The sequence below is a fragment of the Macaca mulatta genome, chromosome 1 (assembly GCF_049350105.2).
Source record: "Macaca mulatta isolate MMU2019108-1 chromosome 1, T2T-MMU8v2.0, whole genome shotgun sequence".
Lineage (NCBI taxonomy): Eukaryota > Metazoa > Chordata > Mammalia > Primates > Cercopithecidae > Macaca > Macaca mulatta.
In genome coordinates, this window is record NC_133406.1 from 70,267,505 (window position 1) to 70,327,191 (window position 59,687).

The following is a 59,687-nucleotide window of genomic DNA, read 5'->3' on the forward strand; positions in this document are numbered from 1 at the left end:
CTATCCCAAATAAGTCTGCCCTCCTTACCTATGGGTTCTGCATCTGTGGATTCCAGCAACCGCAGATCAAAAATATTCAGAAAAAAGAGCACGCCTGTCCTGAATATGTACAGACCTTCTTCTTGCCATTGTTTCCTAACCAATACAGTATGAAAACTATTTACTTAGAACTTACGCTGTATTAGGTACATGTAATTACATTACATTAGGTACATGTAATACATGTCTGTATTACAAATAATCCAGACATGACTTAAAGTGTACAGAAGGATGTGCATTTTATATCAGGGACTTGATATCTGCGGATTCTGGTATCTGATATCTAAAGAGGTTCTGGAACCAATCCCCCACAAATACCAAAACATGACTGTATTTTGCTGTACAAAGGAGAAAAAAAATAAAGTAAAGGAATCAGGAAATGCCATGTCGTAAATGAAAGTGAGAATTCTTCCTGGTTTCAGTCTCTGCTAAGGAAATCCAAATCCAAACTCTACCTGGGAACCGTGGCTAGTTTTAACAAAGTGTATCACTCGTCTCATTCACAGCAACCTGCATACCTGAGCCATGAGGCTACAGTTACCAAAAACAACTATGCCAAAAGAAACTGTTCTTTGCATCTATCTCCAGAGTGCTTATCACCATAGCACAAATACACCATTTGTTCTTGAGCCATTGATATAAATTGCTTGGTAAGTTTGAAGAATAAAAACAAATACACACCCACCTAGTCCCTTCTACAGAGGCCACTTGAGATAAATACACTAAGAAGACTGTATTGTGTCTGCCCCTAGATATTAGGTGTTTTCCTATAGCTGCTCCCTGATTTTATAGACTAAAACTCCCAAGTGAACAAGAACTTGTCTATTTCTAGACAGAGAGCTTCTAGAAGCTAGTTTCCAAGCCAGAGTGGATGGAAGTGTCACGTTGTGGATATTTCAAAACTCACGAGCCTGACCCCTCTGTTGGAGTGGTCATGATTTTCCAGACAGCAGCTGTTAGCCCATCCATTTCATGGTTATTACAGACTCCTTGGATGACAGGATCCTTTGCCATTCCTCTGCGAATATCTCATACTGATTACACAGTTTCTAAGCCCTCAGGACTTTTCTGCAAATTTGCACGTATTAGTAAATTTCTAATCGGGAAGATGTGCAAAATACTGCATTAAACTCAAGGATAATCATTCTGGAATATCATAGTTGAAAGGAATTCCCATTGGTCCTCTAAATTGTCGTCTGCACCTACAGTCCTCAACCTCAGTGGACCTCCTTTTTCTGCTTCCCTTTGTTTTGCCCTCAGGAAGTAACAGCCCTTTGTAGAATTATAAAGTCACTCTTTATAACTATGCTCTCCATAAGTTTTGGAAGGCCTATTTTCCTTGTATCTTTAGGCTTTTCGTCATGGAGTAAACTGGACAAAGTTCAACCAGTTTCTTTAAAACTATAACTGTGATGATGAGGGCTACGTGGCAGGAGAAGGTCTGAAGTCACATGCATCTTTGAGGGACACCGTCCCTGGTCTCATGACAAAGATGACACAAGATGACAGGGCATCTGGGAAGGCTGTTTGTATCTGCCTTGCAGTCAGTGGGTGAGAGAGTGGGTTGATTCTGATGACTATGGTGAGCTTTTCCTTCCTCCTATTCTAAAAAGGTGAGTGGCCGGATGTTGCATGGTCTAGAAAGTGTCCTTCGCATGAATATCAGACATTGTGAAGATCTATGAAGACTGGATCTTATGAGATTGTATTTTTTTTTTATTTTGGTGGAAAATGTTTTCTTAACTAGTAGTGTGATCATGACACAGAAGTCTATTTCCACCTCCAGCTCAGAGAAATAGTGTGGGAGCAACATGGAAGGAGCAGAAAATAAACTTTTTCTTCAGGCTTTAAGGAAGGGTAGCTCCCTCCGCAGGTCAGCGAATGACTTTCAAGATCACTTTTGTAACCTCCTTTGCCCTTAGGCCCCTGCAGCCAGGCAATTTCACTGCCCACAAAAGGCAGTCCTCATGCTTGTGCTGTCTTCAAGTCTGTCCCCAGGCTGAAGGTTGCCTTCTCTTACTCATTCTGACTCCTTCAAACCAACCTTCAAATTCAGCTTAGGGATGGATACCTCCCCTTTTATTCCAGCCCCTCTTTATTCCAATTGAGAACCTGTCAGTATGAGGCAGGAGAATAGGGTTTGGAGACAGGAACATAAGGACTTCCTAGAACTAAATCAAATGGGAATACTTCAGCTATGACAGGAAATATCCTCTCTATTTACATAGGGCATAGGCCGAGTAAATAACTTTGTAACTTTACTTCATCCTCTTCGTTTATATAGGATGTACACCAAGTAACCACTAGAAACCTCTAGAGGGTATTTAAACCCCCAAAAATTCTCTAAGGGGACTCTTGAGCCCCTATGCTTGGGCCCATTCCCAGCCAGTGGAGGATACTTTCATTTTCAATAAATCTCTGCCTTTGTTGCATCATTCTTTCCTTGCTTTGTGCATTTTGTCCAATTCTTTGTTCAAAACGCCAAGAATCTGGACACCCTCCACCGATAACAAGTAGACTGATCCCACCATTAGGCAGAGACCTGATTCATCCCTCCCCCAAATCTTCCTTTACCCAGATACCAAAGCTGGCACAGAACAATGGTCAATGATGTTGGTGAACCCAGTTGATGAATTCTGGCTCCACCCTTGCCACAGTTCTTTTCCTTCCTCCTGTTCTAGAAAGGTGAGTGTTACATAGGTGGTCTTTTCCCACCTGCTGTCTCTTGTCACCCCTTTATGTCTGCACCTCTGCATCTCATTCCATAGCTCCCAGTCTCCGCTGCTGCTTTAGGAGGTCGTTAGCAAGTGTTTGTTGACTGGCCCTTGAGAACAGAACGCATCATGGGAAGTTACGTGACAGACAGATCCTAACCTGGACTGGTGTGTAGTTTCAATACTTTCGGCAAATTATTTACCTAATAATGGGTGTCTACAAAAACAACAAGTCAGACAACTCTATCTTTTCTCTCTCCTCCCACTCCTTCCCACCAAATTTCTTGAGAGAGTAATCTGTATCTACTGCCTTTATCTCACACCTTGTCCATTTAAATCCGATTTCACTTCCCATGCTCCCTCCACACTTATGCAAACTCTGACATTGCTCACATCTATGTAATAGCTTTTCCTGAATTTTATCCTTGCTAATCTTCCTAATGAGTTTGATGCAGCTGTTCACGATTTCCTTGAAAATTTTCTTCCCTTATCTTTCGAGTGACTGGAAAACAGTTTGCCTCTCACCTCTCACTAACTTACTTCTCTCTCCCTGTTGGCTCATCTGTGCCTTACTTAAAACACAGGTGTGTCCCAAGATTTCTCCTCAATTCTGTTTTTCTTCCTTTTCTATATTTCCTTTCTGATGATCTCAAGTACCCATACTATCTCAATTAACACCTCCATGCAGATGTTATCCTAGTCCAGATCTTTATCCCTAGGCCAAATATCTACAGAGTTCTAGTTTCAAATTTTCTTTTCTTTTTTTGAGACAGGGTCCCACTCTGTCACTCAGGCTGGAGTGCAATGGCACGATCTCAGCTCACTAAAACCTCCACCTCCTAGGTTCAAACCATTCTCCTGCCTCAGCCTCCGGAGTAGCTGGGATTATAGGCATGCACCACCATACCCAGCTAATTGTTGTATTTTTAGTAGAGACAGGGTTTTACCATGTTGGCCAGTCTGGTCTCGAACTCCTGACCTCAGGTGATCTGCCCTGTTCTGCCTCCCAAAATGCTGGGATTATAGGCGAGAGCCACTGTGCCCAGCCTGTATTTTTTTTTCTTTTAGAGACAGGGTCTTGCTGTATTGCCCAGGCTGGAGTGCAGTGGCACAATATGGCTCATTGCAGCTCTACTTCCCAGGCTCAGTGATCCTCCTATCTCACCTCTCAAGTAGCTGGGACTATAGGTATATACCACCATGCCCAGCTAATTTTTGTTTTTGTTTTTTTGTAGAGAGTCCTGTCATGTTGCTCAGGCTCATATTTTCAATTGTCTGCTGGATGGCTTCATCTCGATGATTCTCCTAGTCTTTCAAATGCAGGGGTTAAAATGAGAACAAATAATCTTGTCCCTCCAAGATAACTTCGTTATCTCCTCCTCCTAACTTCGTTATTAATATTTGTAAAAGAACATAAGCCGCTAACATTGAAATAAGGTTTAAAACAGAACATCTTTCACTCCTCCATCTCTCTTAAGCCCATATCTAATAAGTTGACTAATTACAGAGTCAACATGCATTCACTGAATGCCTACTATATGCCTGACTCAGGGGATGTAGTGTGGAAAAAATAAAGGAGAGAGAGAGAGAGAGATAAGGTGAGCTTATGGTCTAACAGGAGAAAGACATTCAGCAAACAATTTCACAAATAAGTTTATGACCACATATAAATAGTGCTTGAAAAGAAAGCTAGATGCTGCTCTGAGAACTTATTTTAAAGGCAGGACAGAAAAATTATTCTTTCACTTGATGAATATTTATTGACTGTCTCCTAAAGGCCAAGCACTGTCTGGGTGCCAAAGTGTCAAGCCCACCTCTGCAGTGCCTCTCAAGGCTTCTCCAGCACAGTACAGGTCCCTATTCCCTGTTCTACAAGCTTCCTAACGGCCCCTCCTAAACGGTCTCTCCACATTTCAACTCAGCCCAAATGCCGCTATCAGATGAATATTCCTGTAAGGCTGCTTTCTTATATTAGTTGCAGTAAAGAATTCAAGGCTGAGCACTGTGGCTCACGCCTGTAATCCCAGCACTTTGGGAGGCCAAGGTGGGCGGATCACGAGGTCAAGGGATCAAGACCATCCTGGCCAAAACGATGAAACCCTGTCTCTACTAAAAATACAAAAATTAACTGGGTATGGTGGTGTGCCTGTAGTCCCAGCTACAGTCCCAGCTACTCGGGAGGCTGAGGCAGGAGAATCGTTTGAATCTGGGAGGCAGAGGTTGCAGTGAGTCAAGATCACGCCACTGCATTCTAGCCTGGCAACAGAGGGAGACTCCGTCTCAAAAAAAAAAAAAAAAAAAAAAGAGAATTCAAGACCCCATCTGAGGCCTGACCTCCCATCTTTCTTTCTGGTCTTATCTCCTAATCCCCTTTCATGTTTACCTGTCTTCCAGTGAAACAGGATTACTCCGTGTTCACAAACACATCCCATGCTTTTTTACCCAAAGTTATGCTTTCCACTTGGAATCCCATGTGGTCTGTTCATTGAAAGCCTTCTTTCCTCTTTCAAAGTTCAGTTTAATGGCCTTATAACTTAAAAATTTGTGCCTTATTCTCCCTAATATCTTGCACCAATGGCAAGGACTTGGTTCTATTTATATTTATAGTAAGTCTACCCACCACTCTGCACACAACTTGCAAAGGAACCTTCTCATTACAGATGCTTAATAAGTATTTTCTTATTTTTGTCAGTAATAAGTAAATGCTTATTGCTGACAAATAATTGTTGTCAGAAATGTTTTCCTAGTCATTTTGCATGCATACATTACAATATCTCTTTCCAACAGCATTGTAAAATCTTTTTTTTTTTGAGGTTGAGTCTCGCTCTGTTAACCAGGCTGGAGTGTGGTGGTGTGATCTCGGCTCACTGCAACCTCCACCTCCCAGGCTCAAGCAATTCTCCTGCCTCAGCCTCCCAAGTATCTGGGATTACAGGTGCCCGCCACCAGGCCTGGCTAATTTTTATATTTTTAGTAGAGATGGGATTTCGCCATGTTGCCCAAGCTGGTCTCAAACTCATGAGCTCAAGCGATCTGCCTGCCTCGGCCTCCCAAAGTGTTGGGATTATAGGCGTGAGACAACACATCCGGCCTGGATTTCAAAATCTTTAAAAACAGAGGCAATGTTTTCTTCCTTTCCCTTTGTTTTCTCCGTAGTTCTTAGTATAGAACTATAAATAGAGCAGGAATATAAATATTAGCCAAATGAACAACTGATAAGATACGCTTTTTCGTAGGAAAATAAATATTACATTAAAATCCATGGCTGTATTCCTCAGTTTAAGATAATGCCATTTTGGATCTTAGGAAAAGAAAAACCTATAGCTGGTATATTAACATCCACAAATTTCTTTTTTTTTTTTTTTTTTGAGATGGAGTCATGCTGTGTTGCCTAAGCTGGAGTGCAGTGGTACAATCTCAGCTCACTGCAACCTCTGCCTCCCAGGTTCAGGAGATTCTCTTGCCTCAGCCTCCTGAGTAGCTGGGATTACAGACGCACACCACCACGCCTGGCTAATTTTTGTATTTTTAGTAGAGACAGGGCTTCACCATGTTGACCAGACCGGTCTCGAACTCCTGACCTCAAGTGATCTGCCTGCCTTGGCCTCCCAAAGTGTTGGGATTACAGGCATGAGCCACTGTGCCCAGCCTCCATAAAATTCGTTAGCTATTTTTTGGCCTTTGTAGTTTCATAAGCAACTATTGCTGCTCTACAAGCTATCACTTTTTATTGGCTTATTTTTTAACTCTATCTTGTTAAATTCCATTCTTGGTCCATTAAAAAAGTTATCTTGTGGCCAGGCATGGTGGCTCACACCTGTAATCCCAGCACTTTGGGAGGCCGAGGCGGGCGGATCACAAGGTCAGGAGATCGAGACCATCCTGGCTAACACGGTGAAACCCTGTCTCTACTAAAAATACAAAAAATCAGCCGGGCATGGTGGTGGGCACCTGTAGTCCCAGCTAGTCGGGAGGCTGAGGCAGGAGAATGGCGTGAACCTGGGAGGCAGAGCTTGCAGTGAGCCGAGATCGTGCCACTGCACTCCAGCCTAGGCGACAGAGCAAGACTCTGTCTCAAAAAAAAAAAAAGTTATCTTGAGTTTTCCTGATAGATTATCATTATCTATAAAGATAATTTTGTCTCTACTTTAAAATAGTTATATCATTTCTTTTTCTTATCTTATTGCATTGGTTAGAACTTCCAGATCAATATTTAAAAAATGAGAATAATAAGCCTTTTGCCTTAGTGGGTTTTTCTTTTTATTTTCCTACTAGCAATTATTATGTTAGCTGTTGGTTTGAAATAAACCCTTTTGAAAAGCATCTGTCTATTCTAAATCATGAAATCGCATCTAATTGTTTCTTTTTATATTAAAACTTTATTTGCACACTTATTAAATTGCTCTGTCAAACTGAACTACATAACTTAAGTGAAGTGGAGATTGGCAACTATTTGGTGATGGGATCAGTTATAGAGTGCCAAGCCAGATAACTTAAATCATGAGTCATTTGGTCTATCTTTACTGATAAAATTATCAAGAGAATTGGTGAACCTACATTAGCCTTTGTGCCATTTAGACACAAAATCTCTGGGAAAAGGTGACAAAATATGAAAATGCTCATGAATTCGCCTATCCTTTCATTCATCATCTATTCATTCATTTGATAAATATTTATTGAGTACTGCTATGTGCCAAACACTATTCCAGCATTGAGCTATAAGAATAAACAAGATGGCCGGGTGCAGTGACTCAGGCCTGTAATCCCAGCACTTTGGGAGGCGGAGGCGGGTGGATCATGGGGTCTGGAGATTGAGACCGCCCTGGCTAACACAGTGAGACCCTGTCTCTACTAAAAATACAAAAAAATAGCTGGGTGTGGTGGCGGATGCCTGTCATCCCAGCTACTCGGGAAGCTGAGGCAGGAGAATCGCTTGAACCCAGGAGGCAGAGGTTGCAGAGACTCTGTCTCAAAAGAAAAAAAAAAAGGCACCAGGCACGGTGGCTCACGCCTGTAATCCCAGCACTTTGGGAAGCTGAGGTGGGCGGATCATGAGGTCAGGAGTTCAGGACCAGCTTGGCCAACATGGTGAAACCTCGTCTCTACTAAAAATACAAAAATTAGCTGGGAAAGGTGGCGTGTGCCTGTAATACCAGCTACTCTGGAGGCTGAGGCAAGAGAATTACTTGAACTGTGACCTGGGAGGTGGAGGTTACAGTGAGCCGAGATAGCGCCACTGCACTCCAGCCTGGGCTATAGAGCGAGACTCTGTCTCAAAAAAAAAAAAAAAAAAAGAATAAACAAGACAAAGTCCCTACTCTTGTGGAGCTTTCTGTCTAGAGAGGGCAAACAAATAGCAAGTTAACAAATAAGCGAACAAGATTTTTAAAAATAGATATTCATGGCCGGGCACGGTAGCTCACGCCTGTAATCCCAGCACTTTGGGAAGCCGAGGTGGGAGGATCACCTGAGGTCAGGAGTTTGAGACCAGACTGGCCAACATGGTGAAACCCTGTCTCAAAAATTAGTCTGGTGTGGTGGCAGGCCCCTGTAACCCCAACTACTTGGGAGGCTGAAGCAGGAGAATGGCTTGAACCCAGGAGGTGGAGGTTGTAGTGAACCAAGATTGTGCCACCGCACTCCAGCCTGGGCAACAAGAGTGAAATTCCATCTCAAAAAAAGAGAAAAAAGATATTCGTAAATGCTATAAAGATAACAAAATAAAATGATATGTTAGAGAGTGACTTATGGAGATGGGATATTTCAGCAAAAGCGGTCAGAGAAGGCTTCTCCAAGGAATGATATTTGAACAGAGACCTAAGTGACAAGAAGAAACCAGCTGTGTAAAGATCACAGAGACACTGCAGGCAGAGGAAATAGCAAATGCAAAGACACTAAGGCGAAAACGATCTTGGCATTTTACAAGAACAAAGAGAATGATGAGGAGCAGTGAATGGAAGGAGAACAATAAAATACAAGGTTGGAGTGGTAGGAGGACCAGATGATGGTGAATAATTTGGATTACATGTATTCATGAAAAGAATTTTTAAGGATGATAGTAATACATTTGATAAGATGAAATACATTTAGAAAATTTACAGTGCAAATTATAAACACATAAAATTAATGGAATATCTTAAATAGACAGGAAAAATGCCCAAATAAGGCAAATAAGCTCTTTATTCCATTCTATTCCACAGCCAACTCTCATATACTTGTGTTTTGTCACTTTGAATGGCAACAAAGATTTGAAATGATAACATGCATACATTCCTGGGGGTAAAATTGCTTATGCAACAGATTGTGAGCCAAGATCTTTTTGACAGTTTAGTACGTTAGGGAGACATACTGTCCTAAACAATTAGCATGGGCTTTCCAAAGCTGAGGAATCATATCATCCATACTAGTTGCAGTCTTCATGGTAAGTCAAACAGAACCACATGACTTAGTTCCTTTCTTTGTACTTTTATTGGAGAGAACCAGCAAATGAAACACTTTGTGCCCACTAAAGCTACCCCAAAATAAAATGTGTAACAATTGAACTTGGGTGACTCAGGGTGGTCATTCTCTGCGTCTTGATTTAGAAGATGGGGCTATTTTGGGTTTGTCCTAACTGGTTGGTTGTTGTGGTCTCAGACCAGGCCCAGCACAATGGTCAAAGCAGTGCTTTGTCACACGGCACAGAAGCTTGTGCCCACAAACCTGGCAACCTTCTGTCCCTTTGTGAAAGAACATCGAATCCCAGTGTGGTTAGATTCTGCTGTGGCAGCCTCCAAAACGCTGCTCATGGCTTTGTTACATTGGAGTTTTAAAATTTCACATAGTGATCATGTTTTTGGAAAGAGCAACTCACCAGTGAGTTTTTCTGGGTTGTGGTGGTTGTCGTGGTGATCAGAACCAGACAAAGGCAGGAGCAGACTCCTCTACTCACATACGACGGGGAGCTCATCCCTCCTCAGGCAAGCAAGGCACTGGGCACAGGGCCTGGAATTAGAGCAACCCCTCAATGAAGGTCATCTGCTTGATTTTGGATTTCACATTTACCTAGCCCCCAAATGGATTAGTTAGCAGTCTGTAGAGCAGCTCCCAAACAGCATTCCACAGAACTAGGCCAGCCCATTTTTACTGGTCTCCAGCAAAAAGAGAAGAAACTATTTTTTGAAATAATTGAGTAAACATTCATGCATACATGTGAGATGGTTTAAAGTGATCATTGGTCACTTCTTGTGAACTGCCTTGACTCTGATATTTTTGTCCTGCCTACCAGGTTTTTCTTAAAGTTGACACACTCTGGCTTTTAATAAAGAATGTTGTCAGTGTATGGTAGCAATTGTTGGTTTAAATATCCTTATGTGGCAAAATTTAAGGGTAAAATATGGAAGAAAGTTTTTCTAATTATCTCTACGCCAATCTTCCCCCAATATTTTAAAATTTTACAGAGCCCAGCACTCTGAATCTGGAAACCCCTATCTGAATGGCTTCAGTCTCTAGTTTTCTGGTCTTACTGGTCCCTACTGTAGTATATGGGATGGGTAAATGCTTACTCTGTAGTCTCTTTACCAATTTACACCCTTTTCTGATGTGGTATCTTACAACTGAAAGCTGGAGACCGAAAGAGACAGAGGGGCATGCCAGGGAAGCAGGAATAAATAATGACTATTATTTATTTATTTATTTATTTTATTAATTTTTTTTTTTTTTTTTTTTTGAGACGGAGTCTCACTCTGTCGCCAGACTGGAGTGTAGTGGTGCAAGCTCTGCTCACTGCAACCTCCGTCTCCTGGGTTCAAGTGATTCTCCTGCCTCAGCCTCCCAAGTAGCTGATATTACAGGCATGCACCACCACGCCTGGCTAATTTTTGTATTTTTAGTAGAGACAGGGTTTCGCCATGTTGGTCAGGCTTGTCTTAAACTCTTGACCTCAGGTGATCTGCCTGCCTCGGCCTCCGAAAGTGCTGGGATTACAGGTGTGAGCCTCCACGCCTGGCCGACTATTAATATTAATATCACTAGTATTTATGTTGGTATTACAGAGGGGCAGAAAATAAGGCCAAATAAAATATACAGTTTTTTAGAATGATAAATATAGAAGGAAGTTTTTCTAATGAGTATATCAACTTGTGAGTGATTTGTTTTGTGATAATATGAACAATTTTTAAAATTGCATGCTTCTGTCCTTTCAACTTTTGCTGCCCTTAGTTTGCAAACATAAGTGGTACTTTAGACATTCCTTTCAAAAAATTTTTAATGCCATAGGGCAAATGTAGATTTTCTATAATTAAATCAGTCTAAGTCACTGCTTACATGATACAGATGATAAATAAGAATGTAAAATAACAAAGTGGCTATTTTTGTCTTAGCAGGACTTCCTGGCCACAGTACAGGACTCTGAGGTGCAGGTCTTGCATTCAGCTAAGCCACTGCTTTGCTGTATCTCACTGAGAAATGGCTTAAGCCACATCTGTTCCCTGTTTATGAATTTGAGATAGTAAAATTTGTCACTAATGGTTCATCATCAGGTTGTTGATTAAAACAGATTATTAGAAACAATGGCCTTATATACTGGGAAGGCAGTTACTTGTGTCTTTATAGGTCTTATAGCTACAATACCATGTCTATAATAAATAATAGCATGAGGAAGACTGGGTCCGGTGGCTTACCCCTGTGAAGCTGAGGTTTGAGCTCATAAGTTTGAGACCAGCATAAGAAACATAGTGAAACCCTGCCTCTACCAAAAATACAAAAATTACCCTGGCATGGTGGCATGCATCTGTAGTCCCAGCTATCTGGAAGGCTGAGGTAGGAGGATCACTTGAGCCTGGGAGTTGGAGGTTGCAGTGAGCCATGATCACGCTACTGCACTCCAGCCTGTGTGACACAGAGAGGCCCTGTCTCAAAAAAAAAAAAAAGTAAAAATAAATAAATAATAACATAAGGAAAAATTAAAAATTTGGATTAATAAATTTGTAATGTTATTAATAACAGTTTTTATTTACCCTGCATTTATTATGTGCCAAGCATTTTGATAAGTGCTTTTTAAATGTTGTATGATTGGCCCTTTAGAATAACCTTGTAGGAAGGCACAATTACTACCTTCAACTTAAAGTTCAGGAAACTGGGGCTTTTTGAAATAATTCCACAAGAGTAACAAATGGCAGGCTGAAAGTCCTCTTGGGAGACAGGCAGCCCACCTGTTCCCATAGAGCAGTGTGACTCCCTCTGAATCTCTCTGTGTTGACCAGGCTAGTGAGTATGTATGTCCTCCTCCAACACCTAATAAGGCAATATTTTCCTTTTTCTTCCTCTAGTTCCTTATGTAAAGAATGTTTAATTTCCCTTTGTCTTTTGTCATTTGACTTTCATTTCCTATTTTGGGATTTCTGCTTCTCTCACACGGAGCCTTCTGTTCTGCCCTGCTTCATTTCTCTTCTTGGTGGATTTGACCTAAGTTCCAGTTTTTGTGCCTTTTCCTTTATGTTTCAGTTCCTTATATAGTCTGCACGAAGCCAAGTGAAGTTACCTTCTATGGCTGACATCCCTTTTCTGTTCACTGGAAGTTTTCTAGTTTTCCTGTGTTCTTTTGATACGTATATACTTATCTAAAAGGGGTTTCCTTTGGAGTGCTCTAGGTTAGACTTCAAAAAGAAGTTTCTGATTTAAGTGCTGTAGTGTATTAGAATATTTTACTGAGAAGGATTATAAAGTGCTTACAGGTTTTTTGTTTTTATAAAGAAAGAATAAACAATGACAGAAGGAAGACGGATGGAGGGGTTGGAATATTATCTTGCTGAGATGCAGAGGAAGGGAGAGAGAGAAAGAGAGAGAAAAATTGGTGGCTCCCACTGATGGCATTCTAGTTGAATTCTGGACTATTTGTACTATTTCAGAACACAGAATAATAGAACTCAGAAATGATCATTGTCACAATATTGGATATTTTGTTAGGTTTTGTTTGGTTTGGAAGTAAGGATGTTCCTCTACTCAGTGTGTTTTAGGTCCTTATCAGAAATTCAGGTTCTAAATGGTTCAATAAAGTGGCCATGGCAGCAGAGCACATGGAAACAAATACTGGGTTCAGGGCCAGAGACCTAGACCAAGTACTGGTTTTCCTGGTAATCAGCTGTGTGATCTCTAGCAAGTTATCTATCTTATCTCTGAGTTATCTCTGAGTCTGTTTTCTTCCTAGTATAATGAGTGGAAAGGATTAGATAACCTACTGCTAAACTTTTCATACACTATAGTTCTCAGTGTAACACATTTTCCCTCTTTCTTGTAAAAACTTGGAAAATTCTCATTACTAAAAGAAAGTTATCTGTGGTGTGGAAGACCATCAGTAACTGCAGCCTTGCCCTAGTTAGATCTTGGCAACTAATACTTCCAAGTTCCCTACATATGTGCGTATCAGCTATTTTCTAGAGAATAGTAAAATTCTGTTGTAATGTCCCTTCACAATTGTGATTATATCTGAATCAAATACCTTGTTTAGAGGTTATCTAAACTCCTTTTCAGAAGACATACAGCAACATGTCATGCAGGTTTGTAGACTAGAAGCAATAAGCTATACCATATAGCCTAGGTGTGTAGTAAGCTATACCATCTAGGTTTGTGTAAATACACTCTAGGATACTTCATGACAAAGTTGCCTAATGATGCATTTCTCAGAACATAACCCTGTCATTAAGCGAAGTATGATTGTAATTGCATCACATCCTACACACAAGTCTTTATTTCATCCACTTTCATTTATCTCTGAGCTACATTAACCAAAAAATTGAACATTACATTCCAAAGACAGCGCAAAGACAACTTAGTATCTCCCCACTTATTCCTGTAAAAGAAAACTTTATGAGTTTATCTACAGTTAGGCAAATGTATTTTCTTATACTTTAATATCATTCTCATCACAGATGAAGAAAACAATAAAATAAGTTACACTACGAATACTGATTTTCTTAGATCTTCAAAGCCTCCTCTTCTTTCCTTTCTCCTAAAGCAGATATAAGAACAAGGTTAGTGCCTGCCCTGGGTTTTTCTAAAAAGTGCAAAAGAATATAAAATGAAAAAGTAAAAATCTTCTTTTTATTCCTAACCCCCAATAATATTTATCAGAGCTAACTACTATTAATATTTTCTTGTGTAGCTTTCCAGAATTTTCTAGGCATATGCAAGACCTAATTTTTTTTTCATTAATGAGATTATGTCATGGATGCTTATATGTATCTTACCATTTTTAAAAACAATTCATCTTGAAGATATTTGTATGTCATCACACAGGGAACAGGCTTATCTGCTAAAGTTCTTTAAAAAAAAAAACTAATGAGGCCAGGTGCAGAGGCTCATGTCTGTAATCTCAGCACTTTGGGAGACCGAGGAGGGCAGATCACTTGAGGTCAGGAGTTCAAGACCAGCCTGACCAACACGGTGAAACCTCATCTCGACCAAACATACAAAAATTAGCTGGGCATGGTGGCATGTACCTGTAATTCCAGCTACACGGGAGGCTAAGGCAGGAGAATTGCTTGAACCCAGGAGGTAGGGGTTGCAGTGAGCCAAGATCGTGCCACTGCACTCCAAGCTGGGGGACGTCTCAAAAAACAAGACAAAACAAACACCTAAATGAGATAATTCTGTATCATGATCAACACCAGATATGGGGTGCATTCTGCTCTCAAAAATATTAGTTTCCTTCCTCCCTTTCTTTAACAGAAGAGTCACCTGGATATGTATCGTGATTCTGGAGGATTCTATCATTCATGCGTAGACACAGACGTAGAAAGTCACAGAATCACAGACTTTCTGAGGGGATGGCTCTTACAGATTGCTTGGTTCAAGTGGCAGAGCCTGTACCAAAACCAAATCTTTGCTTTCAATCTGGTACTCTTTTAATCCTTTTTGTTTCTAATGTAATTCTGACTTGTATTTATTGTTTATCTTAAAAATTAAAGTATGGTATGTAATGGTGTTAGATGATGGTTATAAATCAGGTAGTATATGCTGCTCAAAGGAGACAAGTTTTAAATTTTCATTTAGAGAAGAAAGTTTTACAAGTATCTTTGTCATTTTGCAATGTTTGGTGTCCTTGTGTTTTACCTAGGGGTGTCTGTACCTCAAAGCCTTTAAAATGCTGATGGAAGGAGTGGAGATCCAGTGTTCAGGATAGAAAAGAGGTGGGTAAACATCAAGAATCCAGGAGTATGCTCTAATGTTGGAAAGGGAACAAAAGTTGGGAGCCACTTGAGGAGAATAAAAGGAATTATGGAAGGAGTTTGGAATACCAGAAAGCGTGAACAGTGATTTTTACATTGCATTTGTTCCAAAAAAACATTGGTTTGTTTGAATATAAGACAGGCAGGAGGAAAATCTGAAAAGTGAAATTACTCAATTTGATCTAAAAAAATTAGTGAATAACAGATTGAGCAGCATTGCAGTGATGTAGAATAAGCTCTTTTGTCCTGAGGAGTCTAGCTTGTTTTCCTCCTCCAAGGGAGCTAACTGCCTTAGATGAGGTTAGGCAATCTATCACATGACTCAAAGTCAGGCGGCTCAGACTCCCATCTGAAAAATGGAAATTCTGAAAAACTCACGTTTGCATCATAATGATTTACTGAAGGCACAATAGAGCAGAGAAAAAAAAAAAGACTTAAGGCCTAAATTTTGGCAATTCAAGTGGTCTGTTATTTAAAAGTCATTCAAAGCATAGAACTATAGAAGTGGAAGGAATCTTAAAGGTCATGAAGCATCTTCATTTTACAGATGAAGAAACAAACACGCACCCAGAGGCTAGTCTAGCTCTCACAGCAAGTCAGAGGAGCATGGGATTAGAATCCAGATCTCCCCAATCAGTGCCTGGGTTGTACTACTGAACTTCCCCGCACAGAGCATTTATTTCCAGTCATCTGATGTTTACTCCATCCCATGGCAACACTCTCTTTAAAACAATGACTTTATGTTCATCTTTTCTCTCTTCTAATTGTATGAAATTACACATCTAACACAAAGGAATCAGAATCACATATCTTTACGTGAGAAAAGTGTTTAACGTACATCTAAATTATGTGAAAACACTTATTTTAGAAGTGGGAAAATCATGGCTGTCCCTTAAATCTTTCTGATCCAAGACTGTAAGGGTGGCATTGAAACATTCACATCACACACACACACACACACACACACACACACACGCACACCATATAGACAGAAACAGACCATGCCTATTGGGTATAAAATAGAGAGTGTAGGAGAAAGGATAAGAGTAGAGAGTCTTATTTGATTCATTTCAAAATACTGCTGATTATAATTCACCTTTTGTAGTGATTTGCTAGTCAAATCCACTCAACAAGAATTTACTGAGTGCTTTCTGCTTCTTAAGCACAAAGTATTCAAATATGAAAAGACATAATTTCCCATTCAGGATGCTCACAGTCTAGAGGAAGATATAAGTAAGTCAGGCAACAAGCAGATTTGGTGTCATATGCTAAAAGTACAGCTAACTGGACAGTTGATTTTTAGAAAGCAAAACCTTTTTAAACATTGTACTTAGCAATTCTTCAAATTTCCAGTTTCTAAAATGTTTTAGAATATTTTGTTTCTATTCCATCCACAAAATGAATTTAACACTGAGAAACTAAGTCAGTCAAACAAGGAGTAATATTGGTTCTCCCCATAATTAGATGACATAAATATATACAAGAGTCTTTAGCCAGTTAAATTGAAGCATTAGTATATACTTTTAAATATTGATGGAATTGTGGAAGGCAATGAGTCCGTTTTTTTGCTATTAATATCCTATGGCTATAGATTTACATACAAGTTAACTAATTGCTCTATTAGGTGGTATTTTTTACATAGCACAGAATTTGAGAGATTCTGGATGCTGAAAATATAAGGTTCAAACAAATGAAAATTATATATATATATATATATATTTTTTTTTTTTTTTTTTTTTTTGAGATGGAGTCTCGCTCTGTTCCCCAGGCTGGAGTGCAGTGGCGCAATCTCGGCTCACTGCAAGCTCTGCCTCCTGGGTTCACGCCATTCTCCTGCCTCAGCCTCCCGAGTAGCTGGGACTACAGGCGCCCGCCACCTCGCCTGGCTAAATTTTTGTATTTTTTTTAGTAGAGACAGGGTTTCACCGTGGTCTCCATCTCCTGACCTCGTGATCACCCGTCTCGGCCTCCCAAAGTGCTGGGATTACAGGCATGAGCCATCTCGCCCAGCCTCTTTTTTTTTTTTTTTTTGTAGAAACAGGGTCTTGCTATTTTGCCCAGGCTGGCCTTGAACTCCTAGCCTTAAGAGAGTCTCTCACCATAGCCTCCCAAAATGCTGGGATTACAGGTGTGAGCCACTACACCTGTCCCTTTTCTCTTTTTATTATGAGTGACATATGACAAAATGGCATATATTGTAGGTTGTAGGATGATGTTACTATTTTTTGGTGTTTTGTCCTCACAATTTACTCATTCATTCATCATTGGTTCAAAAAACAATTTTCTTGCTCAATTTCTCCATCTTGTTTCATTTTTCTTCATTGTCACTCTTTCTTTTCTCACTCTGAGAAAATCCAATATATGAAAACCTGTATTTACCCAAAAGAAAAATCAGAGAGTGATTATTCCCCTTGAGCCCACAGGCCAGTTTCAGTAACCTGCATCTCCATTCCAAAAGGCAATTCTTCTCTCCTCTACCAGGGGCAGCTGTGGTATTCTATTTAAAGGTAATTCCTGAAGATTTTGAGGGTAAAAAGATAAAGAACTGGCATTTCAGAGTGATGAGAGCAAGGTACAGTTAAATCATTTAATTAACACTCCAAAGCCTGGGTGCTTCTGTCTTGGGGTTATTGTTATCCCCTTTCCTCTCTCTTTACCTTTATGGAAGTGTCACTTTCCCCTTCATATTTGCTTTGTCTCTTTTCTCTCTTCCCCACTTTCATGGCCACAGTAAGGACTTGAAGTATTCTCTTTTTTCATAGTTGCTACATTTTATACTTTTTACTTTTAGTTTCCTCGAATTTGCTCATCCTTCTCTGTATTGTTCCAATTTTACTATACGTGCTGCCAAAGCGAGCACTACTTTTAGCTTTTCAACTAGTGAATTTAGACATTTATTATTAGGTAGGTGCAAAAGTAATTGCGGTTTTTGCCATTACTCTCAATGGCAAAATTACTGTTGCAATTACTTTTGCACCAACCTAATAGTTTTAAAATCAAACCAAACCAAACATAAAAGTGCTTTTTATTGCTCCATGGTCCCTAATGAAACTTTTTCTGTGGAATGATAGACATGGACGGGAAAAGAGTGCTTTAGGCCCTGCTTACAAGAGCAAACTCCTCAAGTGTGATTTAAATGATTCAATTAAGTGACTGTTTACAAACGTGAGGCTAGGGCTAAGGAAAACCGACTATATATGGTGGAACAGCCAGGGAGTCCTTAGAACAAGAAGCCTTTCCACCCCCAGGTCTGAAAAGGCCAGGAGAAAGAGCTCTTCTCAGAAGCCAGAGCGAGCTATAGTTGTGTGGGTAGCGTGACCTTAGGTAGAGGAAGACAGTCACTGCCAAACCAAGGTTGGCAGAGAGGGAGCCCCAAACTCAGTCTGCTCTGTTTGCCACAGTGTGGAGAAATTTTATTATAAAAGGCAAAGACGGAGATTGCAATGAGCAGCCTAGCTAATAATCGCGTAGGGCAATAATCAGGCAGGCCAATCAAGAAAAGGGCCAATCAAGAAGGGCCAGGCCCTGGTAGCTCATGCCTATAATCTCAGTACTTTGGGAGGTGGAGATGGGTGGATTGCTTGAGTTCAGGAGTTCAAGACCAGCCTGGCCAACAAGATGAAACCCCGTCTCTACTAAAAAATACAAAAAACTAGCCGGGCGAGGTGGCGGGCGCCTGTAGTCCCAGCTACTGGGGAGGCTGAGGCAGGAGAATGGCGTGAACCCAGGAGGTGGAGCTTGCAGTGAGCTGAGATCCGGCCACTGCACTCCAGCCCGGGCGACAGAGCGAGATTCCGTCTCAAAAAAAAAAAAAAAAAATACAAAAATACAAAAAATAGCCAGGCATGAGGGCAGGCGCCTGTAATCCCAGCTATGTGGGAGGCTGAGGCAGGAGAATCCCTTGAACCTGGGTGGCGGAGGTTGCAGTGAGCCCAAATCACACCATTGCACTCCAGCCTAGGTGACAAGAGCAAAACTGTTTGGAACAAACGAAAGAAAGAGAAAGAGAGAGAGAAAGAAAGAAAAAGAAAGAAAGAGAGAGAGAAAGAAAAGAAAGAAAGAAAGAAAGAAAGAAAGAAAGAAAGAAAGAAAGAAAGAAAGAAAGAGAAAGAAAGAAAAGAAAGAAAGAAAAGAAAAGAAAAAAGAAAAGAAAAGAAAAGAAAGAAAAGGGCAAGGGTCCCTTGACTCATCTCCGCTACTGGAATGGGTAAAATGACCAGCGGGTAAAGAAAAGAAAGATCTTCAGAGTCACTGGTTTTGGGGAAAGATGAATGAGTCCTTAGATGAATAGACGATGGTTTGTGACAGGGTCTGGGTGTGGTGGACTTCTGGCCTCCTCTTCTGTGATAAGAGTTAATCTTCAGAGATTTGGTGACAACTGACTTCATCTTGTAGCATGTGTCTTTAGGCAGATGGAGGGAAACTCAGAGAACCTCTCTGTTTTGCAGTTTTTCAAGTGCCTTTAGCTAAAAGTAATCAATATACCAAAAAAAAAAAAAAAAAAAAATATATATATATATATATATATATATATACCAATATACATATTTTGGGATGGCATTTCCTGAACTCCTTCAATGGTGCTGGGGTTCAGAAACCAACATCCTAAAGTATGGCACTTTAACATGCTGAACTTCAGATGAAGCCTCTCAGGGTCTCTCTGACATGCCCCCAACCCTCTCTGCACTCGCTCTCCCAGAGCACAGGGCGAATCTGTTCTCTGAAGTTCCCTGATTGGCCTAAAGTCTGGACCCACCAAAGAAGAAAACAATTACCTGTGGTCCCTTCCCTGAGTTTTCAGTAACCGAACTCATATCACAGGAAGAAAAACTGAAGTTTGTCAACAAATCTGGACAGACTTTTGTCACAAACCATTGTCTGCTCTGCAGGCCCAACAGACTTTGTCTCAGGCCATTGTATGTTCTTCATGCCTATTGAATTCCCCAAAATTCATAATTCATTTACTGCTACCCTAAAATCATCCACACTTCCCCTACCTCCCTTTCTCCTAAGAAGAAGGGTATATACAAGCATCTGTGCCCCATTGCGTGGTGGCATAATCACTCTGTGATAGTTCCCCTATGCATGCTAATAAGTTTGTATGCTTTTTCTCCCGTTAATCTGCCCTTTGTAAGTTGATTTTCTCCTTATGAAAAGAGAAATATTGAGCTAATTGGGCTTACTTGGTATATTAAATTATATGGGAAGCATTACCAAATAATAAGTAATGCTAACCTTCTTTGGATTATATTTGTGTGAATGTGTTATTAATATGTTTCAGAAATTATATGAAATTCATAGAAATTTGATAGGCTGGTATAACATTATCAGTCATAATTCTGGTTGCATGCAACAGAAATAACCAAATTTTCTTCTCAATTGTGTTATCATCATAATGAACTCTCATCAGATCTTTAACCATGAACATTTGAAGTCTTGTTATTCTCAGCTGGCAATTGTTTACTGTGATCTTTTTCCTTTCTCCCCTGTTTCCTTATGTCCTAACTACTTCCTTTTCCTTACAGGAAAATCCATGGAACCGTAATCTATGGATGGCTTTAGGTAAGGCTTATGCTCTAGCAAAAAACCAGAGCAACTCTTAGGCTTATGAAGATAAGCTAGTTTCCACTGAGGAATGATTTCAGTGGGGTTCCTGAGGGCCCACTCTTGGCAGTAGTAGCGCATCAGTCATATGGAATTTGAAACTAATCCATAAATTGGGGGAAAATCCTGGACTTTGTGGTTAACCAGAACTCCCAGAGGTTCAAATGGGCAGAAGTCATCCTTTGAAAGGTGGATGATAGCACACATATATGTTTTTTGTTTTTTGTTTTTTTTCTTTTTCTGAGATGGAGTCACCCAGGCTGCAGTACAGTGGTGCCATCTTGGCTCACTGCAACCTCTGCCTCCAGGGTTTAAGCAGTTCTCTGCCTCAGCCTCCCCAGTAGCTGGGATTACAGGTGCGTGCCATCACGCCTGGCTAATTTTTGTATTTCTAGTAGAGACGGGGTTCACCATCTTGGCCAGGCTGGTCTTGAAGTCCTGACCTTGTGATCCATCCGCCTTAGCCTCCCAAAGTGCTGGGATTACAGGTGTGAGCCACTGCGCCCGGCCAGCATATATGTTTTAAGAAAAAATATTTACTGGAACATCATGTGGCTTTAGAGCTCCTTTTTGCTCAACTTGGAGGCTTGTATATAGCATTGACAAAACTGAATATTGTGCCTATCTCTCCCCTAATTTTGTTAGTAGAGGAAGCTTAACTAAAAACAAAGCTGACTGAAACTGCTGTTTCTTCAGACACTACCATCAAATACATGAAGGAAATTTCTTAAGGGAAAGGAACAAATGCTGTGTCCAGGGCAGCAGCTAACAGTTGGTTTGCAGGAATCCTGAGTGGTGGATGGCAAGCTTGGCTTAAACCCGGGAGGCAGAGGTTGCAGGTTTCTAATCTTTATGTTCTTCTAGTTGGTCTCCAGGTTACTATGGCTTGTGTTATTAAATTAATGACAAAACTGGATACTTATTTAAATCAGATCATTCTATAGCAAGCTGTGGTCCTTAATTTCCATCACACTTTGTTGTTTTTTTTTTTAATTTTTTAATTTTTTTGAGACGGAGTCTCGCTCTGTCCCCCAGGCTGGAGTGCAGTGGCGCGATCTCGGCTCACTGCAAGCTCCGCCTCCCCAGTTCACGCCATTCTCCTGCCTCAGCCTCCGGAGTAACTGGGACTACAGGTGCCCGCCACCACGCCGGGCTAATTTTTTGTATTTTTAGTAGAGACGGGGTTTCACCGTGTTCGCCAGGATGGTCTGGATCTTCTGACCTCGTGATGCGCCCACCTCGGCCTCCCAAAGTGCTGGGATTACAGGCGTGAGCCACCGCGCCCGGCCACCATCACACTTTGAATAAGGATTATGGCCAACTGGATTCAAATACTGTTGAACTGCCAATATTACTTACCTAAGCTTTGACTTGTTTGATTTGAATCAATTTGGTCCCTTGGAGCTCCTGTTAAGGAACACGCTGCAGTTTTTTGGTATTATTCTAAATACCAAATCCTATCTAATAGTCATCATGATAGTCCCCCCGGTGTGCTGTATCCTCTCAAGTCTTAAACGTTTCTATGCAGCCATCCATTGAGCATTGAATGATCTCACTTTGACTAGATCAGCAAGAATATAAAGAATTATTCAACTGATGTGATGCTATGACTTGTGAATTCCATATGGAGAACAAATAAGTCAATTTATGATGGTGACAGAGAGTGGCATGAACCAGATATGTTTTTTAGAAAGTTTTATTTATTAATTTTATTTAAAATTTTATTTTCAGGAATGGGATTGACTGCAAGGAAGCACGAGTGAACTTCCTGGGGTGATGGAAATGTTTTGTCTTGATTGTGGTAATGATTACATTACTATGTTTGTCAAAATTCCAGAACTTTAAACCTAAAAGGGTGAATTTTACTGCATGTAAATTATACCTGACTAAACATGACTTTTTAAAAAGGCCTGAAATCTTAACTACTCAGCTAAAAATAAAATAAAATAAAATATACAATTTAGGTGCAAAACAAGTTTTGTTTTCAGGACTGACAGAGGTCCAATGATTGTATTTATTTATAAAGCTAATAATCCAATCCAATATATCAATATAAATACTTTTAAATAGGATATAAAAAGTTATGAGATTTTTAAAAATAAGGATTTAGACTGCAAAATATTTATTATGACTACAATGTTGCTGAAGCAATGCTATCTTTAAAAATATCTCAAACACAAAATAACACTCTAATGCTGTTAATCATTGCAATGATTTAAACTTCCAGAATATTACCATAATGCTGCTTATATTATATACCGAAAGCCCTATATTTAATAGTTAAAAACAAAGAATTATTTAATACCAGCTAGCTTCATTACTTGATAGATTAACTTGCTTGATAGATCAACATTACTTGATAGATTACTTGATGGATCAACCAGCTTCCTAAAACATAATTGTAGCTCAGCTTCTAAAAAAGGTGAAAGAAATTATTACATTCAACTGAACTAGATTTTAAAAATAAAGACTATCAAGAACATAGGAAGAGGTAATTAAATGATGGGTCCTCTTAAGGTTTCAATAGAAGCAAATAACATCCAAGAAACCATTTACGAAAAACTCACCCTCATAATTGCCTTAGAGACCAAAGTCACAATTTTACAGCCAAGATCTTTGGAAATCAGACAGGTCAGTGTGACGGTTAATTCTGTGTCCAACTTGACTGGATTATGGGGTGCCCAGATATTTTGGTCAAACATTATTCTGGGGTATCTTCGTAAGGGTGTTTTGGGATGAGATTAACATTTCAATTGATAGAATAAAGCAGAGTGCCTTCTATAACGTAGGTGGGCTTTATCCAACCATTTAAAGGCCTGAATAGAATGAAAAGGTTGGCCCTCCCCAGAGTGAGAGAATTTTTCCTACTTTTTAACTGTGACACGGGATTTTTTCTGCCTTTGGACTTGGACTAGAACTACACCGTCAGCTCTCCTAGGTCTCAAGCTTGCTTACCTTGCAGATCTTGGGACTTGCCCGCCTCCATCATTGCTTAAGTCAATTCCTTATAATAAATCATATAAATACACACACTGGTGTGCCTCAGAGATACTGCAGGTTTGGTTCAAGACTACTGCAGTAAAGTAAATATCACAATAAAGGGATCCACACAAATATTTTGGTTTCTCAGTACATATATGTTGTTTATACTACACTGTAGTCTTAAGTGCGCAATAGCATTATGTCTTTAAAAAGTACATACCTTCATTTAAATATATTTTCTTGCTAAAAACATGCCGACAGGGACATAAAGTGAGCACACGCTGCTGGAAAAAACGGTACCAACGGTACCCATTTGTAAATAACACATTATCTGCAAAGTGCAATAAAGTGAGACACAATAAAATAAGTCATGCCTGTATATCCTGTTGGTACTGTTTCTCTGGAAAACCCTAATACAACCTGCTTTCAAATCAATTTAAGACCCTCCTCCTATAAGCATTACATTGAGGCAAATGTGGTTGCAACTTTGTCCTAAAAATTAGGACAAAGAGACCTTTGTTGCTATATAACAATATAAAAAAACCAGTATGCCTACCTCTGGACGTATTTGTTACAAATACCAGTATTAGATTGTAACTGCCAATCCTTTAAAACCAGTTTTAAGATGGATATAAAGCCCTAAAAATCTTGCAGGTTCCACACTGACACCTGAAAAACTTCCAATTTACAAAGGCCAATGTGATATTTTTGGAAAACAAAGGAAAATGACACATACCAATTTCTGTCATTTATTCATGTCATAAATAAAGCCACCTTTATTCCACAACTCTTTCCACCATTTTTCTACGGTCAGCTTTTTTTTTAAGGTTATAGCCTTCAAAAACTTGAAATAGAAAATTTTAAGGATGCAACCATTAGAAAATGTTCCCATACTAACATTTAACATTCCCCGTTTATCATTATGTTTACTATCATGTAATTTCCAACATAATCTTATGAGGAGGTCAAAGGCTCTACGAAGAACGCCGTTTTACAGTCTACCTAGGGAGGCAGTGACTGTGAAACACACCACACCAATGACAGGAATGCGGGTCACTGTGACACGGCGGATCCCTCTGCAAAGTCAAAACTGCAGTTCACTTTACGCTGACACAGCTTCTTTCCAGGACCCCCACCCCCACTCGAGGACAGGAGAGTGTCGATTTCCCAAGGTGTCTGGCACTGCTTCTTGAATATGCAGCTCTCATCTGGTTCCTGGAAGGTCATCCTGGTTCGCGCAGGACTCGGGACGGGGCGCTTGGCTTCTGCGGCACCCACGCTGGCTCCTCACCCGGTGACCTTCAGGCCTCTGAGCTTGGCCTGACCCTAGAAGGGCCACCGCCCTTCACAGCGGGCGGGCATGGTCCCTCCCACGGCCCCACCAACTGACGCGGTGGCCCCAAGGGTCCAGGCCCGCCCTTGCCCCACTCCCGCGGCGGGGTCCCCCACAATTGGTCCCCGAGGGCCGCGCCCCGCTCCTGCTCGGATTTCAGCCCGCACCGCACCCTAGCCGCCAGGGAACCTTCCAGAACCCTGCCCCTCTGGCTTTCTTCCAAAAGCCCAGGGTCGCTGTCCAGGAAGAAACTTCGATTCATTTATTGAGCGCCGACTGTGTCCAGGGCCGAGGGAGGGGAGGGGTTTCCACGCGGGGAGACCCCTCGGTTCTCGCCTCGGTAAGCGCCCGCTTTCCAGCACCTCGAGTCGCCCGTGGGCCCCCACCCCTCGGGCTGGACCCGGTCCTCAAGGAAGACCCACGGCGGAGCAGGAATGGACGAGGAAAGCCGCGCTCCTTGCCCGCCTCGTCCCCTCTATCCGCCTTCACCTCACTGGACCCCAGGGAAGCCGCTGGAGCTAAAATTAGCAACCCGCGCGGCGCGCGCTCACGTGCCCGCGGCCGGGCGGGGGCGGGGAGCAAGGGGCGCGGTCCGGGTGACTCACCGGCCCCGCCCCAGTCGCCAAGAACGCGCTGACGTCAGGCGCTTCCCCGAAGGGTGACGTAAGCGCGCCACGGGGAGGCCGAGGCAGCTGATAGAATGTTCTGAGTTTCGATGCCTTAAAGGGACCAGGCTTGCTATCGTGAAACTTCTGGGGAGATGACTCCACTCACACACCTGCAGGCTCAGAACCCATCTTGTACCCTTTTATACTTAAAGAGAGTTGACTGTTGAGATGATGATGAACACGGTAGAACAACCGAGCCTAGTTGGAGGCTCTTTGAAGTCCCAGAACCTCTTCCTGGAAGCCCTCCTTGGTTAGCCAGATGGACATCTCAGTTGCCCTCTGAGCCTGAAGCAAGTGTCAGGAAGAGTTTTCTATGGCCCTTGACTCTCTAACCCTTCCCTTATGGCGTCTCTGCTGTCTGATGCCTCTGCTGTCAGAGAAAAGCTGTAGTTTAAACATTTATTTTTGAATCCATCAACTTCGGCCAACTAGGCCCATTTATCACTGTTTCAACTATGTCTAAACTGTCATTAGTGGTGTGACCAGAAACCAGTTAATATCTTTGGGTGGTAAATTCGTGGACTGATCTCCAAACCCTCCTACCATGCTAATATTGCCAATGAAGGTTTCCAGAGGCCAGGATCCTTGGCCAACACATCATTGTAAACAACATGACAGCCTTACAGGGAACTCACAGTTTACTGAGGTTTGCTCTGTGCCAGGTGTTTTCATGAGCCTCCGTCCTCCTGTCGTTTAATCCTCTTCTCTGAGGTAGGTACTGTCCTCCCCATTTTACTGATGAGGATAGAAATCAAGGCACGCGATTAAGCATGTTTCGCTGGGTCACACAGCTAATGAATGGCGAGATGGAAGTCAGTCCCAGGTCATCAGGCTCCAAAGTTCATGGTTTTGGTGATGAAGGTGGGCTGTGAAATGTGTGTCTTATTCTGTGCATGTGAGTCCCCTAGACCCAGCTTTTCCACTTGTAACACAATCTCAGTGCCTTTCAGCAGGTAACCCGCGCCAGACCAGATCTCCAGAGATGGAGGTGGCGGACCTCAGGGCCCAGACACGGGAAGGTGTATGAGGAGGCATCGCATCAAGTGCCCACCCTGTGCTTGCAGAGCCTGACCATGAGCACCGCCTTCAGTTTTGCATCTTAGGCACCCCACTTGGCTCTCCATCCCAGCCCTGCCAGGCCCACCCTTGACTCTGTGTTTCCTTTCTGGAAACTCGAGAGGCCATTCTACTTAAAGAGTCCTCACCTGGCCTACCAGCGACCAGATGTGCCCAAGTGCAGAAGAAACACTTTGTTATCTCCTCTATCATCGTCCCCTCTCAAGCATAAAACAACATAAAGTTTCCCATCGGAACAGCATGATTGTGCCAAAAACAAATTAGAAACAACAACTACTTCGCAAAATTTTGAGCAAAGTGATGGTAACTGTGTCCTGGAAATGAAGCAAAGTGAGTGAGCCACTGTCACTGTTACCGTCTGACAATCACTACTGGTCCTTGGCTAACTATTGCAGCCCCTTCCTCAGGCTACACATGCCAGGTGTACCAGAAGCACCTTCCACCTCCAGCTGACTCCTGGGAGATGTTTAGAGCTGACTCCTCTCCCCACCCGCCCCCAGTCTCCAGCCACCAGCAGGCTCTCTCCTTGGTGTCCCCAGCTCCTGCCCCTCATACTGATAGAAGCATTGCCCACTGCTCTTCCAGTTCTTACAGGTTTCCTAGTGCCTGTGACCAAACACCTTGTGTGTGCTCCTCAGGAGAGAAAAACTGCTGGCAGCCTCAGGTATTGTTGGGGGTGGGGGCATGGGGGTTCTGTGGGGACAGGAACTTCTTCCTCTGTATTCGGGGTGGACACACACACACATGGAAACTTAGAGTGGTATGCTACCTCCAGGCCAACCAGGCAAGCCCCTGTTTTATAACTAAGGTCTAGGTGAGGTGGCCTCCCCGGGTCCTACGGCCTGTTAGGGGTAGAGATTTCTAGTTACTTGACTTCCAGCCTGCTTCTTTTCCATGGATCACACACACACCACTGTTATAAGATGCAGGTAGGACAAAGGGCATGAATGTGCATGGCAAATGGGAACATGTCATATATACGATGGAAGGGAAGACAAATGATATGAAGTAAATATAGACATGAAATCATAGGGAAGAATTGGAGAACACGATTTCTGATAACCACTGGCTATTCCCACTTCCTCTTTCCTTCTGCCTCCCACCTTGTTTGAAGACAGGTGAGCTGTTCCTCCTCAGACCCAGGAATCATTTCCCAGTGGAATGACACAGTGAAGTGGATTGCCATTTTTAAACCTTCAGTAATAAAGATCTTGTTTGTCATTTCAATTTTAATTTTTTATCTTCCAGTCTTTACTCTCCATCATTTCTTTATCCCAGAAGCCCCATTAAATGTCATTAAGAACCATAAATGTAACTGGCCACTAATGTGGAAGGATTGTGATCTCCGGCAAACAGCCCTGGCAAGCAAAAGAACAGGAATCCTGGGTCAGTGTCCAACTGTGCCTGTGACTCATTGTGTGACACAAAGCAAAGCTCCACTTTTGCGGAAGGAGAGCCATGGGGCAGCGAGACACACATGGTCTGCACCCTGACAGAGGTGGAAGGGTTTCCCTGCTTGCTGGAAGCTCGGGGGTCCCTGGTGGAATCCAGTTCCATAGTAACTCCTTAGCAATGGCCATGAGCTCTGCCTCCAATGGAGACACTACCATGGGTTGGGCTGAATTATGGCACTTGCCCTTCATGACATCATTCTCATAGGTTAGGAATGCACCCTGATTATTTCTAACTCCACTTTAATAACTTGTTCTGGATCTGCCCTCCAGGAATTTATTTGAAACTTTCATTCTATTTATATTTCAGCCTGTACAGCCTTTTCAGGCAACAAGTAGATTTACCATTTATGTAAAAACTCTTAAATTCTAAAACACAGGAAGTGCTGCATAATGGTTTGTTATAATAATAATCATCACAATAATTTGATATCTGTATTGTTACACATAACAAATATTATATTACAGTTTGATGATAATTATTCATGCAGATGGCCTCACAGGCTTCATATTTTCAACCACTCACTAGCTTTCTGTTTATCTCCCCACCCATCTCTCCCCAACCCCAATCAAAAAGAATCTCTTGGCTGGGAGCAGTGGCTCATGCCTTTAATCCCAGCACTTTGGGAGGCCGAGGCAGGAGGACTGCTTGAGCTCAGGAGTTTGAGACCAGCTTGGGCAACATAGTGAGACCTCATCTCAATTTTTAAAGATTTTTTTTTTTTTATATGGAGTTTTGCTCTTATTACCCAGGCTGGAGTGCAATGGCATGATCTCAACTCACCACAGCCTCCGCCTCCCGGATTCAAGCTATTCTCATGCGTCAGCCTCCCGAGTAACTGGGATTACAGGCGTGTGCCACCATGCCTGGCTAATGTTGTATTTTTAGTGGAGATGGGATTTCTCCATGTTGGTTAGGCTGGTCTCGAACTCTGGACCTCAGGTGATCCGCCCGCCTTGGCCTCCCAAAGTGCTGGGATTTCAGGTGTGAGCCACCACGCCCAGCCAGAAATTTTTTTAAGTGTCATAGTGAAGATAAGGGGCAGGGGAAGCATTTATTAATGGAATGAGGTGCTGTAATGGGTGCAACTCTGCGCAGAGACTTACCTAAACAGATTCAATGTCCTCTAAGGACTTGTTATCTAAGATGAACATATGGTAGGTGCTTGTCTTAGTCAATTTGGGCTGCTATAACAAAATACCATAGACTGGGTGGTGTAAACAACAGATATTTATTTCTTACAGTTCTGGAGCCTGGGGAATTCAAGATCAAGGTGCTAGCAGATTAGTGTCTGGTGAGGACTGGCTCCCTGGGTTACAGACAGCTGCCTTCTTGCTGTGTCCTCACGTGGCCTTTCCTTGGTGTTGTGCCTGTGAAGAGAGAGAGCTCTCCTATCTTTTCCTCTTCTTCTAAGGGCACTAATTCCATCATGAGGGCACCATCCTCATGACCTAATCTAAACCTAATGATCTCTCAAAGGCTGCACCTCCAAATACCATTAGACTTCGAGTTAGGGCTTCAACATACAATTTTGGAGGAGACACAAACATTCATTCCATTTATTCAGTGCTCAATAAATATTGGATGTATGAATGGATGGAATAAAAAAAGGTAAACCTGTGTGGTAATTGGATAGAAAACACATGGACATACAGTCATGTGCCACATGACGTTTCAGTCAATAATGAACTGCAGATATAACAGTGGTCCCAAAAGATATAATGGGCCAGGAGTGGTGGCTCACACCTGTTATCCCAGCACTTTGGGAGGCCAAAGCGGGCAGCTCACTTGAGGTCAGGAGTTCAAGACCAGCCTGGCCAACATGGTGAAACCCTGTCTCTACTAAAAATACAAATATTAGCTGATCATAGTGGCAGGTGCCTGTAATCTCTGCTACTTTGGAGTCTGAGGCAGGAGAATAGCTTGAACCTGGGAGATGGAGGTTGCAGTGAGCTGAGATTGCACCATTGCCCTCCAGCCTAGGCGACAGAGCGAGACTCTGTATCAAAACAACAACAATAAAAATTAAAAAAAAAAAAAAGCAAAAAGATATAATGGAGCTCAAATAATCCTGTCATCTAGTGATACAGTTGTCATAACATAGTAGTGAAACGTATTAATGTTATTTTTTTTTGACACAGAGTCTTGCCCTGTCGCCCAGGCTGGAGTGCAATGTCACAATCTCAGCTCACTGTAAACTCCACCTCCCAGATTCGTGATTCTCCTGTCTCAGTCTCCCAAGTAGCTGGGATTACAGATGCCTGCCAACATGCGAAGCTATTTTTTGTATTTTTAGGAGAGATGGGATTTCATGTTGGCCAGGCCAGTCTCGAACTCCTTACCTTGTGATCCGCCCACCTCAGCCTCCCAAAGTGCTGGGATTACAGGTGTGAGCCACTGCACCCAGCCAACCTATTAACTTTTTTATGTTTAGATATGTTTAGATACATAAATACCTAACATTGTGTTACAGTTGCCTACGGTATTCAAAATAGTAACATGCCATACAGGTTTGTAGCTTGGAGCAATAGGTTATACCATATAGCCTAGGTGTGTGGTAGGCTACACTACCTAGGTTTGTGTAAGTACACTCTATGATGTTGGCACAACAATGAAATCACCTAACGATACATTTCTGAGAACATATTCTTGTTGTTAAGTGATGAATGACTGTATATGACATTCTGGAAAAGGCAAAACTATGGAAACTAAAAAGATCAGTGGTTACCAGGGGTTGAGGAGTGGGGATGATGAACAGGTGGAGCACAGAGGGTTTTTGGGGCAGTGAAACTATTCTGTAGGATACAATAATGGTAGATTCTTGTGTTTAAAAATCTGCCCTAACCCATAGAATGTACAACACCAAGAGTGAACCCCAGCGTAAACTATGGATTTCATGTATGAATAATTTGTTAATTAGGTTAATTGATTGTGACAAACGTACCAGCTGGTGGGGGATATTGATAAAGGAAGTGGCTATACAAGTGTGGGAAGAGGAAGTCTGTGGGAAATTGAGTACTTTCCGCTTAATTTTGCTGTCAATCTAAAACTGTTCTACACAATAAAGTTGATGTTTAAGAAAGCCAAGTGAGGTGCTAACACCTTTCTGTAGAGTTCATTCCACTGTAGCGTTACACAGATTTGGGCTGGAATCTGAGCCAAGCCCTGTAACCTGGGGGAAGTTACTTACCCCTCTAATCTTAGTTTCTCTAACTTTACAGAGATTGTAATGCCTTCCTCAGAGTGTTTTGAGAGCTAAATGCAAAACTGTATGTAAAGAATCTAATCCAGCACCTGGATATATAGCATGGTAAATATATACAGGCCTCCTCATTCCTCCCTATGACTGTGATTCTTATCTATTCTGATGGCTACTATTTTCAAAGTCAGGCCAGGGCAAGAAAGCTGTTTTGGGTGAAAGTGTCTTCTACTAGAAAATAATCTGTGCATGAGGGGCCTGTGTGTCCTCATTTGCTCATGTGTGTCCCCAGAGGTGCTGGCTACAGAAGGCCAGACATGCACTGGAGCCCCGGATCAGTGTCAAGCCCCTCACTCAGCTTTCTCCCGTGAAAAGGTCAGGATGATGGAAGGCTGTCATATTTAGATGATGGCTCGCAGGGAAGCCTTGGTGGGTTAGTCACCTATGATATGACATCATATTGCCACTCAATATAGTAACAGCTGTTGGTTGCTTTGGGGGGCAGAGGTGGGGTTAGCTTTAGTTGACCAACCATGCCTTGAGGATAAATTGGATGGGATCAGATGGGAAGATGTGACAAGAAGAGAAATCCTCCTCTATATAGGATGCTCTGCCATTTCCTAAGGATTTTCAGCACCTCGCCCCAAAATGTGAGTCTTGACTTTTTCTCTGGCTTTGGGGCTAAGTGGGAAAAATGTTACAGGAGAAAGGTGTTTGGTCAGGAAGCCTCCAGCTGGGGGAGTACCCATTGTGGCCCTGCTGGGTGGATGACACCCGGAAGAGGGGTGGGAAAGTGAGCAGTTCGGTGCATATGGCACTCAGTGAAGTGATCTGAGGGATAGGGATCAAAAAGTCCAGGAGTTAGAGTGCTGCAGAAGCTCTAGGTTGGATTAAGGTTTTTACTGACCCCTCTTCAGGTTACATAACACCTGCGGGATGACCTGTGGCATCCCAGTGAGGCAGTGATGTAGTCTCGGTCTCATCCTGGATGAAACCGTGATTTGGGGATACCATTAGTCAGTGCTGTAGTCGATGTAAGGCATTGATTATTCATAATAGGAAGCAATTGGAGTTGGTTAACACCTTCCTTCTAGTGTGTTCTCCTTCTTGACTTTCCTACCTCTTCTGGGGCCCTTGTGTTTTGGGAATAGAATGCTTTGTATCAGCAGTGTAACATGGATAGGTTAACTGGATATAGGCTGGGTATGGGGAGAGCTGGTTCTTCCTGTGCTTAAACGGAATAAGTCCAGAGTGAGGGAGTAAAGATGTTAGAGAGGAAAAGCCCTGGAATGAGGGTCAAGAGATCTTGTTTGGCAGCTAGTTCTGCCAAGTAAAAGCTGTGTGACCTTGGGCAAGTCACTGTTTCTCTTTGGATTTTGGTTATTCCTCTCATCTGTAAAAACGTGTGCACTTGGGGTTCTTCCAGCCCCACTGGTCCTCTTCCATCCTTTAAATGTGGATCTGTGGTTCTGTTGTTGGCAGCCCAGAAAGGGCACAAGTTTGAGTGTCTGGCTCTGCCATTTGTTGTGCGACCGTGGACAAAGACACCCCTTCTCTGAAACTCAATTTTCCCATTTATAAAATATGGATTTTTGTGAGACATCAGTGAGGTAAGGAAGCTGAGAGCCTTTTCGGAGGCACGATGTGGATGTAAAGCAACACCCTGAGTTTGGACAGGGCAGGTGGAGTAAGGCAGGCTGAGGGGTGATGTTTGGGGTTACTGGCAGGTTGAACTGTGACCAGGGGCATAGATGGGGTGGAGGTCATGGTCAGCCAGGCCATAGAAACCCCTAGCCCTGTCCTACTCAGTTCTTGTTCCTTCCCCAGCAGCCGAGGGAGGGAAAATAGTTGAGAGGTTATAAATGACGCTGAAAACAGCTCACAGAAGTGGCTGCAAACTGTCTGAGGGGGTCATGCTGCCGGAGCAAAGCGTGTGCTGGGAAGCCATCCAGGGTTTGGGGACCCCTGAAAATTGAGCAACCTCCTGGTTCCCATTGGTGCCCAAGAGGATGCACCGTCTGCACTGCCTGGCATCACTTCCTGGGAAAGTGAAAACTCCTCGTACGGCGACTAATGGATCACGACTGAACAGTGACCAGAGTGACTTGTCTTGAACCGTCTCTGAGGGCAAGTCACAGATTCCCTAGAGAAAGTTTCCAAATTCCTGTTTATTCTTCACATAAACAGATTAACCTAGGGGTAGCGATTTTACTTAACTCTTCCTTTCATGTTGCAGGGAAAGTGAAATTGGCCACTTCTTTGAAGCTGTTCTTTGAGCCATAAATATAATTTCTCTTCCCACCCACAGAAAGGGGTTTTCTTTTTCTTTCTTTCCTTCTTTTCTCTTTTTTTTTTTTTTTGAAGCCCCAGGCTCTGATACGTTCGGAGGTTGGCAGGAGGTGCAGCTGCCGTAGGAGCAGCATGTTGTCCCCCTGCTGACTCATCTGACATTAACATAATTATGTTTCAGGAGTCAAAGTGATTTTCAAACTATGAGTAATGCAGGGTGTTAGAGAGAGTGTTTACACGGCAGTGGGCATTTCAGCACACTCAAGTAACCAGCTGCTGCTAACAGCTGCAATGAGTGAAGGAATAAGAAAATGCTCTCAGGAAAAACAACCCTTCTGTCTCGTGTCTGTTTCTGTGCAAAGGATTCAGATGTCATGAAAGGCAGGTGAACTTAGAGTTCCCTAAGAACCAATTCAGATCTAGCATTGTTATCTGAATGCCTTGATGTCTGATCTTTTTATGGGGAAAAAAATGTCTTTATAGCTTATTTTCCATTTACCCAACTCTAGGGAAAGGTGGATTTAAAGACTTTAGCAAATTATTTATTTTTTATGATGTTACCAGTATTAATAATTATAATAATATTCTAAGGCTGTGCTGCTGCTTCTAAAACAGGAACAAGGACAAAACCCATTTCCCCCAGTTTTAAAGACAGGGGCAGAAGCCCATGGAGAGGGGGACTGGGGAATGTCTTCTTAAAGCTCCTTTGTCTCATTATTATGGGAAAAGTTCTGAGAGACATGGAGTGCAGTGTGCCAAGTATTTAGACCTCAGGAGCGAAAAGCTGGGCTCCAGTCCTGTTCCAGAACTGAATATTGGAATGGGAATGCCTCAATTTCCTCATCTCATAGTGAGAATATTAATAACACTTTCTCTGCCTACATCAGAAAAAGAGCCTTGAACTTTTGTAGGGTAGGGACAGGGTCTGCCCACTACTGTAGCCCCAGTGTCTAACTTAGAGCTGTCACATAGAAGGTGCTCAGTAAGTATTTGCAGAATTAACGAATGAGATAAAAGCTATAAATGCCAGAGCTCTGCTCTTGTGGTTTGCTATTGCATCTAGCAAGGTGTCATTCTCATGGAGAGTGGTCAATAATTTTTTTAATGTGTTAAGAAAAAAATTGTGAACTAATTATACATTCACTTATACATAAGTTATTCATAAACAAATTGGTTATTATTTTGGGGCTACCAAGCTGAATTACACACAAAAGTATTTCTGTTTACTTAAGAATGTCTTTGATGACCAACACAATTTTATTAAGCCTTGTCCCTTGAGTATACATCCTTTGCATGCTCCACATTTGCGCCCTCATGGAAAAAGAAGGAGCCCCGGAGAAAGAGCACACCAAAAACATCGACCTACCCTGAACTAAGAGGCTCAGGTGTGCTTTTGTGGACTACTTGTATTGAGTGATCCCTTCATCCTGGACCCATTAATAATTATTGTTAGGCTTACTTCAAGCAGTAAATCTAAGCCAGTCCATTCACGGCAAATCAATCCAAAATGGCCGTTAAGGAGAGTCAGGATCTGTGGTCCCATCCCAAATATTTGAAGATGATGCCAGAAAGCAAATTTAGTGTGTCCTCCTGGTGACTGTCATTTGGTATTTCTGTCCTAGGCCAGTTCTCCAATGGGGTAAATGCAGGGTCAGGCATTTCTAATGTCTAAACCTCCACCGCTCTCTTTCTCTCAAAGTTGCATGTCCAATACAGTCGTAATTTCACCTCCCCAACTCCGTCGTTACTGTAGTTCATTAATGTTTGTTGGACCGGCATCCTAATTTGGGTGTGGACGACTATTCCTTAAGGCATCTCAAGTAAAAAGGCTCCTTACTTCTGATCCTGGTTTATTTATTTTAAAAATACTTGTAAACAATTTAATACTAATTTAATAGTGTTTTTAAGTTAGTAGCAGGTTGCTGAAGGATCCAAATGTTTAACATATATTCTAAAATAAACATTGGCTGTTTAGAGCCGTTACAGAATAAACTTATTTGAATTTTTCCCCTAGTACCCTTTTCTTTATTTCTTCTACTCTTTCTTCTTTCCCTCTTTTCCCATCTCTCCCTCCATATTCTTCCTCCCTGCCTTCTTTTCTTTTTATTATCTTGTGTTTCATTTGTTTGTTTGTTGCTTTTGCTAAATGTCTTTCTAAAAAGTATGTCTGGAAGGAGATAAGAGAAACTAATTAAAGAGCCTAGGACGAGGTAGAGAGACTTTTCATCGTATACACTTTCTGACTTTGAATTTTTAATCATGGCAATACTTTTTGCCCAATAAAAAAGTTAACCAGAACAGAGTTGTACATCTTTCTTGTTTTCATTTTTCCACTTTTCTAATGCGAGCCTATTTCCTTCTTACTAGGATGAAAGACAGGAATGGCTTCCAAAGGGAAACGGGGAAAAGAGAAGGGAGACGGTAGACAGAAGCTCAATGCCTGTGTGTCCACAGTGGAGATGCAGGGGAAAGAGCTAGTGTAACAGAACCAATACATTTTTTTTGGCTTTTTTTTCTTTTCATTTGAAATGTAAACATCTTCCCACTTCATTCTTTCCACCTCATAAGAATTCTTCTTCTTCTACAACATAATTTTTAATGATTGTACAAGAGTCCCAAGTTAATGTAATATTTTTGTACTGTAGTTTACCTTACTAATACTCTATGTTAAATATTTGGGTAATATCTGATTCATCAATATTGTAAATAGTACTGTAATAAACATTATTGTAGCTAAATCTACGTTCATGGCAATTCTTATTTACTTTAAATATATTTCCTCAAAAAGAATCAACATATTTCTCAAAAATAAATAAACTAAATAATATATGAATCATACAGTCTTTGATATATGTAGCTCTTGATGTAATTTTAATTTCTATAAACACAAAGAAATTTTTTCCATGTTTGTTAACTAGTTTATTTTCTGTTTATGAATCTTCTGTTCAGAGCCTTTGCCTGTACATCTGTTGGAATCTTAATATCTGCAGTGATTTAAAATGTTTTATACATATATAAGATATATCAACAAAGACCTCCCTATTATTTTTTTTGAATAATAATAATTCCCTGGCTTGACATTTACATTTGAATGGAAGTTATATTTATATATTTTTGGCACAGAGAGATTTTAAGATTTAAAGTAATCGAATCTGTCAATTTTTTTTTCTGGAGAATGACTTTTTCTCATATAGAACTTTAAAAACTATTTCATATTTTCTTCTAATAGAAAACAGCCTTTTAAAGATAAAATTTCCATATTTTATGTAATTACAGGGAAATGCACAAATCTTAAATAGATCATTCAGTGAGTTTTGACAAATGACAGATGCATATGCTTTTCAAGATATAGAACTTAAAGGGTATGACTTTTTCAGGTGATGGTTGCACATATCTATGAGGATACGAAAAAACAATGAATTGTACCCTTTAAATAAGTGTGTTATGTAAATCATATCTACAGACCTTTTTAAAAAATAAAAATTACCATCATCCTGGAAAGCTTCCTCGTGTTCTCTCCCAGCCTGTCCTCACTCCCATACTACCTATATAGGCAACCACAAATTTTAGTTTTTTCATCATTAGTTTGGTCTGTTTTTGACCTTTATGTGGAATGGAGTCACACAGCATGAACTCTTTTGCATAAGGTTTCTTTGACAGCGTAATGTTCTTGAAATTCATCTGTGTTGGTAAGCTTCAGGAATTTGTGTCTTTTTGTTACTAAAAGTAAGCTTTCATTATAGTATGTCTATATGACAGTTTGTTTATTCATTCCTCTATTGATAGACACCAGGCTGTCCCCAGTTTGGTCCCATTATGAATAATGAAACTGTGAACATTCTTGTAAAAGTCCTTTTATAGACATATGCTTTCATTTTTCTTAAATACCTATGGATGGAATTTCTGGCCATAGGATAGATGTATACTTCATTTTATAAGAAACCACCAGCCTTTTCTCCAAAGGAGTTATACCATTTTACACTCCCACAAGCAATGCATGAGAATTCAGTTGCTCCAAAGTTTTGTCAACATTTGGTGTTGTCAGACATTTTTATTTTAGCCATTCTGTTAGGTGTGCAGTAGTAGCTTATTGTAATTTAAATTTGCATTCCCTTGATAAAGTTATTGAACACTTTTTCATGTGCTTCTGATTTTTCTTTATTTTATTTTAATGTGTATGTATTTTACATCTAACTATGTCTATCCATCAAAAGTTATTTTGATTATGATTTGAGGTAAATCTCTAGATTAATTTTTTTCTAAATAATCAGTTAACCCAGAACAATGTATTGAATAATACTTTTATTGTTATTATATATATTTTTTTGAGATGGGAATCTCACTCTGTTGCCCAGGTTGGAGTGCAGTGGTGCAATCTCGACTTACTGCAACCTCTGCCTCCCAGGTTCAAGCAATTCTCCTGCTTCAGCCTCCTGAGTAGCTGGGATTACAGGCTCCCACCACCATGCCTGGCTAGTTTTTGTATTTTTTAGTAGAGATGAGGTTTCACCATTTTGGCCATTTTCATCTGGTCTTGAACTCCTGACCTCAGTTGATTCCCCTGCCTTGACCTCCCAAAGTGCTGGGATTACAGGTGTGCGCCACCGCGCCTGGCCAATACTTTTATTCTCTGCTAATTTGTGATGCTTTATTTACCATAGAGTTCTCATATGTACTGTGATCTCAGAATATCTCTTCTATGTCTTGATATGTACATTTTTACACTTGTTCTTTTGTCAGTTCCATACTCTTATTTATATTTGCTTTTAAAAATGATTTAAGAGCTGGCAAGGCCCCTGTCTCATCATTCCTTTTCATGTTCAACATTTTCTTTGCTGCTGGGCATGGTGGTTCATGTCTGTAATCCCAGCACTTTGGGAGGCTGAGGCAGGCTGATCACCTGAGGTTGGGAGTTGGAGACCAGCTTGACCAAGATGGAGAAACCCCCATCTCTACTAAAAATATAAAATTAGCTGGGTGTAGTTGTGCATGCTTGTAATCCCAGCTACTCAGGAGGCTGAGGCAGAAGAATGGCTTGAACCCCGGAGGCGGAGGTTGCGGTGAGCCGAGATTGCACCATTGCACTACAGCCTGGGCAACAAGAGTGAAATTCAGTCTCAAAAAACAAACAAACAAAAAAAACCCCACATTTTATTTGCTGTTCATGCTTAATTATTCTTTTGGTTGAACGTTAGAATGATTTTGTGAAATTCTGAAAAGAACACTATTGAGATTTTTATTGAAATTATATTGACCATTCAAATTAATTTGCAAAGCACTGATGTCGTTGCCATAAAGCTCAGTATTCAAAGCTTCTACATTTTCCAACAGCATTGTATAATTTTTTTATATGGGTCCTTCACATTCTCATTATAGCTTTTCCAAGGCAGTCCACAGAAGTTTCCAATGTCATCATTGTTGATTTTTGCTATTGTCATTTTATCTTTTCTAAAAGTTATATTTTCTAATTGGATAATAGTTCTATATAGAAAAGCAATGTAGCAAATTTCTATATACAAATTTTTATACAGAAAATTTGTATATACAAAAGGTACTGGCTTTTGTGTCTTTTTTATATATAGCAGTTTTCTTGGGCTCTCATATTGATTCTAATAATTCTTAGTTGAATTGTTCTTTTGAATTTCTGGGAATGTAATTATATCATATACAAATAATTACAAATCTATTTTCTCCCTTCCAGTGTTTGTGCATCTTATTTTTATAAGTGCCCTATTTCATCGGTTAGAACTTTCAGGTCAAAATTTAGTAAAACTGGCAACAAACTATATCTTTGTTTTGATCCTGATTTTAATAATATTGCATTAGTATTTCATCCTTAAAGATGACTTTATTTGAAATAAACACTTTTTGTTATGTTAATAAAAGTTCTTAAATTTGTAATTATTTTTTAATAGGAACCAGCTGTTGAATTCTAATGTATTTCCTGCATTAATTGAGAATCTTATTTGGATTTTCTTTTTTAGCCTGTGGATGTCATATGTTACACTGTTGGATTTTAAAGATATTAAAACATAAAATTTTTTATTTTAGATTAAACGCTCCTTGGGTTATTTTCATACTGTTACCTGAATTTGGATTTTCTTTTCTACGTTCACAATTTAGATAGGTTTATTATCTTCTTTTTTTGAGCTGTCTTTTTCAGGGTTTTACATCAGGGTTATCTCTGTTAAGTAAATTAGATAAATTTTCCATATTTGTCAATGTTTAAAATTACTGAAACATAGTGATTACGTATTCCTTAGGAATTGAAAGATTTTTTTTTTCCTATAAAGTTTTCTTTTTTTTTTTTCCTATAAAGTTTTCTAGGCCTAGACACATTTTTTTCCTGGAGGGAAATCTTTCCTTTTTTTCTTTTTTAAGTTCTTCAGCCATGATTGGCATATGTGGGTTTTATACTTCTAATTTTGATAATGTATATATTTTCAGACTATTCATTTCATCTAGGTTTTCAGATTTAGAATTTATAATTTTGCAAAGTATTGTCTTGTATTTAAAATATCTCCTTATCTGGTGCAGAACCTCCCCTTTTTATTTTCTAATTTTATTATCCATAGGGTTTTTTTTCTTCTTTAGTTTCTCTAATATTTGTCTACTTTATTACTTTTTTAAAAAAGTGCTCTCAAATTAATTCTGTAAGTTTTCCTGTGTCCTAATTCAGTTAGTTTTGGTTTTGCCTTTAGTCTTTTCTTTCTACTGATTTCTTAGGGATTTTGTTGTCATTGCTGTTTTTATAAACTCTTGAGTTGAAAGCTTTTATTTTTCCTTTCCTTGAAAACAAAAACAAATAAGATTGTAACTTTAACTTTTAGTACAACTTTGACAATATTTCACACCTGTTGATATATTGTGCTCTTATTTTAATTATCTTCTAACTGCTGTGTTCTTATACTTTAATTTTTGTTTTGTTTAATTTTTGTTATGTCCTTATGCTTTATTTTTTGTTTTAATTTCTATTATTAATAGCTAGTTATACTGCACTGTGATCAAATAATCAAGCTTATATAATTTTTGTTTCTTGAAATATTTCCCATTTTGGTATATTCATCGCAAATACTTCCTCCTGTTCTATAATATCTTTTCATTTTGTTTATATTGTCTTTTTTAACACATAGTTTTTTTGTCTTAATGTGATCCAATATATCCCTCTTATTTTATTGTTTGTATGTTTGTATCTTATATAAAAAATTTCTGTACTTGATGATAATGAGTGTATCTTCCTATATGTTGTTTTTTCTCAAGGTTGCAAAGTTTTGCTTTTCACATCTGTGTCTTTAATCTTTATGGCTGATGTGAGTGAGAATCTAATTTCACTTACTCCCATATGGATAACCAGTTATCCGAGTTCCACAATTTCCTCCCATTGCTTTGTGAGGCTATTTCAGTCACGTACAGAGCTTCCTCGTGTACATAGGATATTTATGGGCTTTTGTTCAGTTCCATTAGTCTATTTCTATTCCCTATGCCAATACTACCACAATCTTTTCAGTAAGTCTAAATATCTAACAAGACAAGTCCTGCTACCCTCTCTTCTTTTTCTTCCAAATTTTATTGGCTTTTCCTGGCCCATTCACATGAAATTTAGAATTAGCTTCTTAAGAATTGTGCCCATTTTGAGGATTTTTAATATGAAAATTTCATCAAATCTATAAACAAATATGGAGATGGCTAACATTTTTATGGGAATCTTGTGTGATACCACTGCACCAGAGGTGCCACCAAGATGGCTAACATGTTTATATTACTGAGTACTCTAATCAATAAACATAGTAATTTTCTCCATTTATTTAGATCTTCTTGTATTTTATTCAATAATACTATTGTAGTTTTCTTCTTAGAGGTCTTTCATACCTTTTAACAAATTTATCTCTAGATGCCATATAATTTCTGTTACTATTATAAATGGGATTTTTCCAATATATTTTCTAATTAGTTATTACTATTAAGAATGCTATTGATTTTTGCATGTTTTTTTTTGTATCTAGCAACCGTTGCTGGATAGTTTTTAGTTCTAAGAGTACGTAAATGTTCTTGAGTTCTTTATGTAGACAATCACATTTTCAGCAAACAAGAACAGTTTCTAATCTTTCTCTTTTTCCATTCTTTTATATTACATCAGTTAAGAACTTCAGTATAATGCTGAATAGAGGCTTAGAACTTACATCCTTCTGTAATTTCTGACTTTAATGAAAACGTCTCTAAAATAGTACCAGTTAACATGATATTTGCTTGTAGAGTTTTGATGTATAGCCTTTGTCAGGTAAGGAAAATTGCCTTCTATACCTAGTTTACTAAGATTTTTAAAACCATGAATGAATGCTATATTCTGTCCATACCTTTTCTGCATTTATTGAGACACTAAAAAGATAAAAAATAAAGGAAAAAGGCCTTCCTTTTTAATTTAATAAGTTTTTGAATCTTGAATTATTCTTTCATTCTAGAGATGAAATTCCACTTGGTCATGATATTTTCTTTAAGGTTTTGTATCTACATGAAAAATGAGATTAAGTTATAATTTTCCTTATTTGGATTGTCCCTGTCTGGCTTTAATATCTCAAAAAATAAGTTAGGAAATTCTCTTCCTTTTTCCCATCCTCTGAAAGAATTTTTGTCTTTTAAAGCAGGGCTTATCTATTTTTTAAAAATCTGGTAAATATTTGGGCCTGGTGTCTTCGGAGATGGAAGAACTTTTGATTAATAATTTAATGTCTTTAGTAGCTAAGGCTTTGTGCTGGTTTTATCTGAATAAATTACCAAATTTTAATTTCTTTCTTGAAAATTATTTATTTCTTCTAAGTTTCCATATTTATTCAGATGGAGTTAATAGTATTCTTTTATGTATTTTAAAATCTCCACTGTATCTATTTCTATCCCTTTTTATTCCCACTTTCTGTTTGTGTTTTTCTCTTTTTTATTGATTGGTTGTGCTCAGGGTTTATCTTTTTCTGTAAGTTGTTTTAAAAAACTAACTTTGTGTTTTATTCACCTTCCCTAAATATAATTTCTTTCATTCTTCTCTTATGTTATTTTCCTATTTCTAGTTTGGATTTCTCTGTTGTTCTTGCCTAGTTTTTTAAGTTGAACACTTACTTATTGTGCTGTTTTTAATTTGTTTTTTCATTTTGCTTTTACTAGTTTTTTTCTTAAGTAGAACTTTACTTGTCCTTTTGACTACAGCAAGGACCTCAGCACTTTTTAATTACATGTGGACCCTGTTCCCCATCTTATTTTTATTCCAGAGTTAAAGTTTTTAAAGATAAAAGTTATTTTTAAAAAATATTGTTTTTTTTTGTTGTTGTTGTTTGTTGTTTTTTTTTTTTTTTTGAGACGGAGTCTCACTCTGTCACCCAGGCTGGCGTGCAGTGGTGTGATCTCGGCTCACTGCAACCTCCGCCTCCCGGGTTCAAGCAATTCTCCTGCCTCAGCCTCCTGAGTAGATGGGACTACAGGCACGTGGCGTCACACCCGGCTGATAGATTTTGTATTTTTAGTAGAGACAGAATTTCACCGTGTTGGCCAGGATGGTCTTGATCTCTTGACCTCATAATCTGCCCACCTCGGCCTCCCAAAGTACTGGAATTACAGGCGTGAGCCACCGAGCCCGGCCCAAAATAAAATATTCTTTAGTAGTTCTTTAAGTGACAGTCTGTGGTTGGTAAACTGTCTTCATCTTTGGATGCCTGAAATTCTTTATTTTTCAGGGTATAGAATTCTAGACTGATAATTGTTTTCCCTCTGCACTTTCAACTTATTACCCTTATTATCTTCTAGAATCTATTGATGTCTATAAGAAGGCTGCTATCACACTAATTTTTATTCCTTTGTCGATAAAATAATTTATCTCTTTAACCTTTTTTTAACTCACAGATAAAATGATACGTATTTATAGTGTACAATGTGATGTTTTAAAGTAAAATTATAACATGGAACGACTAAATCTACCTAATTAACATGTACATTACCTCACATTGTTATCATTTTTGTGCTGGCAACACTTAGCATTCACTCTGTTAAGCATTTTTCAAGAATGCAATATATTCTTATTAACTATAGTCACTATGTGGTACAGTAGATCTCAAACTTATTCCTTCTAACTGAAACTTTATATCCTTTGACCAACATCTCTTCAACTCACCAGCCCCACCCCCATCCTACCCCGACCACAGCCCCAGCTCTCGGTAACCACCATTCTGCTCTCTACTTCTGTAAGATCAACGTTTTTCAGTTCCCACATACGAGTGAGATCACATGGTATTTGTTTTTCTGTGCCTGGCATATGTCACGTAACATAATGTCCTCCAGATTCATCCATGTTGTGGCAAATTACAGGATTTGTTTCTTTTTTCACAGCTGAATAGTATTTCATTGTGTACGTATACCCCATTTTCTCTATTCGTTCATCTGTTAATGGCCACTTAGGTTGATTCCGTATCTTGGCTATTCTGAATAATGCTGCAATGAACATGAAGTGCAGATATCTCTTTGACATACTGTTTTCATTTCCTCTGAACCTATTACTCAGTAGTTGGATTGCTGGATCATATTGTAATTCTATTTTTAATTTTTTGAGGAACCTCCATACTGTTTTTCATAATGGCTGTTCCAATTTACATTCCCACTGACGGTGTGAAAGGGTTTACTTTTCTCCACATCCTCACCAACATTTGTTATCTTTTGTGGATAATAGTCATTCTGACGAGTGAGGTGATCCAACCTGTTAATTTACAATTATCTCTTTATCCACGGTGTTCTGCAATTCAATTGCAATGTATCTTCACTTCTAGAAAATTCTCAGCCATTATCTCTTTAAATATTGCATCACTGTCATTTCCTCTTTTCTTTCAGAATTTTTATTACATGAGGGTTGGTATCTATGAGAAGGCTGCTTGCTGTCAGACTAATTTTTATTCCTTTGTAGATAAATTCATTTAACTCTTTAATCTTTTTTAACTCACAGATGAAATGATATGTATTTATAGTGTACAATGTGATCAATCTTCCATGTCTCTTAATACTTTCTCATCTTTGCCTGCATTCTGGGTGTGTTCCTCTGCACCCTTTTCCACTTCACTAATGCCTTCTTCAACTTTATCCAGGCCAGAAATGTTCTATCTGGTGCATTTTAAATTCCAATGTTTATACTAATCATTTCTGAGGTTTTTTTTAGTTGGATCTTTTTTCTACTTTTAACCGGGAGTAGAATCCTGTCCTGACTATTCACTTTGTTGGCTGTCTTCCTTAGCATTAGATTTCTTCATGTATTTTGAAAGCTGAGTTTGCCGGCTCATTTCAGGGGAAAGTGATGTTTGTTTGGTTTGGTTTTCTGTCTTTTTCTTCCTCACTCAGTGCTCATCCCTCCTTCTTCTCCACTATTGCAGTGGTCCACTCAGCCCTCCAGCTCCCCGACCCAGAACCAGAGTCTCTGGGAGCATTTCAGGGTTACTGCTGCTCAGTGATGATAGGGACAGAGCGGACCCAGTCGTGGACTCATTCCCAACCACCAGGCTGTGTCTGTGTCCTCCCACACCCCTAGGCAAGAAACTTCTAGGAGCTAGAGCCTCAGGCAACTCTCTGGAGTTTTTTTCTTTTCTTTTTTTTTTTTTTTTGAGACGGAGTCTTGCTGTGTCGCCCAGGCTGGAGTGCAGCAGCACAATCTTGGCTCACCACAACCTTTGCCTCCCAGATTCAAGTGATTCTCCTGCCTCAGCCTCCCAAGTAGCTGGGATTACAGGTGTGCACCACCACGCCTGGTAAATTTTTGTATTTTTAGTAGAGACAGGGTTTCACCATGTTGGCCAGACTGGTCTCGAACTCCTGACCTCAGGCAATCCACCTGCCTCAGCCTCCCAAAGTGCTGGGATTACAGGCATGAGCCACTGCTCACGGCCTTCTAGAGCCGTTTTATTTAGTCTTCCTTTCCAAGCTTGGGAAGCTCAGTTCCATGTACCTTCCCCATCATAAAACTCTAAGCACCACAAGGGCCAGGGCAGTATATCTTTTTTTAATCACCATCGTATCCCCAGTGCATAAAATAGTGCCAACACATGGTAAACTGAGTCAATGAATGATGGCTAACATATCAAAAACTGAAGGACTGAACTTTTGGAGTTTAACCTGGAGCTTTGTTTACTCCCAGTCCCTCTGGGAAACAGTCAGCCTAGTACACAGCACAATTTATCTGTAGAAGAGAAGAAGTATTGGTGTAGGGATTAAAAGACCTTGGTTTCAGGGCTGGTTCTGCTCTTGCCTAGTTAAGCCACCTAATCATCCTAAATCCAGGATTCCTCTTCTATAAAATGAGCATCTCATGGAAGAATGACAATGCTGTATCCAGATGTGATGGCTGCTTCATTAGCCTGGGCTCGGAGAAAAGCAGAGCAGATCCCAGCCGATATGGAGTAGGGTGAATGAGAAATAAACTACCTTGGTTAAGAAACAGATTTGTAGGCCGGGCTCATGCATATAATCCCAGCACTTTGGGAGGCCGAGGCAGGTGGATCACAAGGTCAGGAAAAAAAAAAAGAAAGAAACAATTGTAGAGTTCTTTGTTACTGCAGCATAATTTAAGCTATCCTGATGGACACAATTACTTACTTGTATCCTTCTCAACAGAGTGTGAACTCTATTGGGAGGAGAATGCTTTCATTTTCACTACTGTTTTTTTTCAAATTTCTACTTTTTTTTTTTTTTTTTTTGAGATGGGGTCTTGCTCTGTTGCCCATGCAGTGGCACGATCTCTGCTCACTGCAACCTCTGCCTCCCAGGCGCAAGTGACCCTCCCACCTCAGCCTCCCGAGTAGCTGGCACTGCAGGTGCATACCACCACACCAGGCTAATTTTTGTATTTTTAGTGGAGACTGTTGGCCAGGCTGGTCTCAAACTCCTGAGTTCAAGTGATCCACTTGCTTTCACCACCCAAAGCACTGGGACTACAGGCGTGAGCCACCATACCTAGCCTTCACTTGCTTATGTAATATGTGATAGTCATTCTTCACTCTATCTTCACTACTAAGGACAAGCATATTAAAATCCAGTTTTAATTACCCTACATTTGCAGCACTCTAATTTTCTGAGAAAAGTGTGACATTGTCTAGGATTCCCAAAACTATAGTAATACATTTTGTTTGTTTATTTATTTTGAGACAGAGTCTCGCTCTGTCACCCAGGCTGGAGTGCAGTGGCACAATCTCAGCTCACTGCAACCTCCACCTCCCGGGTTCAAGTGATTCTGTCACCCCAGTCTCCTGAATAGCTGGGATTACAGGTGCCCCCCACCATGCCCAGCTAATTTTTGTATTTTTAGTAGAGACAGGGTTTCACCATGTTGGACAGGCTGGTCTTGGACTCCTGGCCTCAAGTGATCTGCCCAGCTTGGCCTCCCAAAGTGCTGGGATGACAGGCGTGAACCATTGCGCCTGGCCATAGAATAGTATATTTTAAAGTGCTATGGTACCTTTTCCAGAGAGGGATGGGAAGACAAAATTTTTGACTTGGATGTAATTTAAAGTTTTCATGAGGACATGCAACATGATTATGTGTCTCAGTAACACAGTGCTGCCTAAGGGCTGGCATGTGCGCAGATCTGCCGGCCCCTGCAGGACTCTTGGAGTTTCTGGTCCTGTGTCTCAGTGGGGCTTCTGCTCTTATGCTCTCGGTGTACCTGACTTTAGTGGAAGTCCTAGCCACATTCCTAGTTTGCTCTCCTCTACCTGCTTGAGATGGAAAGTCCAAAAACCAAGAACTTTTTGAGTAGATATGTAAGAAGAGCTCAGCAGTACCCTGAGTGAACTGCATGAACCCCATGGCATTTCTTATGGGTGTTGTAGGAGTTTTATTTCGTTGTTGTTGACGTTGTTTTTGTCAATGGAAGAATGTTTTATGGAATTTAAAATACAAAAACTGTCTGTGGTTCCTTAGACACTTGCACTGCAATAAAATTATACTTTATCATATAGTTATTAATGGTTTGAAGAGAAATAAACAGCATAAGCAAAATATGGTCCATACTATGAAAATGCAAACCACACAATGGTGACTTTGATTTTCATAAAATGAAAATCATAAAATAATTACTGAGTACCCAAAGACATACTTAATATATACATGTGAAATATCTTACACACAGATATAATAAAAGTTTGTCAGCATTTTGATATTTGAGGTTTTCAGATACATGGCTTCTAGATAAAGGATATAATTGCATATTCTTAAGGAAATACAGTTTTATTATTTCAAGGAATAGACATCAGAACTCAGTTGATAGGATGCTATTTAGAGTCCTCTTTTAGTGAGTATAAAAAAGCAATTCATAACAAGCACATTGGTTTCTGAGTAAAATGAAGCTTCTGAAATGTGTGAAGAATGCTTGAAAACAATGTTTTGTAAGCCAGTGAAACATCTCCCTTCCCCTCACTTACAGGATTGCAAAATTTAGCAAATGAAAATATACCAGGCCCAGGTAAGCAGGAATTTCAAATAGAAACAAAGAATTTTTAGTGTACTATATCCCAAACATTGAGTGGGACAGACTTATATTTGCGGTTTATCTGGAATTCACACTTACCTGAGCACCCTATCCTTTATCTGGCAACCCTTCCCACCTCAGAAGTTAACCTTCATTGTGCACCACCTTTTGGAAAGGAACCAGGCCAGCCTCTGTAAATTCTGTATTGGTGAGCCCGTATTAATGCATTTTCTTTTGCACATTTTGAGGCTTATAGAGAGACTGAAGTTGCCAACCAATGGCTCTCAAACCCAATGCACCCTGGCAAAGCAAAGTAGGGCAGCCTTCAGAACTTCTCCAAGGGGAGGGCTGTGTGGGTTCTCCCCCACAAAGCTCTATTTTAGTCACAGTCATTAGTGCTGGAGAAAACACACACTGGTCATGAGATTCACCTTTTGCCATGTCGCAAGAAAGTCAGTAAAACAATGCCTGAAAGAAGGCTTGGGCTTCGGTCCCCTGCACTGAGCGCTCTGCAGTCCACCTTCTGAAACATGCCTGGGCGTTTTTTCCAACTGTCAAAGCTCCTGACATGTCTCCCGGCAGAGGGATTGAGCAGCACTTTAAACCAGACACTGAGTGATTTCAGGCAAGTATTCCGGCCTTTCCATGAGACCTGTGCTTAGGAGAAAGGAGAAGAAAGGCCAACTTGACTGAGCTCTTGATAGAAATACATTTGCTTACTCAATCCTCATTAGCTCCCGCTGAAGTATGACTCTCAGTTTACACACCAAGAAACAGGCTCAGAGAAGTCAAGCCGTTGCCGAGTCACAAAATCAGTAGCAGAGCTTGGATTCCAATCCAGGTCTCTTGGGTTACAAAAGGCTGAGCCCTATTTCCATGCTGCCACCCTTCGTCTCTCTAGGGAAAGGGAGAGTGCTAAAGAATGCCAGGGTTATGGAATAGTCTAGAGGAAAACATAGACTGTCATGGGGCAGGCTCATTCCTAACCAGTTTCTGAGAGAAGAATATGAGGTATAACAAAATGAAAATGGGCTTCATAGCTAGACACTTCAGTGTCTGACGCCTGCCTCCACTGCTTTTTAGCTGTGTGACTTTGTTATCTAATTTCTCTCTCTGTTTTTTGTTTTTGTTTTTGTTTTTGTTTTTTAAGCAATGGCATCTCGCTATGTTGCCCAGGCTGGTGCAGTGGCTGTTCACAGGCATGCTTACAGTGCACTACTCTCTGGAACCCCTGGGCTCAAGTGATCCTCCTGTTTCAGCCTCCTGGGTTTCGTTTCTCTTTATCAGTCAAGATGCCAGCAGGAAATTGATGGCACACACAGCACGTTTAACTGAGGAGAGTTTAGCAAAGGGACTATTAACTGAGGCTTGGGCAGGATTACAGGAACCCACAGGGGATGGTGAAGCACTGAGGAACTAGTAATCGCAGAAAGCCATCACCACCCGGGCTTACGGGGCAAGAGGAGGGAATATTTTATTGGATCCTATTGAAAGCTGGCATCATGGACAAGAGCCATCTGACAGGGGCTGTGGCCCTGGAGAAACACAGCCACTGTCAGAACAATGCCCTGGAACAGAGGTCCTAACCTTGACCTCTCTCTTTCCCTAGCCAGGAGCACAGGTTATAAGTCTGTAGAGTTTAGCCCCTCAGGCCACAGAGGAGGGCAGGAAGTGGATGGAAGGGGTGGGGCATAGTAATTGGAGAATAACAACACTCCCGCTGGGCATCAGTTTCCTTTTTTTTAAAATGGGGATCATAGTATCTACCATGTGGCATTGTTGTAAAGATTAGAAATACATGGACTGACGCATTCAACAGGTATTTTCCAAGTACCTACCATATCCTGGGCTCTCTCCCACAGATACAGTGATGACCAAAACAGACCGTATCTCTGCCCTCATGGTAGGTGAAACGCAAGAAAGCCAGACGTTACATAAGTATTTACAAGGGGGAGGAGATAAAATATCACCTCTCACACACAGGGTACTCATAGTACTTGTAAAGAGCAGCTATAATTATTTCTTAAAGTCCCCCAAAGAGACCTATGCTGCATACCACTTCTTGATTTCTTACACCAGTATGTATTTATGAACAACTTTTACCATCCGGACAGATTTTCTCCCACCGGAATACAAAGTTCTGAGCGTCCTGAAAGCAGAAAACAGCTGTTACTCCCTGTGTTACTCAGGGTTCTCCAGGGAAACAGAACTAGTAAGACGCATGTGTATAAGATATTTATTGTAAGGGACTTGGCTCATGCAATTACAGAGATTGATGGGCCACTAGATCTGTAGTCAGCAAGCTTGGGGAGAGCCAGTGGTGCAGTTCCAGTCTGAGGCTGGCAGGCTCAAGACCCAGGAGGAGCTGATGTTTCAGTTCAAGTCCAAAGGCAGGAAAAAACTGATGTCCCAGCTCAAAGGCAGTCAGGCAGGAGGAATTATCTTTTACTTAGTCTTTTTGCTGTCTTCAGGACTTCAGACAACCGGATGAGGCCTACGTACACAGGGGGGACAATCGGCTTCACTTGGTTCATCAGTGTAAATGCTAAGGTCATCCAAAACACCCTCACAGAAACACCCAGAATCTTGCTTGACCAAATATCTGGGCACCCCATGGCCCAGTCAAGCTGACACATAAAATTCATCATCATGCTATGCTGGAGTTAAAATGCTTTATAAAGTTGCCCCTCACTTCCCCCTCCTGCCTAACATGGCCTCTCTTTTTCACCTGGAGTCTCTCCAACTGCGGCTCCCAGGCCACCTGTATGGAACTCTTGTGGGAAATTTCTGGTCACTCAGATCGCAGGACCCCAGGCAGGCTTTGTGTATGAGGATACCTGGGACAGAGACTCAGGAATCTGCATGGTAAACACAGCCCTGTGGCTGCCCATTCTCCAGTCCTGTGATCACCTTATGGTGTCCCCTCTCCAACCTGTCAGGTACCAAAAGGAGAAGAGAAACCCTACAAGATAAGATGTATTCTGAGGGCCGAGGGGGTGAGGGAGCCTCTAAGGGGACAGGGAGAAGTGCCTGAATAGTGAGGCCGATCCACAGGATGGTGAGAGGAAGGATTACTAACAGCCGGGAGTGAAAGGCAAGTGGGGCTCCTGTGCGTGGCAGCTCTGGGGCTGCTGAGCCCTGGGGATGCAAAGGCGCTGCTGGGGCCTCCTGCCTGTCGACCTCTCCAGACTCAGCCTGGCTCTCTCTGCCTTGCCCCCATGGCCAGTCCTGGCGAACTTCCTTCAGTTCCTCAAACAGCTGAATCCCTTCCTGCCTCAGGACCTTGGCTGGTGCTGTTGCCTCTGCCCAGAGCCCTCTCCTTAGGATTCTCTGCTTGGCTGGCACCTTCTCCTTCAGGCTTCACCATCAGGGGAGCTCTCCGTGGAGGGGCCACCTCAAACCACCCCATCCAATGTAGGGGCTTCCCTCTGTTTCAGCACCTGTTTGCTTTCCCTGAGAATTTATGAAGATATGTGGCTTTAAACATTTATTTGTGTGTGAAGCAGGAGCAAGTTTCATAGGCCACATATTCATGTGTGCAAAACTGTAATAGATTATATTTTGTAATTCTTAAATTCTGAACCCTCCCTCTGTCACAGAAAACAGAGTCTTCTTCAGATAACCTCAGCCAAATGAAGGGTTACAGGGTCATTTCCGGTTATCGACCTAGGCAGATTTTCTCACATTCTTCCTAGAGGGGCTCTCAGTTCTAGGGGTGTGTGTGTGTGTGTGTGCGCGTGTGTGTGTGTGTAAAATGAGGGTTATTTTTGCCCTGGTGCCAAGAGAGAGAAGCACCTGCTCTATGGTTGTTGCTCTTTGTCCACAGTGGCTTTGTTGGAGTGTGGAGTCCCCTGGGCCTTTGGTCATTGGCACCCATCCTCCTGACTTCCTTCCAAATGACCTAGGATCTGTTGTGGTCTCCAGTGGCCTTGGCATTCTCCTTTTCCCAAAATTGTTGGGTCCTGTAGCCTCTCTCGACCCTCCGGGGTCCTGCCCGTGGGCAGGGGAGGTCTTGGCTCCTCTTTTTGCACTAGACTGTGAGTCTGTCCTCAGCCCATCTGCCTGGATGCCTCACTCAGCCATGCCTCTTCTACCTTCACACACAGGCTTCTGGGGGAGGTCACCTGTGGAAGGGGGCTCAGGGAACCTCCATCCTGGGGTTCCCTAATTAGTTGTGAAGTTTCTATTATCTCTTGACCCAGAGCATGACTGGGGAAGGAGGACCCACACAGGCAGCTCCCTTATTTCTCCCTCTCCCCTTTCTCCCTTTTCTCCTAAGCTGGTGAATTTTTATTTGGGGCAAGTCAGTGGGAGGGAATACTCCTCTTAGGACATGGCACTTCCTTCCTCTTTGCTGCTCAAAGTGCAGAGTTAATGATGTAGCAGTGACTCCACGGGGCATCTTCAGGACCAAGCACAGTGCCTGGCATGCAGTAAGCACTAAAGGAGTATTTGGTGAATGAATGAATGACTACATCAGTATGAGTTTGCCATCTTGAATAATATTCCTGCCCTGAATAACTTTGGAGAACGTGCCAAAGAACTTCATTTGGTGAGAGTTTCCAATCTCCACCACAAAGTAGCTGTCGCCCGTGCCTCATGAGTGGACAGCATGAGCCCTCTGGAAGCCAGACATGAATTGACGTAGGAGAAAATAAACATGTGAAGCACTGAACTGGCAACAGGCTCCAGTTACCTTTGAATTTTATGGGAAGGCAAAAAATAGCCAACAGTTATCACGTTAAGCCTTAAAAAGTGACTTTGTGTTCAGGTCAGTGCTGCAACCTTAGGAATCCCAAAGATAATTGACGGGGAGCCAATTCTCAATTTTACCTAAGTCCCTGGAGGGCCCTGGGGAAAGTACAATGAGCAGCTTCTTACTGTGAAAGTGACACTGGGCTGGGCCCTCCACAGGGCAGAGGAGCCCTCTAGGTGCAGAGAAGTTCTGGGAACTTTCTGCACTGACCAAATGAACGTTTTTACTGACTCTGACACAAGTTTTGCCTTTTTCTCTTAAAGTGGAATGGGTGAGTTAGAGGGAAGGCGGGAGAAGAAGATTACATTTTGGAGAAGAGCTTCCAAGTTAAAAACAATGGAAGCTAAAAAATAGAGGAAAGTGATGTATTTAAAAGATTGTGTTTGATAGAATCCTGCAATAATAATGTCATGCTTAAATTACACATAATTGGTGTTCAATAAATGGTGGGGATGAATACATTAATAAATTAAGAATATTTGTACCTATGAGTTTTTATCTGCATCAGACAGACTTTTTGGAAAGCTGACCTGAGAACTAAAATATTCCTTTATGATGTCGTTTCTATGGGAAAATATGTTTTGCATTCCAAACAACTGACTTGTGAGTGGGATTTTGCAGAAGTCAGGATTGCTGCCATGGGGTTGGGTTATGTGACGCAAACCACAATCTCTAGTCTGCACCTCTTGTGACCAACCCACATGCTTAGAAGCCCACAGGCTGGACTCAGGGACGCTGCCATTGGTCAAAGGACAAAGTTTTGCTAACACGGAAATACCCCAGAATATGAACTTAAAACAGAGGGCAGAAAACAGCAGATAAAATCCAGCCTTTCCATTTGAAAGTCAGTTGTAACTTCAGTTAAAGTGAAGCATTAACCATTCATTCACACATATGTGTGTATCTCCTCTCTTTCTTCCCAAGTCCACTACAGGGATTTAAAAAATGAATTATCTTAAATGACAGAACAGGAAGACAGATAACAGCAGACAAGAGATGTCAACAGAACTGTGGAAAATGGGGAGTGTGGGATGGGGTGCCGGTACTTAGTTTAGCAATGCAGCAGTCTAAGCAAGGCACCTGCTGGGGCGGCAGGGGCAGGCGGGGCGGGGAGTGGTGCAGTCCCTCTGTAGACCCCTGTGAGACTCAGCATGTGGGGTGACAGTGATTGTGGGAGGTGAGTGAGAGGGGGGATGTTGAGATCAGGGAAAATTAGCCATTAAGCCTGACTCAAGAGGGCTGTCCTCTGTAGCTTCTTCTACCCCTGCAGCCAGGAGTCTACCCCTCTCGCCTTGAGAAGCTTGTTTTAAGGAGATGTTGAAACCCAACAGAAGAGGCTTAGGACTAGGAGACTCCAGGCAGGGCGTGGATTAGTCAAGGGGACTAATTGAAACAACACTTTCTCCACTCCCCACCCTGCTCAGAAATAGCCCTAACCCGGCATGTTTCCACCAGCTCCCACCAGGGAAAAGGTAGACCCAGTTGGCTCAAGAGTAAAGACAGGTTTACTGACATTGTGTCTACCAATAAAGAATCACATCTCATCACCCTAGGGTGTCACCACCGGGAGACATGATTCATTTCGCACAAAGAGCTTTGGATTATCTTTTTAGAGCTTTGGATTATCTTTTTAGCGCCCCAAGGCCTATCATGTTGGGGCAGCAGTAATTACCTTGTGGGTAGGATGAGAAGGACAATTACTCTCTTTTTAAATTTTAATTTACTTTTAATCAAAGTAATACATGTACAAAGCTTAAAAACTCTAACAATACTATAAGGCTTATAATGGAAAACAAAAAACAAAAACCAGTCTCCCAGCCCATATAAGCCCACACCTGATTCCCACTCCCTGAAGGCAGTTGCTTTCTATTCTTTTCACTGTTTCTTCTCCATATTTATCAATCATGTGTGTATACTGCTCATTTCCTGCTTTTTCCATTTGGACATTATTTATTTCTCATCTTGGACATTTTGAATTTTGATTTTTTCCTCCACCATCCACATAATCACTCCTTCAAATGCTCAAAATGATGCCATATTTTAGTCACCTTCATACTTGGCAATAACTTCCTTTTCAAAAATATAAGTAATACATGTATATACATTTTTTCTGTGAATATGAAGGCGTATTTACATTTTTAAAACAAAATTATTCTCCCAATCCAAAGTCATCTAAAATATAGCATCACTTTGAACATTTGAACCCAGATCATAAGAGAAAGTCTATTTTTCTGCTTTCACCAGGCACATTCTCTTTGAAGTGGCCATGAATGGTGACTGTGGCCGGGTGGAGAAATGTGATCCTAGCATACTCCTCGGCATCACAGCAATCCTGGGTTGACATAGTCATAATAATGCAAACCTTGTCTATTAGCTCTCCACTCTCAAAATCAACCTACCCACAAAGCAAGGAAGACATGAGAATGGAAACAGAGCTCATTGTAAATGTTTTCATTCTTGATGCAAAATTAAAGGTACAAATAGCGGATAATGGGAGCAAGGGAGAGACAGAAAGAAGGGAACTGTGCTGATATCCTCAGCTAATGTACTAGGGAGTCAAAAGTTACTTTCTAGATGGAGAAAGAAATAGAAGATTAAGTATATCATATAAGTGTACAGCGGAAACCCATAGTAGAAGTAAATTATAAATAAAAAAGTTGGGGGAAGGGAATAGGAAGTTATATTCTATTTTATAGAGGTGAGTCAAAAGAGTGCCTGTAATTCCAGCTATTCAGGAGGCTGAGGCAGGAGAATTGCTTGAACCCAGGAAGGCGGAGGTGGCGGTGAGCCAGGATCACACCACTGCACTCCAGCCTGCACAGCAAGAGTGAGACTCTGTCTCACAAAAAAAAAAAGAAAAAAAAAAAAAAAAAGAAGAACAAAAGAATGTCTTAAACTGACCAAGAAACTGTTTGTAAAAAGTCACATAAGCATATTTTTTGGAGTTAGGAAGTTCACCATCCAAATAATTTTAAAAAGAGGCCGTTAAAGGTAGTAGTCTCTGGCAGGTGGCATGTGTGTGGGGTGAGCCCTGCTAGTTTTCAATATAAACACTTCCTTATTATCTGATTTCTTTTCTCTTGTGCATATATTACTTTAATTTTTAAAATGTAACAGGTGGAAATACTCAAAAATTGAATTCAGTGTGAACACAGGAGCCATAAATGCAGATACTCATTTTTCAGTGGCCATCTGTATTATTGTGCCATCAGAAATTGCACATTTCCCGGGCACCACTTTGAGTGGTAATATAAGCTTAATGAGTCTCCTGTTGAAAGACTTACCAAGTTAGCATTGGATATGGGCAGCATTAGGGGAGCAGGATAATGTACTTTCATGGCTCTTACTATAAGGTAAGTGCACCAACCACATAGATGAGGAAGAAAGACTGCACGGAAGTGAAAAATATTCCTCTCTCATGGGTCTGGTTTCTTGTACATCTTTGCAAAGAACACGGCCCTTGGTAGCCTCTCCGTTTGTTGAAAGAATACAATTCATAGCAATACATACAAGACCATCCACCATCTGATCCCAACTTTCCCAGCTGCCTCTTCCCCTGTATCCTGTACCAGGGACATGTGGCTGCTCTCCCTTTCTGGAGAGAGACATACTCCTTTTTATGCTTCCTTATCTTTGCATATTCTGAGTCCTCTACTTGGAATACTTTTCCCCACCTTCTTAAGGGCATGTGTTAAGACCCCTCTTCCTAACGGAGCCTCCTGCACCACAGTCTCTCCAGTCTCCTTAGACAGAGAGGACCTTTCCTGAGTGTTCTCACCAGCCTGTGCCCTTCTGTTCCTCAACTATATTCAACAACTGCCACCAGGCTCCTCTTGCAAGGGGGAAAATCTAAAGTGATATCTTGGCTTTTTTTGAAAAAATATAATCCAGAAGCTCAGGAAACCAGCTGAGAAGGTCACTGGGATGTTCTGGCAAGAGCAGAGGTCGGGATGTAGTTTTGAAAACATAGGTGTTCTTTAGACACCCGATGGCCAAGGATTGGCCATGGGGAATGCTCTCCATCGCTCGGCCCCAGTCCATTGTGTGCGCTCCTCCAATCAGCTGGGCTCAGCTACGTTTGTGGGCAGATTTGCACTGTATTCATTTATCCTTGATAGTGAGGCATTCTGCAGTCATTTTTAAACTTTTTAATCATGGGAATTTGCAAACATACACACATAAATCCTCATATACATGAAATCCAGCTTTAACGATTATCAATACTTTGCCTATCTTATTTCATCTCCCCTTCCGCACACTTTTCTTTTATGGGGTGGTAGGGTAGGGTGGGAATTTTTATTTATTTTTATTTATTTATTTATTTACTTTTGAGAAAGGGTTTCATTCTATTGTCCAGGGTGGAGTGCAGTGGAGTGATCTTGGCTCACTGCAACCTCTGTCGGGTGGGAGTATTTTAAAGCAAATCATAGGCATCTCAGAGTATGTTTCTAACAGATAAGGACTTCTTTTAAAATTGCAGTACAATGTACATAACAGAAAATGTTCTGTTTTACCCATTTGTAAGTGTACAATTCAGTGGCATTAAGAACCTTCACATTGTGTGCAACCATCACCACCATCTGTCTCCAAAACATTTGCATCATAAACTGAAACTCTGTACCCATTAAACAATAACTCCTCATTTCTCCCTCAGCCTAGCCCCTAGTAACCACTATTCTACTTTCTGTCTCTGGATTTGACCATTCTGGACACTTCATCTAAGTGAAATCATACAGCATTTTAAAAAATCTGGTTTATTTCACTTATAATATTTTCAACTTTCATCTAAGTATTTTATTCCTTTTAAAGACTGATAAGGGCTTTTAAGATAATAATCACGACATATCTAACAAATTTAATTACAGTTTTCTAGTACCATTGAATTAGCTAATCTAGATTCACATTTCCAAAAGTATGTCTTTAAATGTCCTTTTACAGTTAGTTTGACAGAATCAGGATCCTAACAAGGTCCACACACTATATTTGGTTGATACGTCTCTTAAGTCTATTTTAACCTACTATATTCTTTCTCCTTATTTTTCATGCCATTTATTTGTTGAAGAAATGAGGTAATTTGTTCTGTAGAATTTTCCTCATTCTGGATTTGGCTGATTACATCCTCAGCATTGTTTAACCATTTCCTCTATCCTCTGAATTTCACAAAAACAAATAGTCAGATCTAGGGGCCGGATTTCATTCAGGTTCAACCCCTTTGGTGGGCTGTGCGCTTTCTATTACATCACAACAAGAAGCCCTTGTATCTGATGGTCTCAATTCTTGAGATATTAAAACAGATCTATGGGTTTGGGTGCTGCCAGCCCAATACACCCATTGATAATATGGCATTTAAAAATAAGTGTTCTTGCTTGTGGTGGCTCACATCTGTAACCACAGTGCTTTGAGAGGCTGAAGTGGGAGGGTGGCTTGAGACTAGGCATTCAAGACCAGCCTGGGCAACAAAGTGAGATCCCATCTGTACCAAAAAAAAAAAAAAAAAAGAAATTTAAAAATTAGCTGGGCATAGTGGCATGTGCTTATAATCCCAGCTATTTAGGAGGCTGAGGCTAGAGGATCACTTGAGCCCAGGAGATCAAGGCTGCAGTGAGCTACTATGATTGCCCTAATGCACTCCAGCCTGGATTATAGAGAGAGACCCTGTCTCTTTAAAAACAAAAAAAGTGTTCTTAAGACTTTGTAAATGATTGTAAGCATACCTATGTGTCTGCGTCTCTATTTATATCAGTCACCATTCTTAGCCCTAGGGTTGTCTTTATTTTTCTGTAGATCTTTAGAACCTCCCCAAAGTCCCTGTTCAATCTGTGATGTTCAGTAGCCACTCCCAGAATTCTTGAGCTCTCAGATTTCACGTAAGATAGCTCCCTATTTCCAATTAGTCATTGAGTTGCCTGCATATGGGTGCCCACTCAGGCACACACATCCACCTAGAAGGAATCGTCACCCACCCGTCTTGGTAGCCTGCTCCAATGTCTGAGCACTCACAGAGCATCAGTCTTCCCTCTGTCTGGTCTAGCCCTCCCTGTGAAGTTGAATTCCATTTCCTCCCATTTGGGGCTCGGTGGAACTGAAGAGCAGCTGGCCAGCAGCCCCTGTAGATGAGGCCTGGAGAAATGATGCATGAGGCTAAGACACATCCTAGGTAGTCTACATGCTTCATGAATGTAATGGAAGATTGGCAAGGACTATAACATGTTTTATTGTAAGTTTCTAGCTGGAATTCATTATTTTTCTTTTAAAATTAAATACAAATAACTTATTTATAAAAAGTAAATATTCAGAGACTATGAACTAAACAAACAGACAAACTAACAATTTTCCAGAGTTGGCATTGTGCTTATTTTGTGCCGTTATAAATAAACAGAGTCCTACTGGTGTCAGATTTAAAAAGTCACTCTACCTCTTACACATTTTGCCTTACTAGGGTGGAAGGGTCAAAGAGCAAGGAGGGAGAAGACAGAGCAAAGGCAGAGGGCAGAAGAGTCTCAGATGAGGGTGTCAGGGGGTACAGGAGAGCCTGGGTCTATAGACACAAACAGAACATGTTTTTGAAACTGCCCAGACTCTATTTCAATCTCCAGTCTGTAAAATGGAGATGAAGCGCCCTGCCTGACCCCTTTTTAGGGTTGTGGGAGATGCAGACGAGCTAATGGGTGTGAATGTGCTTTGTGGGCTGAAGCTACTGGGCCCCTTACAGGCCTACAGGTCAGGGGAAAGAAGAGAGTGTTGCCAGCACCTGTGAGCAGAATTAACCCATTGGTTGATTGCCTGGCCACCTGGACTTAGCATGTATTGAACTGAATACATGTGCAGGGGCTCACAGCCATTCCGATTCTACAGACTGGTTAAGTTTCACAACAGAAATCGAGGA

The 59,687-nt window shown here is 41.0% G+C and overlaps 1 long non-coding RNA gene across 1 annotated transcript; it reads left to right on the forward strand.

Annotated features, from left to right (window-relative positions):
• The first annotated feature begins 14,848 nt into the window (after positions 1-14,848).
• LOC106993679 (uncharacterized) lies at positions 14,849-27,844 on the forward strand. The gene is made up of 3 exons (XR_001439970.3): positions 14,849-14,920; positions 20,485-20,521; positions 22,295-27,844. It is a non-coding gene; the product is annotated as an uncharacterized LOC106993679 (long non-coding RNA).
• The last annotated feature ends 31,843 nt before the right edge of the window (positions 27,845-59,687 follow it).